The sequence below is a fragment of the Saccopteryx leptura genome, chromosome 6, assembly GCF_036850995.1.
Source record: "Saccopteryx leptura isolate mSacLep1 chromosome 6, mSacLep1_pri_phased_curated, whole genome shotgun sequence".
In the NCBI taxonomy this organism is placed as follows: domain Eukaryota; kingdom Metazoa; phylum Chordata; class Mammalia; order Chiroptera; family Emballonuridae; genus Saccopteryx; species Saccopteryx leptura.
In genome coordinates, this window is record NC_089508.1 from 30,551,975 (window position 1) to 30,624,063 (window position 72,089).

At 41.1% G+C, this 72,089-nt stretch overlaps 1 protein-coding gene across 2 annotated transcripts; it reads left to right on the plus strand.

Moving 5' to 3' along the window:
* The first annotated feature begins 17,847 nt into the window (after positions 1 to 17,847).
* MED6 (mediator complex subunit 6) lies at positions 17,848 to 37,395 on the plus strand. Of its 2 annotated transcripts, XM_066343411.1 has the most exons (8): positions 17,848 to 18,102; positions 22,204 to 22,363; positions 24,378 to 24,469; positions 26,633 to 26,715; positions 27,385 to 27,493; positions 30,064 to 30,179; positions 36,322 to 36,349; positions 36,979 to 37,395. In XM_066343411.1, exons 1-8 carry the CDS (start codon positions 18,081 to 18,083, stop codon positions 37,107 to 37,109), a joined length of 741 nt encoding a protein of 246 aa, XP_066199508.1. In that variant the 5' UTR covers positions 17,848 to 18,080; the 3' UTR covers positions 37,110 to 37,395. The 2 variants fall into 2 exon arrangements, with proteins under 2 accessions (XP_066199508.1, XP_066199509.1); XM_066343412.1 differs by lacking the exon at positions 30,064 to 30,179.
* Positions 37,396 to 72,089: the final 34,694 nt, after the last annotated feature.

Here is a 72,089-nt window from a genome sequence, read left to right on the forward strand (position 1 = left end):
TGGTGGTTACCAGGGGTGGGGGGAGGGAGGACGCAGGAGGGAGGGAGGGAGAGATTTAGGGGGAGGGGGAGGGGCACAGAGAAAACTAGATAGAGGGTGACAGAGGACAATCTGACTCTGGGCGAGGGGTATGCAACATAATTTAATGAGAAGATAACCTAGACATGTTTTCTTTGAATATATGTACCCTGAATTATTAATGTCATCCCATTAACATTAATAAAAATTTATTGAGTCTAAAAAAAAAAATAAAATAAAATTCTTCTGTATCCTGCCTTGGTGTCAATATAAAACCGTGGAATTAAGGTACGTTACTTTCCAACAATGCAAAATATAAGGGAGCAAACCTAAAAAAACACTTTTACAAACTTATTTGCCCAACATTCCATCTCTTTTGCTCACTTTACAATCTACATCACAGTTATTCCTGTGCTAGGAATTCCTGTGCTAGGTACTTTACATAAAAAAACTATAGTAACAGCACAAGTTATACAATTTCAACAATTACAAAGGTGCCCTTCACAATGTCTCTCTGAGCACTTTGTCCAAAGTGCAAACTGGAGGCCCATCTCTAACCCCTATTCTATGGTAGGTGGGAGGGCCTCAGGACTGTGTTCATGGAAACCTTACAAGTGTCCTTCGTGCATTCTGGTGCAGGAGTGCCTCCACCAGAGCTGCCCCTACCCATCCGGTTGTCTTATAATGACTAAGAACAGCATGTCCATCCAACAAGGAGCTGGTGCCTCCCTCTGATTGCAGTCCAAGAGTCAGTCCACAATAGACAGCCCAGCTGTCTGTGCAAATCACCCAGGTGTGGGTCAAATAAGTTTGCAAATATGATGTACATATGTTTGCTTGCTTAGAGTTTGCTTTGGGTGTGGGGGCAGGCTATAAACAGGCAGGGTCCTTATACCTAAGGCTTAGTTTTAAGACTAAGCCTTGCTCACCCTTTTAATTCTAAGATCTTCTCAACACTAAGCTTTTCCCCACACCCTTGATTGTTGTAAGATGTGGGGTGGTGCACTCTTATGAGGAATTCCATTTATGCCTCAGATAAGTGACTTTGTATCAGAGACTTCCTTATTTGTATAGTGCAGTGGTAGTCAACCTGGTCCCTACCACCCACTAGTGGGCATTCCAGCTTTCATGGTAGGCGGTAGCAGAGCAACCAAAGTATAAATAAAAAGATAGATTTAACTATAGTAAGTTGTTTTATAAAGATTTATTCTGCCAAACTTAGCAAAAATCCAACATAAAGTACTTGTAAGTAATTATTATTATATGCTTTAACTTGCTGTAACTCTGCTTTATAAATTTTATAAAGTAAACTTACTTCCCTACTTTATAAATTACCATTACTGTGGAACCATTGGGCGGTTAGAAAATTTTACTACTAACAGAGATACAAAAGTGGGCAGTAGGTATAAAAAGGTTGACTACCCCTGGTATAGTGGCTTAAAGGTTTTGATTTCTATACTATAAAAATGAGACAGATGAGGGGTTTTCTCTCTTGGTCCTGAAATTAGCATTGCAGCAGGGAGGCAGCCAAGATGGTGGAGTGCTGAGGGAGAAGCTAGTTTGTGCAGAGTTTGTGCAGGGAGAAGGAGATGGGGAACAGAGGTGAATAAGGCTGGTGAGAAAGAAATCTTTGATTCTAGGAAACTCAGATGAGTCAGTGGCTTTGGGAGCCCTAAATGGAAAGGGAAGTGTTTTCCCACTGTGTGTATTTCTCACCTGCCGGGTGTGAGCTAGGATTAAAGCTAATGCCCACCAGTTCTTGGCTCTGTTGCTTCATCATCATCTGTCTGAATCAAATGCGAACCCACACGGGCCCGGTGGCTGTGATAGTGGCCACGGCCACTGGCCTCACACCCAAGTAAAGGTCCATTATAGGCAATTAGGTTCACATGGGGCCTTGGACCTCCTCCCTCATCCCCTGCCATCATGGAAGCTCCTCCCTGAGGAGGAGCATGTGGCAATGGTGGCCAACATCTCCACCTCTGCTCCAGAGAGTATGTTGCCATCCACACCTACATCCCACAATCGCAGCAAACCTACCAGGGGCTTAGTAGGTACTCCTTGCTGCTGGGCTTTTACCTTCTGGAGTCTGCAGATGACGGCTTCAGCCCAAGCCTCAGAACAGGAGCTGGAAACATCTTCTCACACTGACTCAAAGCCACTCCTCTGGCATGGCTCCATCTTAGGCTCCTGCAGCTGCTGGCTTTTGGTCTGAAGCTGAACCCACAGTTATTCCTTCAACAACTGCTGCTGCTAATGTTCAACTTCCAGGGCAAACTGTAACCCATGAACCTGTGCAGTCTCCTTCTCCACAGCTTGTTCCAGTTTCAGGCACCATCGGTGCTCAGCCTGCATCTGGAACTCACGAACCCAGTTGGCCTCCTTTTCCAGTGTTCGCTGCAGTTTCGGGATCTGTAGCTCTCTCTCACATGACCATTCCAGCTTCTGCCATTGCTGCTGCTTGGTTTGCACACCTCGAACAGCCTCTTGCACAGAGCTCTCAGTTTCCTCTCGCAGAGCTATAAAAAACAGCCAGCCCACAGTCCCTAACAGGACAGCCATGGGGAACCATAACAACAACCAGTCCTGTATTCTACCCTTCAAGGGTGGCTGTAGCTCCATACTGATTTTATCCAAATCTTGCCAACTATGCCAGATGTATAGCCAGTGGCCGCTGCCACCGTGGCCAAGCAGGTTTGCATGGATTCGGGCAGACAGCAAAGAAACAGGGGAGCCAAAAAATTGTGAGCCATTTCATTTATTAAAATCTCATACCGGCAGACAAGCAAACAGGCAGGGAAGATCGCCTGTTCAGAGCTCCCAAAGCCCTAAAGCATTCTCTGATTCCACAACCTAGAAAATCTTCTTCAATTTATCCTGGAATCAAAGGCCCCCCAGGCCTCAGTGGAGCTCCCCAAACCCCTCAGTTCTGGTTCCACATCTGCACTCTTTCTCTTCCTGCAAAACCCCGGCTGGGGAAAAAAAAATCAGTAATAAACTTTTTTTTTTTTTTCTTTTTCATTTTTCTGAAGCTGGAAACAGGGAGAGACAGTCAGACAGACTCCCGCATGCACCTGACCGGGATCCACCTGGCACGCCCACCAGGGGTGACACTCTGCCCACCGGGGGGGGGTGCTCTGCCCATCCTGGGTGTCGCCATGTTGCGACCAGAGCCACTCTAGCGCCTGAGGCAGAGGCCACAGAGCCATCCCCAGCGCCCGGGCCATCTTTGCTCCAATGGAGCCTTGGCTGCAGGAGGGGAAGAGAGAGACAGAGAGGAAAGCGCGGCAGAGGGGTGGAGAAGCAAATGGGCACTTCTCCTGTGTGCCTTGGCCGGGAATCGAACCCGGGTCCTCCGCACGCTAGGCCGACCCTCTACCGCTGAGCCAACCGGCCAGGGCCAGTAATAAACTTTTTTGAAAAGTTTTCTTCCCCATTATAGTCTTGCTTATACATGAGTAGATATTTTTTGTTTGTGTAAATGTGAGTGTGTGTGCATGTGCACACATACAGATGTGCTCTCCTGTATATAGGGCTGAGGATGTGAGTGTGGGAAGGAAAAGGAGGGCAAAGTTTCTGGGTAGCACCAATAGCAAGGACTCAAAGATACAAACATCCTGTGCAGTTCTGGAACCTGTGAGAAGCTCAGTGTGGCAGGGTTTCAGTGTGTGGGGTGCTGGGTGTGGTTGGGGAAAACGGTGGAAAGCAAGTTGGGGCCTACTTACATTTCATCCTGTGGACAGAAAATAGGGCGTCATTAGAGATTTTAGAACAATAAAGTACTTTTTAAAAAAGAGTCCCCCTAGGCTCTAGCCGGTTAGCTCAGTGATAGAGCGTCGGCCCAGCGTGTGGAAGTCTTGGGGTCCATTCCCAGTCAGGGCACACAGGAGAGGCACCCATCTGCTTCTCCACTCCTCTCCCTTCTCTCTGTCTTCTCTCTCTCTCTTCCTTTCCTGCGGCCATGGCTCAAATGGTTTGAGCAATTTGACCCCAGGTGCTGAGGATGACTCCAAGGCCTCCACCTCAGGTGCTGAAAATAGCTCAGTTGCTGAGCAATGGAGCAGTGGCCCTAGATGGGCAGATCATCACCCTATAGGGGGCCTGCAGGGTGGAGCCCGATCAGGGAGCATGTGGGAGTCTGTCTCTCTGCCTCCCCGCCTCCCCCCCCCTCACTTAATTAAAAAAAAGAAAGAAAAGTCCCCCTAGTGACAGTGATCAGGTAGGACAGGATGGGTATGAGGATTAAAAGAGCAGTAGAGGAGACACAGAGGAGGAGGCCGATACAAGAGAAGGGCCTGAGGAGAATGGACAAGACTTGGTGCTACTTTGGATGTGGTCAGTAAGAAAGAGGGGAGGCAGGGTTTCTTAGCTGAGATCAAGAATCCAGGCAGGAGTGAAAATCTTTCAATCTGGGACACAAAACAGCAAGGTGGAGCTGTCCAGGAAGCAGTGACAAACATGTTCCTGGGACTCAGGAGAGAGGTCAGGATGGGGCTGCTTTGTAAACCATGTTAACATAGATGGAGACAGAAGCCATAGTAAGAATTAGATCACGTAGAAATGAGAGTTTAAAAAAAAAAAAAAAAAAAAAAAAGAAGATAGAAAAGAGGCATGGAACTAAGGATTAGAGAATTTGTGGATAAAACAAAGGAAGAGAAGCCAATGTAGGCGATAATCAAAAGAATTGGTTCGAGAGGCAGCAAAAATACTAATGGAGAGTCCCACCATGGAAACCAGGAAAAGACAGTTTTGAGAAGTGGCAATGTTCGTATCCAACTCTTAAAGAATGCATCTCCTAGCTGTGGGAGTCCCAGACAGCTCCTCTTAAAGAGCCCTCCCAGGGACTTACTTGGAGTCTCCCTCTGAGCGCAGCCCTGGGGCAGCAGTTTGAAAGGAATGAGGGACATATAGGGAGGAACTGGGTTGTTGGGCATCAGGGCAAGAGCCAGGGTGCAGCTGTCTGCCAGACCAAAGTGCTGGTAGAGGTCACTGTTTCTTTTCTGACACCCCCCCCCCCCCCCACACACACACACACAGAGCCAGCAGGCAGGTGCCATATCTGTGTTTTTATCAACTTGGCTCACGTTGTTGGTCCCCCCCCCCCAGGTGATTCCCTGAGACCCCGACCCACCCAACTTGCAGGCTCAGCCAAGCCGTTTCCAGTGGCTTTTCCATTCAAACGGCCTGTCTTGGCTCATGCTTTGGATTTTCCTAAAATCTCTCGAACAAGCAGCATCTGGCCTCTTTACACCCTATACCTCTTGCTAAGTGGTCCCAGGCCTGGCACTAGCGGCAGTTGGCCTTGGTTCACAGCTTGGCCTCTTCTGAGCACCTCCAAGCCCGGCACAAGTAGCAGCCATCTGCACATTGCTCTGTAGCTTGGGCTAAGCGGCCCCAGGCAGGGAACAGGCAGTGGCTGACCCTGCACCTCCCAGGAGGCCCCAGAGCCAGTGTATCCAGTGGACAGCTTCAGACAATGCCAGAGTAGAAACCTACCACCTCTATGAGTAACACACTAGGGGCAGCTTGGTCAGCACCAAAACCCCACTGAAGCAAGTCCTGCTCCATAGGGTCCCCTCCTGCACAGCAACTCCTCTGCTGTCGCCTCAGCCAGTCCTCACAACTGAGCAGCCTGGGAGTCAGTCTCTCCCAGTGCCACCAACAGCAATCAAGCCTCAAGAACAACAGGAAAAGGCACAGAGCCCACACAGGGGAGCATCTGGAGTGCCTGGCTCGGGTGACTGGGGAGGCTGTGCCACTGGGTCCTACAGGACACCTACTACACAAGGCCATTCTACCAAGTGTGGGAGACACAGCAACTTTATCTAATACAGAGAAACAAACACAGGGAAGCAGCCAAAAAGGAGAGACAAAGAAACAATGTCTGAAATGAAAGAACAGGAGAAATCTGAAAAAGAACTAAACAAAATGGACGCAAGCAAACTTCTAGATACAGAGTCAAAAACAATGGTTATAAGGATGCTCAAGGAACTTAGTGAAAACTTCAATGAGGAAATAATAAGCATAAAAATAACATAGAAATCATGAAAAAAAAACCAGTCAGAAATAAAGAATATATTAACTGAAATGAATAATTTACAGGGAATCAACAGTAGAGTATAGTAAGCTGAAAATCAAATCAGCAATTTGGAATATAAGGAAGAAAAAAAGCACCCAATCAGAACAGCAAAATGAATAAAAATAAAAAAAAGAGGATAGTTTAAGGAGCCCATGGGACAACTCTAAGTGTACCAACATTGGCATCATGGGGGTGCTGGGAGGAGAAGAGAGAGCAAGAAATTGAAAACTTATTTGAAAAAATAGTGATAGAGAACTTCCATAACCTGATAAAGGAAACAGACATACAAGTCCAGGAAGCACGAAAAGTTCCAATCAAGATGAACGTAAAGAGACCCACACCAAGATACATCATAATTAAAATGCAAAAGGTTAAAGACAAAGAGAGAATCTTAAAAGCAGCAAGAGAAAGCACTTAGTTATCTATAAGAGAGCTCCCATAAGACTGTCAGCTGATTTCTCAACAGAAGCTTTGCACTCCCTCCTTTGCAGAGAGTGGCAAGAAATATTCAAAGTGATGAAAAGCAAGGACCTACAACCAACATTACTTTACCAAGCAAAGCTTTCAATTAGAATCAAAGGACAGATAAAGAGCTTGCCAGACAAGAAAAAGCTAAGGGATTTCATCACCATGAAACCAGTATTACATGAAATGTTAAAGGCTCTTCTTTAAGAAAAGGAAGAAAAAAAGATAAAATATGTGAACAATAAAATTGCAACAAATACTAACTATATCAGCAATTGAATCTAAAAAACAAAATAAACGAGCAAGCAGAACAGAAACAAACACATAGATACAGAGAACAATGTGACGGTTGCCAGATGGGAGGGGGTTGAGGAGAAGGATGACAAAGGTGAAGGGATTAAGAGGTACAGATTGGTTGTTATAGAATAGTCATACAGACGGTCATGGGGATGGGTGTAAAGTACAGCATAGGGAAAACAGTCAATAATGTTCTAATAACTATGTATGGTGTCAGATGGGCACAGACTTATCAGGATGATTACTTACTTAGTAAGTTATATACTATCCAATCACTGGGTTGTACGCATGAAACTAAAAAAGTAAAACAGCATACCATAATTTTTTTTGCATACCATAATTTTTAAATAAAAAAATATCCTCAATAAAGCAGTAAAAATTTTTTTAAAAAAAGAAAAAGAATGCATCTCCCTCTTAAGCACACATGATCATATAAGGTCTAAAGCAAATCTAAACAAATATAAAAGAATAGGTGTTACACGGGACGTGTTCTCTGAGAACAATGCAATTAACTTAGAAGTACTTTAACAGAAAGACAGATTTCAAAATTCCATATATTTGGATGTTAAAAAACATAAGAGGCCCTGGCCGGTTGGCTCAGCGGTAGAGCGTCGGCCTGGCGTGGGGGGGACCCGGGTTCGATTCCCGGCCAGGGCACATAGGAGAAGCGCCCATTTGCTTCTCCACCCCCACCCCCTCCTTCCTCTCTGTCTCTCTCTTCCCCTCCCGCAGCCAAGGCTCCATTGGAGCAAAGATGACCTGGGCGCTGGGGATGGCTCCTTGGCCTCTGCCCCAGGCACTAGAGTGGCTCTGGTTGCAGCAGAACGATGCCCCGGAGGGACAGAGCATCGCCCCCTGGTGGGCAGAGCGTCGCCCCTGGTGGGCGTGCCGGGTGGATCCCGGTCGGGCACATGCGGGAGTCTGTCTGTCTGTCTCTCCCCATTTCCAGCTTCAGAAAAATACAAAAAAACCCACAAAAAAACAAAAAACAAAACAAACAAACATAAGAAACTCAGATGTCAAAGAAGAAATGGAATTAAAACTTAATGAATATTTATTTATTTATTTTTATTTTTAAAATTTTAGTTAGAGGAGGGGAGGTAGAAATAGACTGCTGCATGCACCCCAACCGGGATCCACCCGGCAAACCCACTAGGGGATAATGCTCTGCCCATCTGGGATCATTGCTCCATTGCAACCAGAGCCATTTTTTAGCATCTGAGGCAGAGGCCATGGAGCCAGCCTCAGCACCTGGGGCCAACTTGCTCCAATTGAGCCATGGCTGCAGGAGAGGAGGAAGAGAGAGAGAGAGAGAGAGAGAGAGAGAGAGAGAGAGAGAGAAGCAAGAGGAGGAGAGGTAGAGGAGCGGATGGGCACTTCTCCTGTGTTCCCTGACTGAGAATCGAACCTGGGACATCCACATGCCGGGCCAACCCTCTACCACTGAGCCAACTAGCCAGGGAAAACTAAATGAATATTTAGAATAAATGATCATATACATACTACATCAAATCTTGAGGTACAATGAAAATGTTTCTTCAAGGAAAATTTATAGCCTTGCATGCCTATTTAAGAAATGAATAGAGAATGAAATTTAATGAGGTAAATATTTATCTCAATAAATTAGAAAAAGAACAGAATATAGTCTCCCCAAAAAGTAGAAGGAAGAATAAAAATAAAAGCAAATAGAAGCAAAGTAGGAAAAGATACCATAGATTTAATAAAGCTAAAAGTTGTTCTTTCAAAAATACAATCAAACTAGATAAACCTTTGATGATATTCATTGTGAAATAAAGAGAAAATATGACTAAAAATGGGGACATATGTGCAGATATAGCTGAGATTAATAGACTATATGAGAATACTGTGAATAATTTTGTTGCTAAAAAGGTCTAGGAATTACTACTATTTGCCCTGTGATCTTGTTTAGGAAACTACCTAATTCTCTATGTGAACCCTAAGAGTAAAGCAAGATTTCCCAGCAGATTTCCAAGATATTGCCACAGCCACCCCTTCCCAAGGTTTGCTGGGATTATTACTTGAGATAAAGCAATGTGATGTTCGGCGTCACTTCTGGGGCCGTAACTGCTGTTTAAGTAGTTAGTCAAGGATCTTCTTGGGGATACTGTGTTGGCTTCACTCCAGAGTTAGCCAAGCATCTTGGACATAATCAACCTAAAGTGTGCAAGTTGTTAGTCATCATTGAATGCCATACTGGTGTTTGATCAATTTCATCCACGTTTGCGTTGCTTTTTGATGCTTCATGGAGTCTTATTTGAGATTTAGTGCTGGCTGTACAAACTCATGGACACTTAACCACTGTCTTGCAATGAGAACAAAAGTCAATGAGAGGTTGGCCCTGGCCGGTTGGCTCAGTGGTAGAGCGTCGGCCTGGCGTGCAGGAGTCCTGGGTTTGATTCCCGGCCAGGGCACACAGGAGAGGCGCCCATCTGCTTCTCCACCCCTCCCTCTCTCCTTTCTCTCTGTCTCTCTCTTCCCCTCCTGCAGCCAAGGCTCCATTGGAGCAAAGTTGGCCTGGGCGCTGAGGATGGCTCCATGGCCTCTGCCTCAGGTGCTAGAATGGCTCTGGTTGCAACAGAGCAATGCCCCAGATGGGCAGAGCATCGCCCCCTGGTGGGCATGCCAGGTGGATCCCGGTCGGGCACCTGTGGGAGTCTGTCTGACTGCCTCCCCATTTCCAACTTCAGAAAAATACAAAAAAAAAAAAAAAAAAAAAAGAAAGAAAGAAAGAAAAAAAGTCAATGAGAGGATCTTGAAGAAAAGATGATTGTTTCTTTTGGGCTAAGCTAATCTGTGCTTTATGTTTGGGATTCTAGGGTTGAACTCAGTGATCAAATTTTTTTTTGGTTTTTGATGACAGTCACTTCCTAAGGTGAACAGCTGCCTGCAGAGGTATAGCTCCAAATCAGGTTTTGGTATTTACCATATGGAGTGGTGTAGCTTTTCTCACAATCTTTAAAATGCAAAATAGTGGTGGCATATCTCACCCCAGACATTTCCAGATAACTTTACAGAGATTCCTCCTAGGTAATTCTGAAGTGATTTTTCTGTCCTGGTCTATATTAAGACATAGCTGGCTTTCCCCTCACTGTATAAGAGAGAAAAGAAATCTAACCCATACAGATTTAGTATTTGCTAGAACACTTTTATCATAGGATACCACACAAAACCCAACCATGTGTTTTTCTTTTTATTCTGTGGATTTCCAGAACATTAGCAAAAATAAAGTTGTTGTTTGTTCTGCATTATTCTAAGGTCAAGAGAGATTTTAGGAGTTTTCTTATTAACTTCCCATGAATCATTTCCATTTAACAATGCCATTACATTTTATTTATTATTTAATTCCAGAAGTTTATTATTGATCTAAGGGTCTCATTGCATCATCCATTTATTTATTCATGATTAGTTTATTCAACAAATATTTGTTGAGCATCTATTATATAGAAAACACTTGACCAAGGACTCAGTAAATGCCATCAAGCAAATACATACATGACCAAGTCCTCATAGAGTTGACAGTCTAGAGAGTTTTTATTTTCTTCAGAAGAGTCTTAATTCAGGCCCTGAAAGTATCAAGATATTACTGTAAGGAAGGGCACATATTTGTATAGGTAAAGAAGTGAGATGAGCCTGACTAGGCGATGGGGCAGTGGATAGAGCAAGGTCACTGGCTTGAGCATGGGCTCATCTGGCTTGGGCATGGGGTTGCTGGCTTGAACATGGGAGCATAGACATGACTCCATGGTTACTGGCTTGAGCCCAAGGGTTGCTGGCTTGAGCAAGGGGTCACTTGCTCTGCTGCAGCCCCCTGCCATCAAGGCACATATGAGAAAGCAATCAATGAACAACTAAGGTACCTCAATGAAGAGTTGATGCTTCTCATCTCTCTCTTCCTGTCTGTCTGTCCCTATCTGTCCCTCTACTGTCTCTCTCTTTGTCTCTGTCACAAAAATAAAAAAAAAAAGAAGTGGGATGACATGACGTGTACATTCAGAATTATCAGAGAGAATGTTAGAGAAACTGAAACATAGTGAGGAGGAGCAGTGTGTCAAGTACTTAAAAAGGAGCCTGTATCTGGATGATGACCATATGAAGGCAGGTGACTATAGTGTATTACTAAGGTGACCAATCGTCCTCCTTTAGAGAGGATAGTCCTTCTTTTGTAAGTTCTGTTCTCCCTCGAAAAGTGTCCTCCTACACGTCCGCCTTTTTGATATTGGATGATTAATCTATAAATGTCCATATTCGATCGATGCAGAGTGGATCCATTGCATGTGATGTGACGTATTTGTATCTAAATGAGTACTTTTTTCTTACAATTATTATTAAAAATTAATAGGCATGTAAGTATAATTACAATATAAAATATTACAAATGTTAAGCATTTATCAAATTATAGTGTATTATTGTTGCAATGAGTAAAATGTTTCTTTTATTTACAATATTGTTTTCTTCAATTAATTTTTGTCCTCCTTTTCACTGTAAAAAGGTCGGTCACCTTAGTATTACCAATCACCCAGAAGCATGATTTTCTTTAACCAATCAGAAATCATTCCTACCCTCTCATTGTAGAGCTTATGTTTCTCTTTCACTGGCACTCTCATTCTTGCCTATCAAATGATGTAAGTCCCCAAATCATTAAGCCTCAAAAGTGCACATTGTATGTAGGAGAGGCAGGTACAAAAATTTAGTATATCCTGTAGAGAAGGAAGTAGATTAACCAGCATTACTTAGAAGTAGAAAAACCAGCATTTTATAGAAGAGATAGTACATAGTAAAAATTTTGTCTGTGTGGTTTAACAGAATAAAACCTTATTTCCTACTTTTGTCAAGGGCCAATGTAGGTGAGCAGGGTCTGTGGCCAGTCATTCAGAAACCCCAGCCCTCCCCCACCCCCATTTTCAATCCATGCCTAAGGTCTCTCTGACATCTGGCTGATGGCTGCAGAGAAAGTGGGAAAGGTATCAAGGCTTTTAACCACCTTGGCCTGGAGATGATACTCATCACTTCCATTCATATTCCATTGATGAAAACTAGCTAAGTAGCTCCATCTAGATGTAAGGAGAGTAAAAAAAATGTAGATTAGCTGTATATTCAAGAAGGTAAGTTTGAGAGCCACCCAGTCCTCTGCCACAGTCTCATTTGCAAAATGGAAGGAACAGCTTCTGCCTCATAAAACTATGAGCGAAAAATTAGATAATTCATCAAAGTGCTTACTTAGCACAATATTTCCTGAGCTATAGTAAGTGGTTCAATGAACAGCAAACATTTTTGAAATTCATAAACAAATTTCTGATTAGAACTAATATCTTTCTGGCATTCTACTTTTTAAAATCTTTAATAGCTTCTTTTTTTCTTCTAATAAAAAATAAATTATTTACATAGCACTCTATCATCTGGCCCTTGCCTTCATTCCCAGTCTCTTCTCACCATTCCTGCTTCACTTATATGGTCCCGTTTCTTTCTTTTTTTTACTAAGTGAGAGGCTGGGATGCAGAGACAGACTCCCGCATGTGCCCTGACCAGGATCCACCCAGCAAGCCCCCTACAGGGCGACGCTCTGCCCATCTGTGACTGCTGCTCTGTTGCTCGGCAACTGAGTTATTTTAGTGCCTGAGGCAAGGCCATGGAGCCATTCTCAGCACCTGGGGCCAACTTTGCTCAAACCATTCGAACTATGGCTGTGGGAGAGAGAGAGAGAGAGAGAGAGAGAGAGAGAGAGAGAGAGAGAGAAAGAAAAGGGGGGAAGGAGGGGTGGAGAATCAGATGGTCATTTCTCCTGTGTGCCCTGACTGGTAATTAAACCTGGGATTTCCATATGCCAGGCTTGACCTTCTACCATTAAGCCAACCAGCCAGGGCCAATCCAGTTTCTTTATATGGGCCTTTTTCAGTTCTCAGACCAAGAGAACCACAAGGTCTGAAGTTCCCTCTGCCTGGAAAGCTTGTACCCCAGCTCTTCATGTGACCGGTTCATTCTCATCCTCCAGGTCTCAGCTTGGATATGTCACCTCCTCAGAGAGGTCTGTCTTGACCATCCTACCCAAAGTAACTTCCTCCAGTTATTTCCTTTCTCATCTCCCTCCTACCCCCCCCCCCGTTTTTATGATCACAATCTGTCTTCCTCTCCTTTGTTTACTTGTTTATTGTCTGTCTTTTCTACATGATCTGTTGGCTGCTCGAGGACAGAGGCTTGCTTTGTTTACTGCTTTATCTTGTGCAACTAGAGCTAAGTAAAACAGCTAGTAGGTGTGAAATAACTGATAACCAGCTGAATGAAGGAATGAACTAATTGAAGATAAACTGAAGATATTCTTAGCTTTGTCTTTCACCTTAGCCTATTAACATACTCATATTTCTTATTATTTTGTACAACTTCCACGTAGTGCTCTAGTTCTAGCCTTCTCTCTCAAACTTCCTGAAAGCACCATCTACACTCAATGCCATTTCCCTTTACTACTGAACAGGCACTCTCCTCTGGCTTCTGCCTCAACCATCCCACAGAAACTATTCTTGCTTGAGGCATTCTATTTACCAAATACAATGTCTGCTTCGCTGCCCTACCTCACTGGTCTGCCTGACACTGTTGAGAATTCCTCTCTTCCTGACACTCTTCTGCTTTGACTGCATACTCCTATAGTGTACAGCAGTGGTCATCAAACTGTAGGGAGTTTTGCCCCTACCACCTAGGGTGGGAATATTTAGCAATGTCTGGAATTTTGGTTGTTATAAGTGGGAGGGGGGTTGATAATGGCTTCTAGTGGGTAGAAGCCAGGGATGCTGCTAAATATCCTACAAAGCAAAGAAGAGCTTCCCATACCTCCAGCAAAGAATTATGTGGCCCAAAATGTCAATAGTGCAAACATGCACAACATACATGTTTAAAACTAAATTATTACTTTCCCCCTCACCTACTCACTTGTTACTTGTTTCTCCTAATCTGATTAATGGCACTTTTATAAATCAGTATTTTGGGAATCATTTTTTATTCCCTTTCTCTCCCTCATTAGGCTTGTCTAATAGTCATTCCCTTTTGATGCTATCCCCTAAATGTCTGTAACCTTTCCCTTCCCTCAGTTTCCCCTGCCTTAGTATGAATCTAGACATTAGTTTGCAATAGTATCCTAAACAGACTCCCTGCTATGAGTTGTATAAATGCCTCCAACTCATTTTCCTTGAATAATCCTTCTAAAATCGAAGGCCAATCACATTTCTCCCACTGCCTATACATTAAAGACTGAGCTCCCAGGTCTGGCTTACCATGGCTACCATGTACACTGCTCACAAAAATTAGGGGGTTGGGGACCATGCAGATACTCTGGTACCTTCAGCCTTTTGTATAGTGTATTTTCACCAGTGAAATAAAAGAAGTTGGTTTCGCATCTGATTTGCATAATCAAACAACTTTCTTTGACTTGTTGTTTGCTTTTCTGATGTTCTTATTAAGAAAATAAATCAAATGCTTTTTTTATTGCTTCATATCCATTTTGATATATCCCCTAATTTTTGTGAGTAGTATATTTTATTATCTACATGTCTCTGTCTTATTGCTTTTCTTCCTAGGCAGCTTTTCTCCTAATAAAAACAATAAAATAAAACAAAGCAAAAAGATTGATGTTTTATGCTTTTGCTTATTGGACTTGATCTCCCCCCTTTTTGGAATGCCCTGTCTACCAACTCCGCCCCAGGTCCTTCTGAAAATTTCCTTCTGCCTTATTAAACTCTGCTCTGTGAACATGCATACTTTGCCAGAACATTCATTATATACATACCATCTCAGGTCTAAAATTCCAGTTCAGAAATTGAAGTATAACAAAGCAATATATTTTTATTCCACCTAGATTTTTAAATTTTGAAGTCCCAGTCTATGAGGTGGGAAATCCCAGCAAATTCATGGTCCTCTCTTCTTGCCCCTGGGTTGTAGTTAAGCTCTCATGGAGCCTTCATAGTACCTAAGTTTTGGAGAAGATATAGGCACCCACCACTCATACCTGTATACCTATTTTCTCTAGGTATCTCTGTATTGCTTGCAGATATCATTTTGCTTTTATGGGGCCATGTTGGAGATTAAGAATCTTTCTGAGGCTTTCTTGATAATTTTTCTATGGCTTTCCTATATCACAGAATTATTCCCTCTCTGCAGTGGTGGGATTCAGCCAGTTTGTACCAGTTTGGCAGAACTAATACAAATTTTTTGTTGAACTCGGTGAACCAGTTCTTAAAATGGCACTTATAATCAGTGTTCTAAGGTGGGCGCCTGGGCAGCTGCCCAATGTGAAAATCACAAATTTACATTCCTTACTCTTTTTTAATGTTCATCTGTACAACAGCATATTCTAAGCACCTGTAGTGATGTTGATTCTGTCCATAGGTGAAAACAAACTTGACAGAACTATGCTTATAATATTTATTTATTTGCCGGGGTCCAGCCCCGGGGGGGATCCAGGGGTCCCACAGGAGGAGACGGCATCGGCGAAAATCGAGTAAGAGAGCCGAATTCTTTTCTTTCTCTTTATTCTCTGGTTAGCATTTACTGCCAGGCATCTCTGCTAAATGCTAGTATAGCTCCCTTTTTATACACATATACTGAGTTACAATTACATGGTGTTAATCATTGCTTCTGTTTCACTATGTTTACATGTTTCCGGATAACAGTTAATTTATATCTATAAATTACAAACCAGGTAGCAAATCATTCAAAGTACAAAATAACTTGAATAGTGATAACAACATCGGTAAAAGCTTTTAAAGTATTAGTACTAATAGTTAACTAACTTTACTGCTGTTGTGACTTAAGGGGCAGAGAGAGATTAGCAGACGAAATCATTAAGGACTAACAATGGACCACCGCTTGCTCAGGTAAATGGCTTTGAGTTTATGCAGTGTCCTACTTTTTCTCACAAGATTCTAAAAGGCTTGCCTATAAAGAAATTGACATAACATTAAGAGTAGCTTTCACCCAAAGATATACAGAGTGTACTTGCAAGATAGCCTAGTAGCAACATAAGACATTAACTGTTATTACTTCTATGGATTCCCCTACATTTTTCTCATTATCAAAGAATTTTGGAAAGTATATAAATCTTATGAGAACATCTCATTGAGAAAGCCTAGCAATTGCCTTTAGTCAAAAGACAATTCTCTTAGTAAAACATTCTTTTCTTGCTGACTGCGCTCTCATCCTAGGCCACACAATGGGCCATTCTACTATACCTTACCTAAGATACTATTGTCTAGTCAAATATTACTTATTTATTATATTTAAACACTAGTTAAGTTCTGACTCTATTCTTCTCAGAGTGTACCACTATCTGCAGATCAAATAAGCAAGAAGAAAGGAATGTTTCTCTACTCTATCACACGAAAAGGCTAAGGAGGAAAAATGTTGAATTAAGTGAAGGCCGAAAGGTGCTCTGTGCACAGCCACTGCCTCCTACCCATTCACAAGTCACAATCTATTCTTTCTAACATGATTAAGAAGGAATTCTCCTACAAACTTAACCCTTTACGAGGGATATCATAGCCAGCCTCTTATGTCTATGAGCCCAGTTCAAGGGGCTTACAGGCTTTTCTGTGGAACTCACACCCTCTGTCTCATTTCCAAAGAAATCACTATGAATCTACAGGGAAAGCACGGTACTATTATCCCTGTGCCATAAATAATAGCACACACCCAGAAGAGGGGGGATATAAGGCCAGATTAATTCAAAAAGTCAAAGGGGGAAGTATCGTTGTGTCTTTCCTTTGGGTGACTTCGTCAACCCGCAGCCATTGGTCTTCTCTGCTATGACTTTGTCAATCAGCAGTTTTTGATCTTCTTCTGCTGTGACCTTGTCAGCCAGCAGTTGTGGGTCTTCTCCTGCTGTGACCTTGTCAGCCAGCAGTTGTTGATCGGCTCCCGACATTTATTCATTTCATAAAACTCATTATACCTTTGATGAAGGTATAATTATAATAACATTTTAATTCCCTCACATTTGTTACTTCCATAAACAAACATATAATGTAAAGAGAAAAAGTGCCAAACAACTAGGGGTGACAAGCTGTCATTGGAAACATCTTAAATAACAGTTTTATTGTTTTTTGTCAGGTATTATTTAACATTTTTTTTCATTAATATTTTAAAACTCTTTCTTATAATCTATTTTTGTGTACCTTTTTAATTCTTATTTAAGAATTAAGTGCATGAAATAATAAACTACCTTTCAATGTATAACTTTTTTATATTTAAAACGATCATTAGGGCTAAGAACTAGTTGTTAAATTATTTGAATCCCACCACTGCTTCTCTGGCATCTTGTGACCTACATAGAATTATCTGTAATGCAAACACTAGGTCCTTACAGAGACCCAGGGTTATTTCCTTTCTTTTATTCTTGTTAATATTTTATTTCAGAAGCATTTCCTGTCTTGTGAAATTGTTGCCTCAGAGGCATCGAATACATTTGCTTAATGGGTTTAGACTTTTAAAAGGTTTAAGTGACATAAAAGCTAATGACTTTCAAATTCTTTCTGCTGAGCCCTGTCCCAATGTCCAGCAGCTCCTAAATCGAACAGTGCTCATTGGGTAGACCTGAGGGCACTTTTAAAATTGAAGACGTTCCCATCCCCAACTCTGCATAATCAAAAATTGTCCTTTAAACAAATCACAGGAGAGTAAGGTCGAATATTCGAGTCTCTCAATGGTAGGTGTAGGTAGGACTTGCTCAGATTCTTTTTCCTCAGTCTCCTTAATTTTTTTTCCCGGTAGTACGCCCTACCTCTTCGCTCGCCTGGCTGTAGCCCTGCTTTTCCCATCCCGCGGGTCAGGCTTTTACTCCTCGTCCCTCTCCCCGCCCCCTGCATCGCCCCAAGTCCGCCCCGCCCCGCCTCGCCTCGCCCGCCCCAAGCCCCGCCCCGCCCGCCCCAAGCCCCGCCCCGCCCGCCCCAAGCCCCGCCCCGCCCGCCCCAAGCCCCGCCCCACTCCACAGCAAACCCCGTCCTGCGCCACCTCCTAGCCGCGTCCCTCTCCGCCTCCTCCACCTGCCAGCGCCCCTGTGCTCCCGGGTTCCCTTCCCTGCCTTCTTTCCTGGCTTCGGATCATCCTCCCCTCTTTGCGGCTCTCCTCGCGATCCCTAGCCTCTGCCACCCGCGGCTTCCGTCGCCATTGCTGTTACGTTTCCTCTACGCCGGAAGGAGAACCCGCAAACACTTTTGGGATTATGGCGGCGGTGGATATCCGAGGTAACCTGCGCTGTTAGCCTTTGTTTTTTGATTATCTGGGGGTCTGGTTTGGGGCTTTATAGCTCGCGGCGGCAAAGTTCAGGTTCCTCTGTGATGGCTCCCAGCTCTTATGAATGGCTTCTGTGGACCGGCCGAGGTTTCGACCTGGCGAGAAGGTGCCTCATTTCCTCCAGTTCCTCAGTCGTCTCTTAGACGTGTCGAAACGAAGGGCTTGGAAAAAGCTCAGGGCGTTGTGCCCTCAAACCTGCCTTATTGTTTTACACATATTTTTACAGTGAATATTGGGGCTCTTCTATCTGGGTGAAGGAATGGCCTTTGGGCAGATTCGGAAGTGGGGTAGTGAATTGATTTCACTTGGCTCATTCATTCATCTCTTGGGACTTGACGTCGTGGCTGCTTTGTTTCTGACAATCGCGCTCTTTGCACTCCTGGCTGTGAATCCCTATGACTGCTTTTATAAGTTTTATTTTTGGGTCTGCAATACCTTCCATCCAACACCCAACAATGACTGAGGGCAAGGGTTGTTTCCTTTTCACAGCTGAACTTTATATTTGTTCAGTCAGTGAATAAATATGCGGAGACGCATTACCTTCATTGCTGCTTGATCTCGGGTAGCATTAGGCCGTACCGTCTCTTCTCAGCCCACGTACAGACACCCGTTCCAGGGAATTAAGGAAAAAAAAAAAAAAGCCTAAGAATTGTGCACTGGGATTCCAAAAAGTGATCGGCGAATAAAAATAGCCGATGCATAAGAACCTAGTTCTAAACAGACCAGGTTCCCCAGGTTGGGAGAAGGAATGATGGAAGTTCCCAGGAAAAATTCAGTGGAGTGAGAGAAGGCCCAGTTTATCTTTCTTTTTCTGAGTGATGTCTCCCACAAAATTTCCTATACTTGTGTAAAACTCTCAAGGTAGATTTATTTCCATTTGAAACTTTGTGGTACTTTTTCTTAAAGGAAGTGTGGATTTTTGTACCTGGGTGCAAGCTGAAGTTTATGCCTTCACCTCCAGCAGTTTAAAGAAAAAGGGCTTTCCTCAAAGGGTGTTTAACTACAATATTCTCCTAATCATTTCTTTGTAGAGTTGTTTTGTTATATAGGGAACTTTTAAAGGGAAGTGTTTGAGATTCCTTTTTCTTTTTTAAATTTTTATTAATTGACTTTAGTAAGAGAGGAAGGGAAAAAGAGAGATACAGGAACATCCATCTTTTCCTGTATGTGCCCTGACGGGAGATGGAACTCTCAACCTTTGTGCTTTGGACCAACGCTAACCAACTGAGCATCCAGCCAGGGCAAGATTCCTCTTTCTGTATTAACCACAGTGGAGTCTAGCACACTTGTTACAAATATATTCTCATTTTATAGTTATTCAATATGCCCAGTGATCTTTAGCATTTCTGAATAATAAATACTTTTACGTGTCTGTCTTTAATTATAAGTTAAGTTTCCAGTGCCAAATTTTATCACTTGCTCTCTTGGTACTGAATAAAAAAGAAACATTTAGTTCATTCAGGCTGTTTTCAAATTTTAGCTTTCATAATGTTTTACATTTTTTAAGATTTGTTAGAGTCATTACAAATGCTGTAAGATGGGAGCATACCTGGTGTGTCAGAGGAACAGCAGAGAGGCAGGTATGGCTGAAACAGAGAGGAGGTGGAAAGGAGATGAGGTCAGAGAGGTAATTGGTGGCTTGCTCCTTAGCTTCCTATGCGTTGCTGTTGCCTTCCACTAGGTCCTCTTTACCTCATTCTGGTATCTGTTGACTCTCCCTGCTTGTTAGTAGGTAGGCTCTTCACTAAACATTAGTTTCTGGTGATTTCTCTCTGTGGAAATGCTCTGTAATATTGTAACAATTTATTTTCCATAATTTATGACACTGTATAGAAATAGTTTCTACTATGTGAGAAACCTAAAATTGTACAAGTACATTTATATAATCATGCCTAAGAAAATAAAGAAATGTATAACAAAATTGCCTTAAGCAAAACTACTTTAATAACTAGTCTGTAGTGTTTAAAGCTGAGAATAATGATTATCCTTAGTTGCTTTTCATTACAAAATCTGTCTTTTTATTTCCTGATCTGTTATATATTTGGTTAATGGCATGATCCATTTAGGATGAACCATCTTAGTGATCTATACCTATTATTTGATCGTCAATATTCTTTATCTATTTGAATGCACATAGCATGTTTTACATTTAAAAAAAAATTTTTTTTTTTTAAATTGAGAGAGAGGAAGGAGGAGAGAGAGAGCAAGAGAAACATCCATTTGTTGCTCCACTTCATCTGTACATTTATTGATTGATCTTGTATGTTTCCCAGCCATGGATCGAACTGGCAACCTTGGTGTATCGGGATGATACTCCAGCCAATTAAGCTACCTGGCTAGGGCACGTTTTTACTTTATGCAATTACTTTTTCGTACTTGACTAATTTTGCTTGGAACTGCTTGGCACCTTGGGTTAGGTCTGACTTCTTCAAAGATGCCAGAAGCAATTACAGTATGGGAGAGGTTGAGGTTTTAATTCTTCTTCAGCCGGTATTATATAGGCATTTATTTTTATTTTTATTTATTTATTCATTTTAGAGAAGAGAGAGAGAGAGAGAGAGAGAGAGAGAGAGAGAGAGAGAGAAGGGGGGAGGAGCAGGTAGCATCAACTCCCATATGTGCCTTGACTGGGCAAGCGCAAGGTTTTGAACCGAACCGCCAACCTCAGGGTTCCAGGTTGGTGCTTGATCCACTGCGCCAACACAGGTCAGGCTTTATAGGCATTTTGATGTTCATGATTCACATTACGATTTAGTAATCAGTGGTATGAAACATCATTGCAACCAGTAGCCAATAAAAGCTCATTAATTAAAGTTATCTAGCTCTATTTACCATGTCTTTGTTTTTCTTTGTTCATTTTGAAAAACTTAAGGTGTAATTTCATTCTAAAATATGAAATGTATGGCTGCATTCTACTTCTCATTTGCCCTTTAACTTTTTAGTCTTTTTTTTTCTTTACAGGGACAGAGAGAGAGAGTCAGAGAGAGGGATAGATAGGGACAGACAGACAGACAGGATCGGAGAGAGAGATGAGAAGCATCAATCATCAATTCCTCGTTGCGGCACCTTAGTTGCTCATTGATTGCTTTTTCGTATATGCCTTGACCACAGGCCTTCAGCAGACCGAGTAACCCATTGCTCAAGCCAGCGACCTTGGGCTCAAGCTGGTGAACTTTGCTCAAACCAGATGAGCCCGCACTCAAGCTGGCGACCTCGGGGCCTCGAACCTGTGTCCTCTGCATCCCAGTCTGACGCTCTATCCACTGCACCACCACCTGGTCAGGTGGCCCTTTAACTTTTATCTATAATAATAACTTCCTAATTTATCTCCTCTGTCCCTAATTGGGAGGTCTCAAACTGGTGGCTCCAGGTGTGTTTTCGTTGGCATGCATGTTATTTGAAAACTTTTGAATTAGTTTCCAACACATAAAAACTTAGAATTTCCAATTTTTTGAAAGACCTCTAATCCTGGCCAGATAGCTCAGTTGGTTGGAGCGTCATCCCAAAGTGCAGAGGTTGCTGGTTCCATCCCCATCAGGGCACATATAGGAACAGTTCAATGTTCCTTTCTCTCTGTCTCTCTCTTAAAAAAAAAGAAGACTTCTCAAGATTTCAAATTCTATCATTTCTCTGCCTAATCAAATTGCTCCTTCAACATAATATACTTTTATATTTCCCTGACTTTGTATATGCATTCTTTCTGCTTAGAATTACTTTGCTCCTCTTTTCCCAGGATTAACCTTTATTTATTCTTTAACATATAGTGCTAGAACCTTCACCCCATGAAATTATTCCAGTTCCCTCAGGTAAGGTATTCTGCTCCCTCCACTGTGTTCTCATAACACATTTATTCATACCTTTATTATAGCACTTATGTCAAGTTGTCATTGTTTTCTTGCATACTTATCTCTTGTTAGACTTGAGAGTACATAAGTTAGGATCCATGTCTTTCTTCTATTCAACGTGCCTACACATTAGATACATAATACATATTTGTTGGATTAGCTTTTTTTCTCTTTACTCATATTTTATCTTTTGTTTCTTTCCTATAGATAATCTGCTGGGAATCTCTTGGGTTGACAGTTCATGGATCCCCATTTTGAACAGTGGAAGTGTCCTAGATTACTTTTCAGAAAGAAGTAATCCTTTTTACGACAGAACATGTAATAATGAAGTGGTCAAAATGCAGAGACTAACATTAGAACACTTAAAGTAAGTTACTGTAAGAAGATAGCATCTTTGCCAACTAGAATTTCTGCACTGAACGGTTCTTTCAAGCTGTGGATCATGAAGTATGAGTAGAAGTTTGAGAAGAACTGGAGTTTTGTTTGGGTTTATAAAATAATTTTGATGTGCAGAGGAATTAGTAGTCACTGTTGCTTAGGAAGTCTTTTCTATATAACTTTATATATCATATTACTGTCCAATTAAAATATAGCTATGAGGTTTACATATAGATCTGATGAGTAATTTGAGCAATGCAACTGTTATTCTCAACCTAATAAGTATACTTATTGTCTCCTCTACATCTAATTTAATGTCTTTAATAGGTTTATAATAGATTTATCTGTATGACAAAATAAAATTTTAGCCAAACAAATGTGAAGCAAGATTCTTCAGACTTAGGATGTTAAGAATTTATTACTGTTATAAAAGTTTCTGAAACAACTGTGTAATAAAGTTTTTTATCTCTCAGCAAAACATCAGGGGGAATTAATGAAATTAAATTTCTATGGTATTTTAAATAGCTTTTGTTATGAAACATATTTATACCTATTAAGACCACTTACTGTTACTTTTAAACATAATCTGTCAGATCAGAAATGTGTTGGGACAAGGATAAGATTTTTGTTTTCTAGTGGGTAGACTATATAGTTGACATATATAGTCAAGACATGAGTAGTCCATGTGTGTTTTTTTTCCTTAAGAGAGAGGAAGGGAGAGAGGAAGACAGAGAAAGAAAGAAGCATCAACTCTTTGCTCCACTTTACTTGTGCATCCATTCATTGCTTCTCATGTATCTTTGACCGTGGCTTGAGCCAAAGACCTCAGTTTCAAACCTGCGACCTCTGTGCTCCTGTTTGACACTAACCACTGGGCAATCACTGGCTAGGCCTCATGTATATTTTTATATTTTACATATATTTACAGATCTCCTAGGTCAGGAAACATGGTATTTTGGTTGCCTTTTTTTTGAAATATATATATGCTTCAGTGTACTTTTATGATGAAAATTTAAGTTCATAAATTTTTATAAAGAAATTTTTCTGTTTAAAAATCAAATCTTTATCTGTGTTTTACTATCTGGGAAAATAGCCAGTTTTAATGTCATACACAGGCAGTTATTTTTTTTTTTCTTTTTCTTTTTTTAATTAGCTGAGAGCAGGGAGGCAGAGAGACAGACCTCCACCAGGAGCCACCCAGCAAGCCCCTTATGGGGGTGCTCTACCATCAGGGGTATTGCTCCATTGCACCATAACCGAGCTATTTTTAGCTCCTGAGATGGAGGCCAGGGAGCCATCCTCAGCTGCCTGGCCAGCTTGCTAGAATTAGTCAAGCCATGGCTGTGGGATGAGGAGAGAGAGAGAGAGAGAGAGAGAGAGAGAGAGGAATAGGAGGGGTAAAGAAGCAGATGGTTGCTTCTGCTATGTGCTCTGACTGTGAATTGAACCCGGGATATCTATATGCCAGGCAGATGCTCTACCATTGAGCCAACCTGCCAGGGCCCAAACACAGGCAGTTTTAATCTACTTAGAAATCCTGCTTAGAGTGTTGCTGTACTTGTGTATAATAATTTGAATGTGCCTTGGCCAGTTGACTCAGCAGTAGAGCATTGGCCCAGCCTGTGGAAGTCTTGGGTTCGATTACCGGTCAGGGCACACAGAAGTAACCATCTGCTTCTTCACCCCTCCTGTTCTTCTCTCTCTCTTTTCCTCCCACAGCCATGGCTCAAATGGTTTGAGCAAATTGGCCCCAGGCACTGAAGATGGCTTTATGGCCTCGCCTCAGGCACTAAAATAGCTCGGTTGCTGAGCATCAGAACAGCGGGCCCAGATGGACAGAGCATCGCTCCGTAGAGGGCTTGCCAGGTGCATCCCGGTTGGGGCACGTGTGGGAATCTGTCTCTGCCTCCCTACCTCTCAATAAAAAAATTTAAAAAAAATTGTTCTACAGAATTGTTTGTAGGGTATTCATAGATCTCTGGATTTCTGTGTTCTGTTTTCAGTCAAATGGTTGGAGTGGAATACATCCTTTTACATGCTCAAGAGCCCATTCTTTTTATCATTCGGAAGCAACAGCGGCAGTCCCCTACCCAAGGTAAAATGTGTAAATTTCAGGCATAATTTTTTTCTTAAAATACCAGGATTTATTTACTTTCTGAACTATAGTTTTTTCTTTTGTTCGTTTTTGTTTTGGATTGGGTTCTGTTTAGGGATCCCCAAGACAATATGCATATTCAGTGGTTTATAGGGGACTCAGCAGACTTAGCGTATAGTTAGTCGTGTGTAAGATTTGTTACAGCAACACAGTAAGGATACACAGCTAGATCAATGAGGGAAAAATCCACATCAGGTAGGATCTGTAGGAATCCACACGTAAGCTTCCTATACTCCTATACTTTCCCTCCTTTTTTTTCTTTTTTTTTTTTGAAAATGGGTCTTTTTCTTTTCTTTTTTTTTTGAAAATAGGTCTTTTTCTTTTTGAAAATAGGTCTTTTTCTTGTGTGTGTGTGTGTGTGTGTGTGTGTGACAGAAACAGAGAGAGGGACAGATAGACAGGAAGGGAGAAATGAGAAGCATCAATTCTTCATTGTGGCACTTTAGTTCATCGATTGCGTTCTCATATGTGCCTTGACGGGGGAAGGGCTACAGCAGTGCAAGTGACCCCTTGCTCAAGCCAGTGACCTTTGGGCTCAAGCTAGTGACCATGGGGTCATGTCTATGATCCCACGCTCAAACCAGATGAGCCCGCGCTCAAGCCAGTGACCTCGGGGTTTCGAACCTCGGTCCTCTGCGTCCCAGTCTGACGCTCTGTTCACTGTGCTACCACCTGGTCAGTCACTTTCTCTTCTTTTAAGAGGACCACCCCACCTACCACCTACACTCTCCAGCAGTGAAATGCAAACCCATGTGTATAATATGTCTGCTCAGGGAAGTCCCTTTGAGAGTACTAATCATAGACATCCCTCTGCCTGCTAAAATTCCAGACTCTTAGAAGGAAATTATGTTTCCACTATAATCATATTGTTTGTACAAATTGACTGCAGGCTGGTTCAGCAAGCATAGCTTTATCACTTAGGAAACATTTCAAAAGCCAAGTTTCATTAGTCATATGCTTGAACACCAGGGGTCTCCCAGCATGCCCAAGGACAGCTCTGCACTCACTGACAGCAGTTTGCTGTATTGAAACCATGGCTTCCTGTGAGCACCATTGTTGGGATTCCAGCTGAACTTCAGGCATCCCAAGTAACTGTTCTTTTCATCTCAGTCCACTGAGTCTAATTATGTTATAAAATACACGGTAGATGCCGCGTACCAAATTCATAGGTCAGTTGGAAATCCTGATTGACACATTCAACCAAAAGTCCTACCTGTGTTATACTACCAAACAAAAACCTGCCTTAGAAATCACACTGTAGAGTATAGAATTCAGATCTGATTTTGAATCAAAGAGTGAGTCACCTATTTCCAGAGATGACCGTGTATCTCCTAATTAGATATTCTTGTCAAGACATTTAGAAACAACCCTGCGATTGATTCCAGAAAATGACTTATTTAATAAAGTAGTGGTTTCAGAATCAAGAATTTAAATTTAGTTTAAAAATCTAGATATTCTCTCCAGAGAAAAAGAGAATGTTAGAACAAATGCAAGACCAGGGCAAGATTTCCACGGTGAGAGGGTTCAAGGTATAGAGGCTATACAAGATGGCACCAGCAGCTGCTTTATTCCTCAGGACCCAGGCCTGGAGCACAGAGGCAAGCTTAGCACATCTGATATCTTCCTCTGGCCTTAAATCTCTTGCTTTAAGGTCTTATCCCCCGAAGTGTGGTTAGCTGATAGCAGCAAGGACTCACTGGGAACTTGTTAGAGATGCACTGTGTATACTGAGTAAGAATCTGACTTTGACAGGCTCCTCAGGTGATTCAGGTCTCGGTTTAAGTTTAAGAAGCACTGCTCTGGGGCAAGAGTTGGCAGCCTTTTTCTGTGAAGGTCCACAGAGTAAATATTTTAGATTTTTGCGGGCCTCCTGGTCTCTATGACAACTCAACTATTGCCATAGCAACTGTATATAATAACATAAATGAATGTGACTGTTTTCTAATATAACTTTACAAAAACAGGAATTGCCAGACCCTGCCTTAAGTTTTAATATGAGAACATGTCAAGTTTTAGTTGTTCTTTCGATGGAAATCTATTTAGTAGTTTGTGTAAATAGCTATATTCATAAATGTGGGGTTTTTTCCCCTCCCATTCCTATAGTTATCCCACTAGCTGATTACTACATCATTGCTGGAGTGATCTATCAGGCACCAGATTTGGGATCAGTTATAAATTCTAGAGTGGTAAGTGTCCTCACATTCTTTAAACACTGAAGAAAACGTTTACTTGAGATATCTTTATTTCAGCAGTCAAACAGGAACTCCTCTCTCCTTTGTAAGTTGGTATGAAGTGTTGACTATTAGAATGTTTTGAGCAGTATTACTTTGGGCCAATTTTTTTTTTTTTTTAACTACATGAGAGGAGGGGAGACAGTGAGACAGACTCTTGCATGTGCCCCAGTGGGGATCCACCTGGCATCCCCTGTCTGGGGCCAATGCTCGAATCAACCGAGCTGTTTTTAGTCCCTGAGGTTGATGCACTGGGACCAACTGAGCCATCCTCAACACCAGGGTGACACTCAAACTAATCGAACCGCTGGCTGTGGGAAGGGAGGAGGGAGAGGAGGGATAGGAGGAAGAGTAGTGAAGCAGATGGTCACTTCTCACATGTGCCCTGACCAGGAATCAAACCTGGGACATCTGTACGCCGGTCCAACACTCTATCCAGTGAGCCAACTGGACAGGGCTACTTTGGGCCAACTCAGTATTAAAAGTATATACCTCAGCCCCAGCTATATAAAGATTCAGGTTGTGAAAAACAGAAAATTGCTGTCTTTGCAAATGTAATATTTTGTATTTACTTTGGAAATTTTGATCTAATGAGAAATTCAAAATTATTTTTCTTTTTACAAGCTTACTGCGGTGCATGGCATTCAGTCAGCTTTTGATGAAGCGATGTCATACTGTCGATACCATCCTTCCAAAGGGTATTGGTGGCACTTCAAAGATCATGAAGAACAAGGTAGGTAGGACACCTAGACCCTCGGAAAACATTTTTTGGTTCTCTGAGAATGAAGCTGTTTTCTTTAGGAAAGTGGCTATTGATAATATCTGGATGTGATTTACTTCTTAGGAAGATTGTTCATAGGATGATGGCCTTGTCACAGCTATGTCTTATATATAAGTAGATGTGGTAATATGCTTTTCCATATGAACATATACATTTTAATCTGTTAGGTAAGTGGTAATCTTTAATAAGTGGGTTTAAGGTTTTTAAGTATTTAGAACACACAGAAAAAATCAGTAATGAGGAATGTGTGATGGTAATATTTCTTGCTTATCTAACTGTTAAGTCATCTTTAAATCTAGAACCTGAATCTGCCCAGTTTTAAAAGTAGGAGAGGTCCTGCGGGTTAGCTCAGTTGGTTAAGAGCATCATCCCAAAATGACAAGGTTGCGAGTTCAATCCCAGTTCAGGGCACAGACAAGAAGCAGCCAATGAATGCACAATTGATTGGAACAACAAATGAATGCTTCCCTTCCTTCTCCCTTCTCTCTCCCTTCTTTTCTCTGCCTCTCTAAAAATCAATCAATTAAAAAATTAAGCCCTGGCTAGATAGCTCAATTGGAAAAAGTGTGGGAGATGCTCTTAGACTTTTATCCCTCGGTGACCAATCTTTTTCTGACCTTCCTATGTTATCACCTGTTGTGATGCTGGGTTCCCTAGCTTCCATAGCTGCTCATCTGCTACTTGTTTACACCATATTTTACCAATAAGGGCACTTCTAGAAATGTCTTTATAACAGCATACCTATAGTCTATATGTCCTTCTTTGAGAAATAGCAAATCGGAATAAATTATTAATGGAAAAGTACTCTTTAAATACAATTCAGACCTGTGGCATGAATGGTCTCCCAGATATAGTTCTATTTATCTTAATAGTAGGTGCAAGCTGCAACATTAGATATAGGATTGTTAAATAAACTTCTCCTAAAAGCTCTCTGTCTCTACCCTAGTGAAAAGTTTGGAGTTAACTTACCTGGGACCTTTCATTTAGAGATAGCCCCTCAATATACCCCCTCCCAGGGGAAATTCCATTATGTCGTTAATTTCAGAATTTCTCTCCTTTCTGGTATTGAGGATATTCTGTTGTTTGGTTCATTCTGTTGTTTGTTTGTTTGTTTTTCCAGTGAATTATAGTCTTCATAATTGAGTATGGTGACTGAGTTTGTGAAAGTTGCATTTTCCATTTATACCTATTAGGTTTCATGGGGAAGGTCCATTTAATACACTTAAAATATACACAAGATAATTTCAGACAAATAATCTGGATTATGATTTTGGTAATTATGGAAAACTTCAGCCTTAAAATTCTCTTGTCTGTCCATGCTTATATACTAAAACTAAAGTATCTTTTTTTTCCCAGTTACAGTTTACATTCAGTGTTATTTTTTATTAGTTTCAGGTGTACGGCATAGTGATTAGATGATCATATACTTTACACAGTTAAAACTGAAATATCTTTAAACTAGAAAGCCCGGCGGTCATACGAAATGACCGCTGTTCTAGATATTATAAATTGTAATTAAAATGATTTGTGCAAAGGTGTCTGCTAATTCAAACTGAATTACCCAGGGCAGGCAGCGAGGATGCCCCTTTGCTTAGTGCCCCACGGGGTTTTCCCCTTCTACTTGCTTAATTGCTTAAAGTAGAGTGCAATGAAGGAAACCACTGATGGTACATTTCTTAAGAGCCACCGCTAGCTCAATAAATAAAGGTGATTTAAATAATAAAATGTTAATTCACATGTCAAAGATCTCTTTGTACACAACATTTCTTGTGTAGATCTTTCCATCATTTTTAAGCTCGCCTTGCAGAGGATCATCAATTATTTTTAATTTTAAGTCTATTCTTTTACAAACTCTTGAACAGGCAACCTAAAGTTGACCGTGTCCAAATGCAGGCTCAGGTAAAAAAATGCCAACACGCGAAAGACGCATTTGCTCTGCGACTGAAGCAAGCCTTGTTTTTCTCTGCTCAATGGTTTCTTTTTGTCGAGAAAGCCGTTTTTGTGCAGCTTTAGCTCCTTTTCTCTCCCCTTCAGTGCTGTATTTTCTAGGAAGCATTCTTAAAAGAAATTATGTTAAGACGTAGTTTTTATGTAAAACAGATGATTGCCAATGCAAACAAATGTTCACCTTCCCCCTGACCCGCTCAATTTGCGTTCAGCCATGGCAACTTCACCCCATTGGCTAGTACAGTTATGCAAGCAACCAATAAGCTATTGGTGACAAACAGACACTTAAGCTGCATATAATAAAGAAGCCATCACTTTTTTAAATGTTAGAATGTTGGGCTCAGCGGTTTTTTCGAATCCACTTCACGTGCTAAATGTTAGAATGTTAACTTCATTTAAGAGGGAGAGTTACAACAGTTTTGTGTATATGTTCTGCTTAACTTATTTTGGGGGTTATTTTTGAACTAGCAGCCATTAAAAATAATGAAGTTTGATTATATTCATGGTGGACAAAGATTTGTAAAACGTAAAACAAAACTAGGCAGTATTTTGATTTGGACTTCATATTTTAATAGATAAAGTCAAACCTAAAACCAAAAGGAAAGAAGAACCAAGCTCTATTTTCCAGAGACAGCGTGTGGATGCTTTACTCCTGGACCTCAGACAAAAGTTTCCTCCCAGATTTGTGCAGGTAACGGGAACGGAAGTGGTAATTTTGATTTGACACTGTTTTCTGGCATATTTGTTTTTAATTGAGAACCGTTTCAGATGTAACCTAAAAATACTGATTTTCCTTACTAGTTAAAAATGATCTCTGAATAATAGAGGTTTGCTAAGAGATAATGGAGAAGTGGGTAAACAGAATGGAGCTAACACTGTTCTGTGCTCTTAATTCAATGAAGATTCAATTCCTTATTGAATCTTGACAAACTGAGGACTACATATAGACAATATTCTCATTCAAAAGGTTGCCAAAAGTTTCATAGGTGGTAACAAAACTAGAATCTGAAAACTCATGTTGTTTTATTCCATGTGCTCACTTCCAACCTAATGTAGTGGCTATCTAAGTTGTTTCTTTTTTGTTTTTTTATTTTTATTTTTTGTGACAGAGACAGAGAGAGGGACAGATAAGGATAGACAGACAGGAAAGGCGAGAGATAAGAAGCATCAATTCTTTGTTGCGGCACCTTAGCTGTTCATTGATTGCTTTCTCATGTGTGCTTTGATGGGAAAGGGGGGGCGGGGCTACAGCAGACCAAGTGACCCCTTGCTCAAGCCAGCGACCTTGGGTCCAAGCTGGTGAGCCTTGCTCAAACCAGATGAGCCCGTGCTCAAGCTGGCGACCTCGGGGTTTCAAACCTGGGTTCTCTGCGTCCCAGTCCAATGCTCTATCCACTGCGCCATAGCCGGGTCAGACATGGCTATCTAAGTTCTTAAATGACAAAATAGTTAAATCTTTTGTAGCAAAAAGAACAAACATTTGAGGCAGAGGGTGTGGCATGAAAATGGAGGACATAGGAGTAATAGTAAGATTTGCATTGTATTGGTTTTTAAATTATATGAATTTCATTATGCTGTTTTGGAGAGTTCCAACAGCAATAGCAAATCCACCTGCTATTTTATTTTACTAAATGAGTTTTTGAAGTGAAATAGATATGAGATAGAATATGTGAACATGTTATTCACGTGGTTAGTCTTAATTCTTATGGACCCTTTATAGGACTGTATATATACAAGATCATATGTACTGTTTTATTTTGTGGAGGTCCTAATTAAGAGATTTTTGAGAGTTATTTTAGAGTAAGTGAGATTTTTCACACTTTGAGATTACTTTGGAACAGCCTACTTTCCTGCTTCCTGACTTCACTGTGTGAGAGAGATATGCTATTGGAATGGTGAAGGGAACAGAGGACACAGTTGGAACTCAGGACAGGAAAGCCAGCTGGAAGATGAAACAGTGTCTGATGAATAAATGATTTATAGCTGTGTGTAGGGTGATCAGTAACCACCTCAGAGTGTAAGATGTTAAGTATGGTTGGCCATTTATTCAGTGAGCACATAGTATATACTAGGGATGCTGGGGGGGAAATACCTAGACCCGAACAATACAGTAGGCATTAGGTACATGTGACTAATGAGCATTTGAAACATAGCTAGTCCAAATTGAATTGTGACATATGTGTAAAATACATACTGGGATCACAGACTTGTAACAAAAAAAATAAGTTACCTAGGAGGTTTCTGGCCAAGAATTAGACTTGGTATTAATTTCTTTTTTCTTTTTTTTTAATTGAGAGGCGAGAGGCAGAGAGACAATCTCCTACATGCGCCCCAACGGCGATTCACCCAGCAAGCCCACTCGGGAGCAATGTTCTGCCCACCTGGGGCCACTGCTTGGTTGCTCAGAATCAAGCCATTTCAGCACCTGAGGCGGAGGCCATGGAGCCATCCTCAGTGCCCAGGACCAGATTGCTTGAACCATTCAAGCTATGGCTGTGGGAAGTGAGGAGAGAGAGAGAGAGAGAGAGAAAGAGAGAAAGAGAGAGAAGGGGGAGGGGCGGAGAAGCAGTTGGTCACTTCTCCTGGGTGCTCTGACTGGGAATCGAACCCAGGACTTCCACATGCCAGGCCAATGCTCTACCACTGAGCCAAACTGGCCAGGACCTGGTGTTGGTTATTAACCAAAATTTAGAATGTCAAAAAAAGAAACAGATATTCTGGCTTAAATATAGTTATTAGGGGATCTATTTTCAGTGACTAACCTCCAGAGCAGGCAGTAGCTTACTGCTATGCTTGGGATCTGAGGTGTTGAGCTGAATGACTGCCTTTTTTTTTGTCTGTGGTCCTGCCTACAGTCCCATATGCTGTCCTGTTTTTGGTGAGCTAAACTGGACAATGAAGAAAGCTGAAAGACTCTTGAATCTTAAAAGAAAAAAGACTTTACCTTATAGAAAGTTATGGATCTTTAAAGGCCTGGCTGGTTGGCTCAGCGGTAGAGCATCAGCCTGGTGTGTGGATGTCCTGGCTTCTATTCCCGGTCAGGGCACACAGAAGCACCCATCTGCTTCTCCACCCCTCCGTCTCTCGTTTCTCTCTCTCTCTCTCTCTTTTTTCCTCCTGCAGCCCTGGCTCGATTGGAGCGAGTTGGCCCTGGGCACTGAGAATGGCTCCATGGCCTCTGCCTCGGGTGCTAAGAAGAGCTAGGTTGCTGAGCAATGGAGCAATGCTCCCAGATGGGCAGAGCATTGCCCCCAAGTGGGCTTTCCGGCTGGATCCTGGTTGGGGCGCATGCAGGAGTCTGCTTCTCTGCCTCCCCTCCTCTCACTGAATAAAAGAAAAAAGGAAAGTTATGAAAATTTAAAATAATATATGAAAGTAGGGAGAATAATTAATGGAAACCCGCATGTACCCATTACCCTGCTTCATCAATTATCAAACATACCCAATCTAGTTTTATTTCTTTTTCCTCCATTTGCAATTATTTTGAAGCTGGTTACTGGCTTTGTCATTTCAGTGAGTTTTTATACATTTTTCTTTTAAAGGTTTAGCCATAGTCACCCATAAAGTTGTCACTTTCCAGAATCCTTTCTTTTCACCATCCAAAGCCAACTCCCAAAGAGAGCATGTTCAAGTCTAATGGAACTAGGAAAAAGATGGTTTTCTCTAGCACTGTTAATCCCTTTGCTCCTTTTACCAGAAATGTTTCTCCTCAGATCTTGAAAAGGAAATAGATTGCTGGTCTACTTGAAGTTTCCTGTGAACTCCTGTTTACCCATTGTATCTCCCAGAACCATTTGTAGCTCAGGCCTTACCCATTGTATTTAATAGTTAAACTCCTAGATCCTAGGGATGTTGTCCATAAGGGGTATGCTCAAGAGAATATTGAGGACGTTCTGACTGCTTTGAAGCTCCTTTTACAGTATTTCTTTGTTTTTTTGAAAGTGAGGGGAAAGGGAGGGAGGAAGGGAGAGATGAGAACCATCAACTCGTAGTTGTGGCACTTTAGTTGTTCATTGATTGCTTCTCATATGTGCCTTGATGGAGGGGGGCGGCTGAGGCTGAACCAGTGACCCCTTGCTCAAGCCAGTGACCATGAGACCTTGTCGATGATCACATGCTCAAGCTGGCGACCCCACGCTCAAGCCAGCGACCTCAGAGATTCGAACCCAGTTGACTCCACTGCGCCACCACCAGTCAGGTTCCTTTTTTCGTGTTTTAATTCTTTTTACCACTGAAGGTTATATTCGTAATGATGTGATGGGAATTCAGGCCCTCAGAGACTTTTATGATGAGTATTTTTTTCAGTGCTGTTTTCAGAAGCTACTAGAACACCATTGGCTATTACTTCAGCTAGGTTTATCCTGAGATTACATGATGAAATTTTATCAGAACGACACTGCCATTCTATTTTCTCTTCTCTAGCCACATCCTACTAGTGTGTCTGATAGTCTACACTAGAAAAGGTTAGACATTGTGCATTGGGTAGATAATGACATTATTCCAATACTCAGATATAGTCCAGTGTCCAGTATAGTTCAAATGGTTCAGTGCTAGCAGTGTAAGAATACCCCTCAGTTTCTCACTCCCTCAGTGTACACATTATATTTCCTTTCCTATTTTAAATTTAAAAAGATTGTTTGACATGTTTAAGTCCTAATATGTTCCAAGGATATGTGATAACGTTTGTGGTTGTAGGAGGGTTTCTGTGATCTTCCCTTATGATCGGTTTTGTGTAAAAGACTCACAGGATTTATTACAGTGGCATAGTAAGGACATACTGCCAGTTATAAGGGGGAAAGACATAAGTGGAGTCTGGAGGAATTCGTCTGCAGGCTTCTTTATATTCTGTCCTTTGCACAAGGGGTCACACAGAGTGTGCTCTCAGCAGTGAGTGTGTAGCAACATGTATGTGATATTTCTATCCATGAAAGTCCATTACAGACTTGGTGCCCCTGTATTTGGGGACATGGTGTTTGTCATGTATTGAATATATGCTGTATCTAGCATGTACCAAAATTCCACATTCCTTGCAAAATTCCACATTTCTTGCAGAAAAGCAGTATTCAGCATAAGCAGCATTATACAAATAATCTAGGTGCAACAACCACCATTATCAGTTTGGGAGTGGTGAGAATCCTCCAGAAATCCCAAGTTCCGAGCACCCAGCCGAGGCCCAATCTTGCAGGCAGGCCTTTCTGAGGATAACAGCCGCAGGTCTTCTGTGTTCACCTCTCTGCACAACGGATGCTAATACAGACCTTGGTTTTGCTTTTAAGTGTAACAGTTCTGAGAAGCTTGTAGTTGGAGTGGGCTGGTAGGTGGTTGGCAGCAAGAAATCTGGCACATGTGATATTAGAGAATTGTATAGTCTTCAGTCATAGAAATAGATATGAAAGATGATGGAGGGCATATAAATTCAGAAATTCAGAAAGCAAATGGAGACATTAACTTTGAAAATTTTTTTCTTCTGAGATGATAGGGAAGTATATAAAGATAAATATAATAAGTTTGAAAGTAGTTACATGGGAGGGTACTTGGGGCATTGCCATTTGTTTGTTTTAGATGAGAGGAGGGGAGATAGTGAGGCAGACTCCCACATGCACCCCAACTGGGATTCACCTGGCAACCCCATCCGGGGCCAACGCTTGAGAACCAAGGTATTTTTAGCACTTGAGGCTGATGCACTTGGACCAACCAAGGTATCCTCACTGCCCAGGGCCATGCTTGAACCAATCAAGTCTCTGTAGGGGAAGAAAAAGAGAAGGGGGAGAGGGAAGGGGAGAGAAACAGATATTTGCTTCTCCTGTGTGCCCTGACCAGGAATCAAACCTGGGACATCCCTACACCAGGCTGACGCTCTATCCACTGAGCCACCGGCCAGGGCCGACATTTTTCTTTTAACATAAGAGGTTGAGTCATTGGCTGAGGATGAGGGGTAGGTTGTGAGCCTTGAGGAGGAAGGAGAAGGAGGATAGTGTTTTAAAGCATTTAACTTGAGTAATAGGAAAAGGGAGATAACAGGATTCAATAAAGTAGAAAACCTGCTATACCAAATGATGCCTCTGACCTGGTTCCTGACTCTCAGTGTCCTGATCATTCTTTTCCCTGCAGTTTTATTTTTAATAGTCATCAGGAGAAGCCTTACATTTATAGCAAAATACCTCTTTTTCCTCTGTACTTCCCATGCCTTCCAACTTTAAAAGTCAGGGGCCTGACCTGTGGTGGCATAGTAAATAAAGCGTTGACCTGGAACACTGAGGTTGCCGGTTCAAAACCCTGGGCTTGCCTGGTCAAGGCACATATGGGAGTTGATGCTACCTGCTCCTTCCCCCCCTTCTCTCTCTCTCTCTCTCTCTCTCTCTCTCTCTCTCTCTCTCTCCTCTAAAATGAATAAATAATAAAAAATAAATAAATAAAGAGGGTTCATTTAAATTTCATTCTATTTTTTTTTTTATAGCTCATATTCCCTAAGCAAATAAGTATTTATTTGAATTCTTGAAAGGCTCAATTTTCCCCATTCATTATGTTGGAGTCTCTTTAGCTGATTTTTTTAAGTCAGTGTAGACTGGATGCAGAGATTAAAGGGCTTTGTAGGTGTTCAAGGGTTACTTATGTTTGACTGTTTTGTTGGATTTGTCTTTTCTGAAATAGATGAATGAAGAGTAGAAAATGATTAATTTATTTTTTAAGGTACATGTTTTCTCTTCTTTGAATGAAGCTGTAATTTTAATAAGAATTGTGAAGTCAAGAGGAAGACAATTTTGCTAACCTGCGCTGTTTTCTTCTACTTCTCCCTCTTCCCTCTCCTTTGTTTTCTCTTTTTTTAATTACAGCAAAAGTCTGGAGAAAAGCCTATCCCAGGTATGGTTCATCTGATATTCTTATTAAAGTTGAAGTAAAACCAAACAGCCTGTTTAACTCAGTAACAACTGTAGCATATGAGATTGTCACTTTGCTGAAGATTCTCTCAATGTAGTTTGTTACGCCTAACCTTTGAGATTTGCTGAACTCCCAAAAGATGCTGCTCTTGTGGGTGTTATATTAGTATTTCAACGATGAATTAGAATGGGAGGAGTAGGAATTAAGGAGGTATGGAAAAGTTGATGTGATTTGAGGTTTGTAGTTCAAATTTCAGTGTGGAAAAAGTTTTCTGGTTCATCATTGAAAAGAGATACTGAACTATTCATTGAACTGGAATGGAATAATTATATATCTTTGTGTGTGTGTGTGTGTGTGTGTGTGTGTGTGTATGTGTAAATAAAATGTGTTATTTAAATGTCATGTGTTTTTGTCTTAATACCACAGATTTACTTGGGTTGTTAGATTTTTAGGTTTGTAAATGGATTTTTATACATTTGCTTGTTGAAGCAGCTAATTTTAGAACTTAAGAGTCTAACTGAGAAGAATTGAAAAGAGTCTGAACCATTCACATTAACTTTTGTTTAAATTGATTTTATCCCTCAAAAAAATAATCTGTTTTTGATGGGTAGTGGAGCAGACAAAGAAAGAGGCAGAACCTACAGCAGAAACTGTAAAATCCGAGGAGAAGGAGACCTCAAAGAACACCCAACAGACAGTGAGCACTAAAGGCCCCTCTGAAAAACGAATGAGACTTCAGTGAGTATTGGACAAGAGAGAAGCTTGCAGGACTTCTCCTGTTTATTATCATACCTCATTACTGTGACAGGCTCTTGAACTTTAAAACTCTTTGTCACAACTCTCTCATTTGTGTTGAATGTGCTTGTTCTTTAAGAAGGTATATAAGGTCCCTCATGCTTTCGATATGGAGATTTGTATGTATCTTTTGTAACCTTTCCCTTACCAATTGGAGCAGCTCCCTTACACACGTGGGTACTGCTGCTATATATACTTAAAACCAAATAAAGGTATTTGTCTAAATTACTTTATCATGACTTTTTCTCCCCTTATTTCTCTCTCTGAAATACTTCCAAAAGCACTTTGTAAACACAAAGGATTACTAATAACATAGTAAGTGAACTATTTTTTATTAACAATTTGAATGATAAAAAAAATGGAAAAAAATCCCCTCACTCACCTAGACCATCACTCAACAAATATTGTAACAGTTTTGTGAATTTTCTTTGTCTTCTTTTTCTGTGCATATGTATAGTAGATACCAAAGCTTGTAATTATCCTGTTCATAAAATATTACCTATCATATCATTAAGTCTGTTGTAAGCACTTCATGTTTACTTTGTCTTTATAGATTATTTTAATGATTGAATAATTCCTGTGAGTGATTATACGTTTTCTTAAATTCTTCTTGTATTCTACTTAGATTTTTCGTCAGTTTGCTTTATTTTAAATAAGGCAGTTATAATTAAATTTGTCTATAATGACTTTTCAGTATTTAGTACTTATTTAGGGTAGAATCCCAGTGGTAGAGTCAGTAGTATCTGTACTTTTTATTTTCTGCTCCAAGTCCATATTGCCAAGTTATTTTCTCCACTTGATCTTAGCCAAGAGGCCAAGAAGTGAAGCCAAGTTATTTTTCTTAAACGATTTGGACCAGCTGTCACTCAGATAGCAAAGTCTGAAAATACCAACACCTCCAGAATTTCACTACCACTCACTATTCTCATATGTTCTTAGTGCTAACTAGCAAAAAAATGGTGTTTTATTATTTTAAGTGGTTGAATAATTATTTATCTTTGACTTTTGTTTTTATAAAATACCTGATTTTGCATATTGTGTAAGATTTTTCTTTTAGCTTTTTTTTAGATTTTATTTATTGATTATACAGAGAGAAAGGGGGAGTAGAGTGAGAAGTATCAATTCATAGTTGCTTCATTTTAGTTGTTCATTGACTGCTTGTTATGTGCCTTGATCGGGCAAGCCTAGGATTTTGAACTGGCGACCTCAGCATTCCAGGTTGACTCTTTATCTGGTGCACCACCACAGGTCATGCAATATTTTAGCTTTTTTTTTCTATTATTTTTTTTACAGGGACAGAGAGAGAGTCAGATACAGTGATAGATAGGGACAGACAGACAGGAATGGAGAGAGATGAGAAGCATCAATCATCAGTTTTTCGTTGCGACACCGTAGTTGTTCATTGATTGCTTTCTCATATGTGCCATGACTGCGGGCCTTCAGCAGACTGAGTAATCCTCCACTCGAGCCAGCGACCTTGGGTCCAAGCTAGTGAGCTTTTTGGTCAAGCCAGATGAGCCCGTGCTCAAGCTGGCAACCTTGGTCTTGAACCTGTGTCCTTTCGCATCCCAGTCCAATGCTCTATCCACTGTGCCACTGCCTGGTCAGTAGTTTTTTTATATAATTTCAAGCCTACAGAACGTGTAAAAATAGTACAAAGAATTCCTACATATATATACCTTGTCTCTAAATTCCCCATATGTTAACATTTTTTATATTTATTCTTTAATCTTTTTCTGTCCATTCCCCATCTCTAACTCTTGCTGTTAATTGCTGTTTTTCTTTGTGTGTGTGTGTGTGTGTGTATACACACACATATATACACTTTTTACTTTTGGATTGTGAGTCAGTTGCAGACATAATGCCCATTTACCTTAAGTACTTTTGTGTGCATTTTCTAAAATCAAAGACATTCTTTTACATAGCTATTGTACAATTATCAAAATTAAACTGGTATGGTACTATTACCTAAGCTATGTGGTATATCTTATTCCTATCTTGCCAGCGTTGCCAAGAATATAATTTATAGCAAAAGAATATCCTAAGCCCTGGCTGGTGGCTCAGTGGTAGAGTTTCGGCCCACCTTGTGGAAGGTCCTGGGTTCGATTCCTGGCCAGGGCACACAGAAGAAGTGCCCACCTGCTTTTCCATCCTTCCCCCTCTCCTTTCTCTCTATCTTTCTTTTCCCCTCCTGCAGCCATAACTCCATGAGAGCAAGTTGGCCCAAGCGCTGATGATGGCTCCATGGCCTCCACTTCAGTTGCTAGAATGGAGCAATGGCCCAGATGGGCAGAACATTGCCCATAGTGGGCTTGCTGGGTGGATCCTGGTCAGACACGTGTGGGAGTCTGTCTCTCTGCCTCCCCACTTCTCACTTCAGAAAAATACATACATACACAAAATCCTAAATTATGCATTGGATTCAGTTGTACTATATCTCTTTAGTCTGCTTTAATCTGGAATAGTTCTTTTTTTTTCTTTTAGAAGACTTGATATTTAAAAACTATAGGCCAGTTATTTTGTTGAATGTCTCTGAATTTGGGTTTGTTTGATATATTTTCCTGGTGAAATTCACTTCAGCATGAAACTAGAAATCAACCACAAAAGAAAAACTGAAAAATATTCAAACACTTGGAAACTAAATAGCATGTTATTAAATAACAAATGGGTTAACAATGAGATCAAAGAAGAAATAAAAAAATTCCTAGAAACGAACGATAACAAGCATATATAAACTCAAAATTTATGGGACACAGTAAAAGCAGTCCTGAGAGAGAAGTTCTTAGCATTACAGACATACTTTAAGAAGCTAGGAAAAGCTCAAATAAACAACTTGACCCTGCATCTAAAAGAACTATAAAAAGAACAGCAAGTAAAGACCAGGGGTAGTAGAAGGAAGGAAATAATAAAGATCAGAACAGAAATAAATGACATAGAGGCTAAAGAAACAATAGAGAGGATCAATGAAACCAGGAGCTGGGTCTTTGAAAAGGTAAACAAGATCGATGAACCTTTAACCAGACTCGCCAAGAAAAAAAGAGAGAGGACTCAAATAAATAAAATTAGAAATCAGAGTGAAGAAATAACAACTAACACAACAAAAATACAAAATATTGTAAGAAAATACTATGAAGAACTGTATGCCAAAAAACTAGACAACCTAGATGAAATGGACAAATTCCTTGAAACATATAATCTTCCAAAAATTAATCTGGAAGAATCAGAAAACCTAAACAAACCCATTACAACAAATGAGATCAAAACAGTTATCAAAAAACTCCCAACAAAGAAAAGTCCGGGGCCTGATGGCTTCACAACGGAATTCTACCAAATATTCAAAGAAGAACTAACTCCTATCCTCAAGCTATTTCAAAAAATTCAAGAGGAAGGAAGACTTCCAAGCTCCTTTTATGAGGCAAGCATAATTCTGATTCCAAAACCAGGCAAAGACAACACAAAGAAAGAAAATTACAGGCCAATATCCCTGATGAATTTAGATGCTAAAATCCTCAACAAAATATTAGCAAACCGGATCCAGCAATATATGAAAAAAAATCATACACTATGATCAAGTGGGATTTATTCTGGGGAGGCAAGGCTGGTACAATATTTGCAAATCAGTCAATGTGATTCATCACATAAACAAAAGGAAGAAAAAAAAACCACATGATAATTTCAATAGATGCAGAAAAAGCATTTGATAAAATCCACCTATTCATGTTCAAAACTCTCAGCAAAGTGGGAATAGAGGGATCATACCTCAACATGATAAAGGCCATATATGAAAAACCTACAGCCAACATCATACTCAATGGACAAAAATTAAAAGCAATCCCCTTAAGATCAGGAAGAAGGCAGGGGTTCCCCCTTTCATCACTCTTATTCAAAATAGTTCTGGAAGTCCTAGCCACAGCAATCAGACAAGAAAAAGAAACAAAAGGGGCCCTGGCCGGTTGGCTCAGCGGTAGAGCGTCGGCCTAGCGTGCGGAGGACCCGGGTTCGATTCCCGGCCAGGGCACACAGGAGAAGCGCCCATTTGCTTCTCCACCCCTCCGCCGCGCCTTCCTCTCTGTCTCTCTCTTCCCCTCCCGCAGCCAAGGCTCAATTGGAGCAAAGATGGCCCGGGAGCTGGGGATGGCTCTGTGGCCTCTGCCCCAGGCGCTAGAGTGGCTCTGGTTGCACATGGCGACGCCCAGGATGGGCAGAGCATCGCCCCCTGGTGGGCAGAGCGTCGCCCCATGGTGGGCGTGCCGGGTGGATCCCGGTCGGGCGCATGCGGGAGTCTGTCTGACTGTCTCTCCCTGTTTCCAGCTTCAGAAAAATGCAAAAAAAAAAAAAAAGAAACAAAAGGCATCCAAATTGGAAAAGAAGAAGTAAAACTGTTATTTGCAGATGATATGATATTGTATATAGAAAACCCTAAAGTCTCAGTCAAAAAACTGGACCTGATAAATGAATTCAGCAAGGTGGCAGGATATAAAATTAATACTCAGAAATCAGAGGTATTTTTATACACTAACAATGAATTGTTAGAAAGAGAAATTAAGGAAGCAATCCCCTTCACCATTGCAACCAAAAAAATAAAGTACCTAGGAATAAATTTAACCTGGGAGATTAAAGACTTTTACTTGGAAAATTATAAAACATTTAAAAGAAATCAGGGAAGATACAAACAAGTGGAAGCATATACCATACTCATGATTAGGAAGAATAAACATCATTAAAATGTCTATATTACCCAAAGTAATTTATAAATTCAAAGCATTACCGAATAAAATACCAATGACTTACTTCAAAGATATAGAACACATATTCCAAAAATTTATATGGAACCAAATGAGAACACGAATGACCTCAGCAATCTTGGAAAGGATGAATAAAGTGGGAAGTATCATACTTCCGGATATCAATTTATACTCAAGGCCATTGTACTCAAAACAGCCTGGTACTGGCATAAGAACAGGCATATAGATCAATGGAACAGAACAGAGAACCCAGAAATAAACCCACACCTTTATGGACAACTGATATTTGACAAAGGAGGTAAGAGCATACAATGGAGTAAAGACAGCCTCTTCAACAAATGGTGTTGGGAAAATTGGACAGCTACCTGCCAAAAAATGTAACTAGACCACCAACTTACACCATTCACATAAATAAACTCAAAACGGATAAAAGACTTAAATGTAAGCCCTAAGACCATAAGCATCTTAGAAGAAAACATAGGCAGTAAGCTCTCTGACATCTCTCGCAGCAATATATTTGCCGATTTATCTCCATGGGCAAGTGAAATAAAAGGATAAACAAATGGGACTATATCAAACTAAAAAGCTTTTGCACAGCTAAAGACAACGAAAACAGAATAAAAAAACAAACTACACAATGAGAGAACATATTTGACAATACGTCTGATAAGGGGTTAATAACCAAAATTTATAAAGAACTTGTAAAACTCAAATACCAGGAAGACAAACAATCCAATCAAAAAATGCGCGAAAGTGGCCCTGGCCAGTTGGCTCAGTGGTAGAGTGTCGGATTGGCGTGCAGGAGTCCCGGGTTCGATTCCCGGCCAGGGCACACAGGAGAGGTGCCCATCTGCCTCTCCACCCCTCCCCCTCTCCACCCCTCCCCCTCTCCTTCCTCTCTGTCTCTCTCTTCCCCTCCTGCAGCCAAGGCTTCATTGGAGCAAAGTTGGCCCGGGTGCTGAGGATGGCTCTGTGGCCTCTGCCTCAGTACTAGAATGGTTCTGGCTCCAACAGAATGACACCCCAGATGGGCAGAGTATTGGCCCCTGGTGGGCATGCCAAGCAAATGGGGAGTCTGTCCGACTGCCTCCCTGTTTCCAACTTCAGAAAAGTACAGAAAAAAAAAATGAAAAAATGGGCGGAAGGAATAGACACTTCTCCGAAGAGGACATACAGATGGCCAATAGGCATATGAAAAAATGCTCAACATCACTAATCATTAGAGAAATGCAAATTAAAACCACAGTGAGATATCATCTCACACCAGTCAGAAATGTTGCTCATCAACAAAACAACACAGAATAAGTGCTGGCGAGGATGTGGAGAAAAGGGAACCCTCCTGCACTGCTGGTGAGAATGCAGACTGGTGCAGTCACTGTGGAAAACAGTATGGATATTCCTCAAAAAATTAAAAATCGAACTCCTTTTGACTCAGCTATCCCACTTTTAGGAATATACCCTAAGAACAGCATAGTAATGTTTCAAAAGAAGAAATGCACCCCTGTTTATGGCAGCATTGTTCACAATAGTGAAGATCTGGAAACAGCCCAAGTGTTCATCTGTGGACGAGTGGATTAAAAAGCTTTGGTACATATATACTATGGAATACTACCCAGCCATAAGAAATGATGACATCGGATCATTTACCACAACATGGATGGACCTTGATAACATTATACTGAGTGAAATAAGTAAATCAGAAAAAACTAAGAACTATATGATTCCATACATAGGTGGGACTTAAAAATGAGACTCAGAGACATGGACAAGGAGCAGGAGTCGCACACATTCATGAAAAGTCCACAAGGCACTGGAGTTGTCACATTTCCACACTTTGCAGGTAAAGTCTTAAGTCTCAATGACTACTGCTTCTAGCTGGTAACGATTCAGGTAGACTGGAAAAGCCCTCTGCAGCATATATGGCGACAGAGTTTTTGTTTCCTTTAAACGAGAGATGAACCCAGGGTGCCTTTCCCTGGGGCTCTGCAACCGTGGTGTGGTGAAGAGAATCTTGCAATACACTATGCTGGGCAGCAGAGGTAAATTTATCTAAATTAGGAGTAGGTTCCAGCCTAAAATAGGCATGGGATATTGAGACAAGGGGAATAAAGGAGACACTATACATTAAACAAAGCAGGAAATAGGACTATCAACACCCACAACCAAGATCTTCAAGGGATAAATAAAACCGAATATTCAGGCTAGGTATAGTAAGTGGCCCTCATGTCTACAAGAAACGAGATCAGTTTACCTGCTCCTTAGAAGAAGTACCCTAGGCTCGTCCACAGTGTCGTGAGATAGGGCCGACGGCCCTAGGCACCTTTAGCCTTCAGTGGTAAGTCCCAGCAGGCTGGGCAAGGTCAGGTCACAGGTGGCTGGAGCAGGGCTGGAAGAGACTGAACCCTCCCTTAGAGGAGTGAGGGGGCAGCTTACCTTATAGTGTCCCTTTCTCCCACAGCAAAGGCATGTCCCTGGTGGGGGGCTGAGAAGCCTGGCAGGCCTTAGCTCAGTGACCTTTTCCAGTCCTGAAGCAGGGCCATGATGGAGTCCTATGAAGCCCTTTTGGGGTGTTGGAGCCTTTTAAAGGCATATTCCAAGAGCTGGTATTTTGCCTGATCTCTTTGGGCTCTATTTGCCTTTTCTGTTCCCCTCTTGGTTACTATAGATCTTAAAAGCCATGCTCAGAAGATCTTGCTGAGGGGCTTGAGAATCCTTACCTGCCTGTATAAACTTTTTCCAGATCTCTGGAATTGATTGGAAAAAGACAAAAACAGTGTTGTTAGCTGGATCAAATAAAAGAAGGTAGAAGTTTGCAGGAAAAACAGGTTTGGCGTCTCCTGTAGGATTACAGTCTCTCTGCTACTTAATAACTCAGTACATTAGCATTCAGAAGAAAATTTTAAGTAAAAAGCATGATAAAAATAGATTTGCAGGAGTTCCAGGATATGACTGCCCTTTTATATTATTTATAATTGACCTTTAAGCATTTGCTGAGTACATTTTATTTATGCTGTAATTTGACTGTTAGGCTAATCAATAGTATTATATGTTACTCTGGGTTTTTGTGACCTAACATTGAACAATATTGTTTCAAAAATGATAATAAACTAAACATTACATAAAAAGACATTAACAATCATTACATACATATTTCCCAAATATCTAAACCAAGATTTCAACATCACAGGGCTATGAAACAACAAATAAAAAGGAGAATTAACAAAAGGCTTTTGAAATAACATATACATTTCTAACATGGAAAATACTTTTTACACAATAAGGGATTCTTGGTACTAAAAGGAAGTCTTTGGATTTGGCAGGCTATACAATTCTATATGCCTTATTATTAGTACAGTTTTAGTACATTTTACATTAAGAGGATTGTAAACTACTATTCCCAATGAACTTGATTTCTGAGAAAATAAGGGATGGTCAAAATGCACTCACTATTTTGTAACTACCTAGCTGGCAAAGAGACATTAACCCTTTTTTTTGACCTACAGTGCTTTACACTATTAAGTCAATATAACGGTTGGAGTGCCTGGGATTCCTGCAGCAGGCTCTGGGGAGCTGTGAGAGAGGATCCTGCTGCTTTTTTTTTTTTCTTCCGCTGTTTTTCTTGCAGTCAAGCCATTAGCAAAACAATGGTTTTTCCCTAAGCATGAACTTAATCCAAGCCTTGCTCTGAGCAGCTGCCCAGTGCTGTTTCCCACAACAAAGGCAGCAGATTTAAAAAATACAAATTTTACAAATATACCTTCCCAACAGTGGGCTGCTTTTAGGCAATGTAAGGTTTTTAATTTCCCTGCAATTCCCTGAAAATTCCTTTTACAATATCTACTATTATGGCTAAAGCAGTGGGCCTCCCATGTGAACCCCATGCCTCCCATGTCAGACAACAACCATGCCACAAGAAGGAGCTGGGGAAGAGTAGGGGAAACTTGGAGGGGACCCAACACCCACCTTGGCCTCGTGGGAGTTGGAACCCTTCTCCCAGTGCTAGTTTTGTACGTTTTACATTTATTTTTCCTTTTATAATTTTTGGACAACAAGCCACCACCCCCAACCCATGGAGGGCCCAATGACCCCTATGTCCTAGAGAGGGGGAGGGAAGATGCAGACGGAGGGCCTGTTCCTGATAATTCTATTTCTTACCATTCTATTACTCATTTCTGGAGTTGTGATTTATTTCAAGAAACTGATTACTAGCAAGGTCCACACCCGTGGTTTTGTTAATTTCTAAATTTTTTACTTGGCCCTGTTTTCTTGTTTAAGATTTTTCTAAAGCAAAGTTCTAATTTTTAATACTATTCCTACCCTGTATTTTCCAAATGGGCAAAACCTCTTCTGGTCAGTAGGTGGATATCTGAATATCTGAAATTAGTTTCTATTCTATACTTCCTCCAGTCACCTCACCCTTACTCCAGCACCCTTCTTCCACCGCTCCACACACAGCACGTACCGGCCCTGCCTTCTGCTTTTCTCTCACCCAACCACTTACTTGCCAGCCCTTCCCCCTAGAGGCTGGAGAAACACTTTCCATTCGGAGCTCCCAAAACCACCGACTCATCCAAGTTTCCTAGAATCAGTGGTTTCTACCTTACCAGACTTCTTTTCCCCTATTTAATGTCTGGGTGCTGATTTACAAAATTGAAACTGTCCGGGAAAATCCAGGAATCAGCACACCAATAAAAGGCAAGAAAGATAAGACAGACAATAATTAGTACTCAGAATAAAGGATGTTTGACTATAGAGGTATTAGTTATTACACAAGACAAGAAGAAGGAGCCAAAAAAAGAGAATATTTTCTTCAGGGGAGAAATCAGACTGAGTGCCCTGAAGCCAGAAGTCTTGGAACCAAGAAAAGAGATTTTATAATTTGTGGGCTCTGGCAGATAGCTACTAACCTAATATGAAGTTTATAAATTTCCTTTCACCTTTGCCCTCTTGATTTTAAGCCAGAAATTTCTAATTTTTTTTCCTGCTTTTTTTATTTTCTTCCTGAAGCCGGAAACGGGGAGAGACAGTCAGACAGACTCCCGCATGCGCCCGACTGGGATCCACCCAGCACGGCCACCAGGGGGCGACGCTCTGCCCACCAGGGGGCGATGCTCTGCCCCTCCGGGGCGTCGCTCTGTTGCAACCAGAGCCACTCTAGCGCCTGGGGCAGAGGAACCATCCCCAGCACCCGGGCCATCTTTGCTCCAGTGGAGCCTCGGCTGCGGGAGGGGAAGAGAGAGACAGAGAGGAAGGAGAGGGGGAGGGGTAGAGAAGCAGATGGGCGCTTCTCCTGTGTGCCCTGGCCGGGAATCGAACCCGAGACTTCTGCACGCCAGGCCGACGCTCTACCACTGAGCCAACCGGCCAGGGCCAAAATTTCCAATTTTTGACACAAGAACTTAAGCCAGGCCTTAAAATCAGACACATTTAAACATTAAACAAAGGCTTCATATACACAAATCATAAATCAAAAATTTAGATCAGCCGCTTTACTTACTCCAATCAAAAATACCAGAGATTTTTCTGACAAAACAAAAAGACAAAGCAGATTACTTACTATTTAAGCACACAGCTCAATAGACAAAGGAAGGGGTTTCCCCTAGTGGCCTCTCGGGTGCTCGCAGGCCGCGTCCCTGGGAGGGCTTAGGCTCAGGCACCAGAGTTCCACTTACACACTAATCACTCCAGGGGTTTAGACAGAAACATTAAAAACAAAATCAGGTCTCGAGAAACACAGAGGTATCCCTGGAAGTCTTGAGACAGGACTGATCAGCTCAGTATTAACTCAGTCACTACTCAGGTGTCTTCCTGAAAGCACCCCCAAATGTGTCACCACCAAATGTCTCCACTCAGGTCTTTCTCTGAGAGTACAACCAGATGTCTCCGGAAGCTTGGGGTTAACTTAGTCCCCACTAATGGTCTTCCTAGTGCACGAATAAATGTGCAAACACAAACAGACGCCTCTGGAAGCCCGGAGCAGAACTGATCAACCTGGTTGACTCAGTTCCCACTAATTGTCTTCCTAGAGTACGAATAAAGGTGCAAACACAAATGGTCGTCTCTTCCAAGTACAACCAGATGTGTCCCAGATAAGCCTAAGGCAGGACCCAAAACTTTCCACCAATGTCTCGGTCTTGGAGAGCCCACTGCACGAGTAAGATTGCATCCAATCCCTGTACAGCAGATCCAGAAAGACTAGTCCCAAACAGCAAAACAGAAGATTGGTCCTACCTATGTACCTCCGGAATCCCAAACAGTAAAGAAGAAGGTCTGCTTTACCTACGTATCTCTGGAGTCACAAACAGCAAAGCCACATGTATGGCCAGTAGCCTCTGCCACCATTACAGCTGCTTGGCCCATGCAGGTTTGCATTAGATTCAGACAGATGGTAATGAAACAATGGAGCCAAGAAATGGTGGGCCATTAGCTTCAATCCTAGCATGCACCTGGCGGGCAAGAAGTACACACAGTGGGAAAACACTTCCCTTTCCATTCAGGGCTTCCAAAGCCACTGACTTATCCGAGTTTCCTAGAATCAAAGGTTTCTAACCTCACCAGTCTCATTCACCTCTGTTCCCCATCTCCTCTCTGCACAAACTGGCTTCTCCTTCAACATTCCATCATCTTGGCTGCTTCTCCTGGCCTCCTCCATGTGGCCTTACTCTGCTCTCCTCTAATAATAATCTCAGGAACCGAGAGAGAGAGAGCAAGCTCCCTGTCTGCCCTACTTTATAGTATAGAAATCAAAACCTTTAATCCATATACAAACAAGGAAGTCTCTGATACAAAGTCACTTATCTGAGGCATAATGAGATTCCTCATGAGAGTGCACCACCCCACATTATGCAATCAGTCAAGGGTGTGGGGAAAAGCTTAGTCTTAAAACTAAGTCTTAGGCTATAACCACTCTGCCTGCTTACAGCCTGTCCCCCACACCCAATGCAAACTATAAGCAAGCAAACATGTCATATTTAAAAACTTATTTGACCAACACCACAGATCTGCCTTACCTACATACTAGTCCCAAACAATTCAGCAAAACAAAAGATTTGCCTTACCTCTATACCTCCTTGATCTTTCTGCCAAATTGTTCAAATCATTGAATTTGAGAACCGGGAGGCGTCTGCCAAAGAACTGTCTGAACCCTACAGAAAAACGGGAAGCCCTGAAAACATCTCAGGTGACACCTCTCCTTGAGACTCCAGTGGGTTCGGGCAGTCCTCCAGAGAGACCAGCCGATTCGGGGAGTCCCTACCTGGTGATGCGAAACACTGTGCCCCACATTGGGCGCCAAATGTTGTAAAGTACTGTACCTCACTTCTGGGGGTTTATGTAAAGACACCAACTCCAGATGAATTTTGAAAGGTTTTATTAAAGGAAGAGATTTATTAAATATGCCGGCCGCATATGACTAACACGGGGCATTGCAGGCCCAAATCGTGTATGCCAAATACATTTCAGAGGCTGGTTATATACCCTTGATCACATACAGGCTGGGGGGATAATGACATCATGACACAATTATTAACAGGCTTAAAACATTTGTTTAGGGGATTCATAAGAACATTAAAACTTTCAAGGTAATACAATCAAAGACATTTACAAATCTTTTAGTGTCTCTCTTCCCTCCCGTGCCTAGAAGTATGTTACTCTCAGGATTCCAGGAAGGGAGGAAGAGCCAAAATCAATGTAGGGTGGCCTGTAAATTCTGTCTCTTATTGAAAGAGAAAAGAAGTTCCTCAGACAACCTTTATTCTCTAGTTAAAACTAAATGACCCATTGTCCTTGCAAGTCAGGAAGCTTCTACATTCTTCTCCCTCCCCTCCCCAAAGAAAGGACAGGACAGGAAGCCTGACCTTTCTTCCTAAAATATCATGTTAATGTTAATTTTGCAACTTTTTAGTACCTTACCGCATTTTTACTGCTGTGCACTATTCCAGTACATAAATATATTTTCACTTAAAAATCCATTCTAATGGTAGTGGGTGTTTGAATTTTTATAGTTTTTGGCTATTACGAAAGCTTGCTTTTATTAATATTCTCGTACATGCTTTTTGCTGTATATTATAGGCTGAAATGTGGCCCCTGCACCCCTACTCCAACAAGATATGTTGAAGTCCTAACTCCTAATACTTCAGAATGTGACCTTATTTGGAAATAGGGCCATTGCAGATATACTTAGTTAAGATGAGGTTAAGCTAGAGTAGGCTAGACCTTTAATTCATTATGACTGGTGTCCTTATGAAAAGGAGTCTATGTGAAGAGACAAGTGGAAAGTGTCATGTGAAGATAGAAGATTGGAGTGATGCATCTGCAAGCCTAGGAGTGCCAGAGATGCCAGCAAACCACCAGAAGTTTGGAAGATGCAAGGAAAGATTCTGCTGTAGGTTCAGGGAAAGCACTGCCCTGCCAGCACCTTGAGTTTGGACTTCTACCCTTCAGAACTTTCAGGCAATAAATGTCTGTTGTTTTAAGCCATCAGTTTATGTGGTACTAGTTATGGCAACCTTACAAAACTAATAATAGGGTACGTGTGCTCATGTTGCTGTTTTATTCAAAATTGCTGGGCCATACGTATGCCTTCATTCACCTTTAGTTGATATAATGAGTATTTTCCAAAGTGACTGTAACAGGTTATACTTTCAACTAGTAATATATGAGTTTGTATTGTTCCATTGTTTTGTTGACCCTTGATATTGTCAGTTAAAGAAAAGTTCAGTGATTTTGATGGGTGTACAGTGATATCTTGTTGAAGCTGAAATTGTGTTTTATGGTCATTGATGATATTAAGCATCCTTTTGCACATTTAAAATTTTTTTCATGTGTTTTTGTCTTCAGAGTTGTAAGAATTCTTCGTATATTTTGGATAGGAGTTTCCCATCAGTTACATGTATTGTGTTTAAACTTCTCTACTCTTACTTGCCTTTTTCCTCCATTAATGGTGGCCTAAATGAACAGTTCTAATATTAATGTGGCTCACTTAATCTTTTCCTTTATTGTTAATGCTTTCTGTGTCTTGTTTGAGGTATTTCTCCATATTGAGGTTATGAAGGTATTCTAGACATAGAACATCTAGCAGCTTCACTATGTTACATTTCATACTCAGGAGTATATCGTACATTTGGTTGGGATTGACCTATAGATCAATTTGGGGAGAACTGACATTTTAGTACTATCAAATCTTTAGAATCAGAGACATGCTATATTTCTCTATTTTTAATTTAATTTGTTTAATTTCAGCAAAGTTTTGAGTTTTCAGAGTATTTTTGTAAAAAATAATATAAATGGAGCCACTTTAAAATGGAGTTGGAGCTGCCATCCCAGAGGAACTGCCTTGCATATCTTATGCCTCCATTTTGGAACATTAAAACAGGACCGGATAAGTTTGGTCTGGGTCTAAACCAAGTGTGTTCCAAAGAACTGTTTGCAGACATAACAAGAAAACAAGCTATCATGACTACTGGACTGAAAATTAAAACCATGTTGAGAATTAGTGTCACTATGTTCGCTTATCAACCTGTAGAAATTCCTCCCTTTTCCTTCTCTTTCTTATAAATACCCCTTGTCTTAACCTTGAGATTATTTGGGTTTCTACCTGAATTAGTGCATCCCAGATATAGCTGTTCTTTTTACTCAAATAAATGCTTTTTGCCTTTCACTTTGGCCTTTTATTTTTAGGTTAATAGTGTTTATGACACACACTGTTTATCCATTTACAGTCAATGGGTTTTTGAATTGTTTCTACCTTTGGCTATTGTGAATAATGCTGCTGTGAAGATTCAAATACAAATAACTATTCAAGTTTGTGCTATCAATTCTTTTTGTGTATGTACCCAGAAATAGTAATTTGGTTTAAATTTTTTTTTGAGGCACAACCATATTGGTTTTCATGGCACCTACATCATTTTACATTACAACTAGCAATGCACAAGAGTTCTAGTTTGTCCACATCCTCACCAACACTCGTGATTTTGATATTTTTCTTTTTGTGATGACCATTATAATGTGTGTGAAGGGGTGTCTCATTGTAATTTTGATTTGCATTTACCTCATATAGTTATGACACCAGTTTCGGTGTGTGGTTTTTCTACACCAACAGCATTTCCCTAAGACACCAGCTGTGTGTCCTGCAACTCGATTCTGACACCATCTATCTGAGATGGCATTGGATCCCGTAGTCTTAGGGGCTCAGTCTACAAGTCTGCGCCACCTTCAGATGCAAATTTCAAAACCAGGTTTGTCCACATGGGTTTCTGACTGATAAATCAGGAGGTTCCCGTGATTAATTTGCTGGAGTGGCACACAGAACTCCTAGAAACATTTTACTTACTAGATTACTGATTTATTTTAAAAGGTTATAACTTGGGAACAGCCAGACAGGAGAAGTGTGTAGGGCAACATAAGTGGGAAGGGGTGCAGAACTCCCAGGACGTCTCAGGGGGTGTCACTCTCCCCAATCTCCAGGTGTTCTCTTTGTGTTCACCAACCCGGAAGCTCTCTGAACCCCCTTCTTTTGAGTTTTTATGGAGACATAATTATGTAGACACAATTAATTAAATTGTTGACAATTGGTGATTAAACTTAATCTCCAGCCATTTCCTCTTCTTAGTGGGACTGGAAGTCCAACCCTCTAATAAGATGGCCGATCCTCTGATAACCAGCCCCAAGTCATAAGTGACTTGGGGGCATTCTAAAAATCACCTCCTTAACAGCACAACACATGCTTTTATGGGTCTCAGGAAATTTCAAGGTTTTTTGGATCCCTGTGTCAGGAAAGGAATGAAGACCGAATGTATATTTCTTGTTATAAATGATAGTATCACACCTAGCGATTAGTGATGGTGGACATCTTTTCATGTGCTTATTGGCCATTGGTATATCTTTTTAAACAAAGTATTTCTTTAAAAAAATCAAAATAATAGGGAATATTTGTATATCTTTGGAGAAATATTCAAGTCCTTGGCACATTTTTAAATTACCTTTTATTTTTGAGTTGGAGTTTGTTATACATTCTGGATATTAACTCTATCAGGTATATGATTTAAAAATATTTTTTATTCTGTGGGTTGCTTTTCACTCTGTTAATAATGTTCTCGGACGTACAGAAGTTTCTAATTTTGATATTTTTCCAATCATTGCAAAATCAAATGTCATTAAGTGTTTAACCTATGTTTTCTTCTAAGTATTTTATAGTTTAGGCTCTTACATTTAGGCTCTTACATTTAGGCCTTTGGTTCATTTTGAGTTAATTTTTGAATACATTAGGAATGTTCAGCTCCATTCTTTGCCTGTGGGTATTCCCAGCACCATTTGTTGAAAGACTGTAATTTCTCCATTGAACAGTCACGGCACTCTTCCAAATCACTTAACCATATATGAGGTCCTGGGTTATAACAGTCTTGGCATATGATGTTTCAAGTTTATGACACTCACTCCTATAAAAACTTTAAAAAATTGAGATGTGAGTGTTTCGGCTTATGCTGTTAGCATCTTACGGACTACATGGGTGAACTAGTTTGGTTGCATGTGCGGAAGAATATACAGTACAGTGGACCATACAGTATATTTATGTCCTTTTCCTCTTTTCTGTGGCTTAGTTGTGATTTTACAACTGTGTTAGGATAGGTAAGTGACTTAGACTAGGGTTTCAACTTACACCAAAATTTGGGTTCCATCACTGTCGCAGGACTGGAACTGGGTTGTAACCCAAAGACCCCCTGTAGGTGAAGGTTTATTTTTGGGTATCCTTGCATTTGACGGGGGAACTCAACAGTTAAAATTTTAGCTTGAGTAATAATGGAGGCTTTGGTTATGGTCAGTGGGCATAATGGTTAACGCCAGTAAAAGCTTTGTTCCAGGAATTGGGACACCTGAACAGGCTTACAGGACTTAACGAGATCTGCGAGTGATCTACCTTTGTGCCCCAGGGGACTGCAAGCAAAGCCCTTGAACTCCAAAGGTAGAACTCTTGCTGGCCACCTGAATAAAGGGCCTATAAAGATTCAATCGCTGTCTGAATTGGTGACAGGCAGCACAAACGCCGATATATTTTCTGGTTTCACATTGATCATCTATATGTCTGTCTTTATGCCAAAACCACACACTTTTTCTTTTATTTCAGAGGGGAGGGAGAGAGATGAGAAGCATTGGCTCTCAGTTGCATCACTTGAGTTGTTCATTGATTGCTTCTCATATGTGCCTTGACTGGGGGCTCAAACCAAGCCAGTGTTCCCTTGTTCAAGCCAGTGACTTTGGGCTCAAGCCAGCAACCACGGGGTCATGTCTATGATCCCATGCTCAAGCTGGTAAACCTGTATGTAAGCTGGTGAGCCTGTGCTCAAGCCATTGACCTTGGAGTTTCAAATCTGGAACCTTCAGCATCTCAGGTCAATGCTCTACCCACTGCACCACCACCAGTCAGGCCAAATTCTTGATTACTGTAGCTTTGTATTAAGTTTTGAAATCAGGAAGTACGAGGCCTCCAATTTTGTTTTGGCTATTTGGGACCTCTTGAGATTCCATGTGAATCTTAGGGATTATAGTTCTGTACTGCTTATTTTGTCAAAGTTTGAAAATAGTTGTTTTATATATTTATTCTACTATTCTAGTTCTTACAATGTAAGGACACATTTGGTGCTCCTAATTTCACCGTGGCCGAACATTGAAGTCTAGTAGTTTTAAATTTTGTCAAACACATTTTATACCCTTTTTTGAGTCTGTTGAGATAATCATATATTTTTTACTTCTTTCTTCTGCTAATGTGATCAGTTATACTGGGTGTTTCACTCAAATGGTAACCAGGCTTTTATTTCAGGAATAAACCCTACTTTTGTCATGATGTCTTTTTTATTGGAATCAATTTGCTAAGATTTGGTTTAGGATAGTTATATTTAATTGTATGGATAAGATTGGGCTGTAATATTCTCTTTTCTAGACATAATTTTTTGTTCTGGTGACTAGGTTATGTCAATGTCATAATGAGTTGGGAAGTATCCTCTCATATTCTGTGGAATAGTTTTGTAAAGAGTTTTGTTATTTCTTCCTCATACACCTGGCAGAAATTACCTTTGAAACATGTTTTTCTTGGGTAGAATACATCTAGTTACAGATTCACTTTTTTTTTTTTTTTTCAGATTCGCTTTCTTACCTATTCAGATTACAAATATTTTTATCAGCTTTTGTAAATTATATATTTTTACTAATTTGTCTATTTTAGGCTAAAGGTTACTTATAATATTCTGCGATCTTTTAATGTCTCTAGGATCTCTTAGTTATGTCCCCATTTTTCCATTCCTGACAGTTATCACTGATATCTTCTTCTGCCTCTTTTTCTTGACCAGCTCATCTGTATGATGACTAACATATTTTAGGATGACTTAGAAAACTCCACCCTAATAATCTTGGCTGAATTCATACTTTGAAACTTGAGCAACATCATTCCTCAGCAAGAGGCTGAGGTTTTGTTTTGTTTTGTTTTGTTAAGTGAGAGGCAGGAGAGCAGAGACAGACTCCCATATGTGCCTCCAACCAGGCCATACTTTGCCTGTCTGGGCCACTGCTCTGTTGCTCAGCCACTGAGCTATTTAGCGCCTGAGGCGAGGCCATGGAGCCATCCTTAGTGCCCAGGCCAACTGGGCTCGAACCATTGAACCCATGGCTATGGGAGGGGAAAAGAGAGATAGAGTGGGGGGTAGGGAATAGGGGAGAAGCACATAGTCTCTTCTGTTTACCTTGACTGGGAATTGTACCCAGGTCTTCCACACACCAGGCTGATGCTCTACCACTTGAGCCAACCAGTCAGGGCCAAGAGGGCAAGTTCTTGCCCTTTACTTTTGCCCATGGGAACAATGGAGTATGCAGAGGGCAACCATTCTCTTCACCATTCTTACTATGTGACAGGTTTTCTTTTTAGGAGTTTCAGCATCTGCTTGTATTGGCTTTTATGGTCACAGTGGTTACCAGGGATCACCTGAAGAGATAAAGTTGACCCGTTAATTCTGTGTTTCTTAATATGAGAGTCTAGGTGTGTTCTTGGAACCTCAGTTCTAACTAATTTTTTTTTTTTTTTTAAGCAAGAGAGAAATAGGGGCAGACAGGAAGGGAGAGAAGTGAGAAGCATCAGCTCATAGTTGCGGTACTTTATGTTGTTCCTTGATTGTTTTCTCATATGTGTCTTGACTGGGGGGCTCCTCCTGAGCCAGTGACCTCTTGCTCAAGCCAGCAACCTTTGGACTCAAGCCAGTGACCATGGGGTCATATCTATGATCCCACGCTCAAGCCGGAAACCCCATGCTCACGCTGGTGAGCCTGTGCTCAAGCTGGATGAGCCCTGGCAACCTCAGGGTTTCTAACCTGGGTCCTCAGCATCCCAGGTCAATACTCTAGCCACTGCCTGGTCAGGCTGTAACAGGTATTTGACTTGTGCTGTCTCCAGTGTCTATAAGAACCTTGGAAGTTTTTAACAGTGCTGCAATCAAGGATGTAAAAATTTGTGGAGATGTTATTGATATTAAGTGACAGAAATTGGATTCTCATACTTTAGTATTTGTGTACTTTATCTTTTATGCCATGTAGATTTTTAAAATTTTATTTTATTTTATTAACTGAGGCGTGGAGACTGAGAGACAGACTCCCGCATGCACCCTGACTGTGATCCACCCAGCAAGCCTTCTATAGGGTGATGCTCTGCCCATCTGGGGCACTGCCTTGTTGCTTGGCAACTGAGCTATTTCAGTGCCTGAGATGAGACCATGGACCTATCCTGAGCACCCCGGGACCAACTTGCTCAAACCATTTAAGCCATGGCTTCAAAGAGAGAGAGAGGAGGAGGAGGAGAGATGGAGAAGCAGGTGGTCATTTCTCCCGTGTACTCTCACCAGGAATCAAACTTGGGACTTCCACATGCCAGGCCAATACTCTACCTCTGAGCCAGCCGGCTAGGGTGCCATATAGAATTTAAACTCTTACTCATTTAATGAGTAAGAGCAAAGTGTACATTCAAATACTACTTCACTGCTTTCCAGGTATGTCCGTAAGTTATCCAATCCTCTGTGCCCAGTTTCTCCCAACTATATAATGGGGGTAATAGCAATACCCACCTGTTAGGATTGTTTTAAAAGTTAACTGAGTTCATTAATATTAATATTATTTTAGATTAGAACCTCATACTTGGTACTTGACTTCTGAAGTAACTCGGCTTAGCTGTCACCTCTTTTGGGAAACATGTCTGATTACCTCCCTTCCACTCAACACTATGCACACTGTCCAATAACATTTATCTGTTCTGCTGTTATTCTGTGCCCTCATGTCCTTTTACCTCAGTAGGACAGTGAGCAACTTTTGAGGGCAAGAGAGGCTTTACAGTGTACTTGGCATCACACTCACCCATACTCTCCCCCCAAGTCCCCACACGCACAGTTTCTAATAGCCAAGGTAGTAACTATAAGATTTGCCCATTTATTATTTTTATTTTAGACTAAACTTTTTCCTAACTAGATTTCTTAGTGAAAGAAATTCACTGGAGATATTTTCAGACCATTGCTTGTTTTTTTTTGTGTTCTTTTGGTATTTTTTCTGAAGTAGGAAATGGGGAGGCAGAGAGACAGACTCCTGCATGCGCCAGACTGAGATCCACCTGGCATGCCCACCAGGGTGTGATGCTCTGCAATCTGGGGCATTGCTCTGTAGCAACTGGAGCTATTCTAGCACCTGAGGAGGAGGAGGATATGGAGCCATCCTCAGCGCTTGGGCCAACTTTGCTCCAATGGAGCCTTGGCTGTATGACGGGAAGAGAGATAGAGAAAGAGTAGAGGGGGAAGGGTGGAGAAGCAGATGGACGCTTTCTCTGTGTACCCTGGCCAGGAATTGAACCTGGTACTTCCACACGCCAGGCTGATGCTCTACCACTGAGCAAACCGGCCAGGGCTCCATTGCTTGTTTTTATGAAAAGCATAAAAACAGCACATTTTCCTGTGCTTTCCTTTGACTCTATGACTTTTGCCATTTTCTATCTCTTTATTTATTTTTTTGGTCCCTTTTCTAACTATTTTGTTTATAAACCTTGTTCTTCTGATTTGCTCTAGTAGTTCTTCAGATACTACAAAAGGAGCCTGTACCTTTTAATACTCTGTCCTGGTGGTTATGCCATGCAGTCTTTGCCTTCTACCTGGTTAGAGAGTGTAGCCGCAGAGCTAATATGATGAAAACACTGGAATACATTTCCAGGACTTCCTACTGAGTACAGCTCCACTGAAATGGAAGGAACAGAGTACTTACTAAGGAAAAGCAAAAGACATTTAATTTCAGGAGTTGAGTGCCCATTTATCTTTCAAGTTAACATAAAGAAGCAAGAAAATCTGTCTTTGATCACACTTTCAAAATTAATGAACTGGGGGTCATTGGGCAATGATCATGCAATAACTTCTTTCCAAAGATATTTTCTTTGAACCAATAAATATTTTATAATCTTTGTATTTCCTGTTTTAGGCTGTAAGGGCTTTTTTTGATTAAGGACTCTTAAAAACAAGATACTGAGGCAAGGAAAGTATGTGAATAGAATTATTGTGTAGCCTGGCCAGGCAGTGACACAGTTGATAGAGCCTCGGACTGGGATGCGGAGGACCCAGGTTCAAAACCCCGAGGTCACCAGCTTGAGCGCAGGCTCATCTGGTTAGAGCCAAGGTCGCTGACTTGATCAAGAGGTCACTCGCTCTGCTGTAGCCCCCTGGTCAAGGCACATTTGAGAAAGTAATGAACAACAAAGGTGCTGCAACGTAGAATTGATGCTTCTCATCTCTCTCCCTTCCTGTTTGTCTGTCTCTCTCTGTCCCTCTCTCTGTCTCTGTCACATACACACACAAAAGCATTATTGTGTAGCCCTGGACGGATAGATCGGTTGGTTAGAACATTGTCCTGAAGCACAGAGGTTGCCCATTTGATCTCCGGTCAGGGCACATACAAGAACAGCCATCTCCCCTGCTCTCCTTTACACCCCTCCTCACTCCCCTCTTTTACCTCCCCCCTTCCTCTTTTCTTTTACCTCTCTCCATCTCCCTCTCTCCCTCTTTCCATGTCTCCATCTCCCTCTCTCTATCTTCCTCTCTCTATCTCCCTCTTTCCATCTCCCTCTATCCATAAAATCAATTTTTTAAAAAAGAATTACTGTGTGAAGAATTGTTACTAGTGAGGAAAGGAGGCTGCCCTTTGGGAACTGGGCCACTGTCTGAGCTACTTCCATAGCCTGCAAACACAGTAAGAAGGAGCCCTCCCAAACCAACAGTGGCAGTGTTCTTCATTGTTGCACACCCCTCTCATGACATTTCTCTAATTGCAGTCATGGTTGAGAGCTGAAGAATCAACACAACTCCTCATGCTTATCTTGCCCAGACCTCACAAGATGCCACCATTTCCATGTCTAATATCAACTATATTTCTGCCAAAGTGGCAGTCGGTTGGTTCCCCAACACTTGGTACAATTAACACATATCTGAATTTGTGTTTGGAACACATTTCCAGGGCTTTGCTTCTGAGGTAACTCAGCTTAGCTGAGTGCATTATTTTCACAATGCACTCTTCCACATAAAATGCTTGGAGAGCATTTTTTTTTTTTTGTGACAGAGTCAAAGAGAGTCAGAAAGAGGGACAGATAGGGACAGACAGGAAGGGAGAGAGATGAGAAACATCAATTTGTTGCGGCTCCTTAGTTGTTCATTGATTGCTTTCTCATACGTACCTTGACGGGGGTTAGGGGCTATAGCAGACCAAGTAATCCCTTGCTCGAGCCAGTGACCTTGTACTCAAGCTGGTGAGCTTTCCTCAAACTGGATGAGCTGCGCTCAAGCTGGCGACCTCAGGGTCTCGAACCTGGGTCCTCCACATCCCAGTCTGATGCTCTATCCACTGTGCCACCGCCTGGTCATGCTTGGAGGGCATCTTTTGTATGTTAAACCTTCGATACCACAGCAGGAAGAATGATCTTGCATATTAGTTATTTTATAGAGTTCACAGAGGCGCCTTGCTGTTTGGCCAAAAATATACTAGTATTGTTTATTGTGACTGTTGCATATTTTGTGATAACAGTAAACACTGTCACCACAAAGCATCTCATCCTGCACATAGAAATTCTCAGGGTACCACCTTTGCCTTCTGTTGGACCAGTTGTGAAGGTGACATTTACTGATTGATGTGTGTTTCGCAAGGCTTTCCAGCAGAGGACCAAAAGCATAGTATCTAAGGTTTCCATTTAGTTACACCCACAGCCAGAATCCTTTCTGCATTGGCATTCTCACTCACAGTCACACTCTTCTTCATTTGCCACACCAATGGAATAGCATTTTGAAGAGCAAGTATTTGACAGATTTACTCCCCTGTGGTTAATGAAGTTAAAATGACTTCCATGACTGCAGCTGTAGTGGTTTTTTTTTTTTTTTTCATAAACAATTTCTCCATGTAAGACATGCTGAGATTATGGCTCATTTGGTGAGCAAGGACCACCGCAAAATGAAAGAAATATTCTCTGATGAATTTACAAACTGCTGCCCCAAAGTGAGGGTAGCATATTCCTGAGATCCAAGCCTACAAACCCTTGCTTACCAGCAGATTCCCAGAATAATGTGGCAAAAAGTGATAAAGATGAACACTTCCCCCTTACTGAAGCTGTCACATGGTTGACTTATGTCTTGTTCAACAGTGAAAAGATTCCTCTGGTTCCAAATCCCAGTCTCAATGAAAGACACATGAAATACTAGCTGGGAAGATGACGTCAGAGTAATGGCGGGGTAGGAAGCGATACCGATAAATCTCCCCCAAAACTCAACAAAATCTTCAACCAGAAACAGAAAAATCTATCCTTGGAGCCTCCACATGTTTTGCAATACACCCGAAGGTATGGTCGAGCGAAAAATTGGCTAAATATATAACCAAACCCCGAAGGAAGTAGGGAGTAAGAAATGCTCCGCCTTCCTCACTAACCTAAACAGGGCGGCTTTCTCTGGGATCCGTGAATATAGAAACTGAGGTGGGCAAAGGGGGTGAATAGATCCAGGCCGTGGAACAAACGGCCGAACCAGGCTGTGGCATGGAGATCCAAGCCAAGGAAAAACTGATCCTGTGGCAACACGGGCAATACAAGCTAACACTCGCGCCAAACCCAAACAAAGAAAGACAAGCGGGGCAGCCATTTTACCCGATCTCCTGGTCGGCGCACGCAGATAGTGGGCGAGAGATTTCTTCCTAAGCCCCGGGAGTGGGTGTCCGTGTTACCCCACAGAGAGGCAGAGTCAGAGGCCTTTCTGTGGGCCGAAAGCGGAATCTCTGGGCAGCCCCAGCGCCCTGGGAAAGCCGCGCACGGGAGGGAGCGAGAACTAATTCCAACGGTGGAACTTTTCCGTGCTGGTAGGGGATTCACTCAGAGGTAAACGCGGCCGGCCTCATATCCTGGTCTGCGTGCGCAGATAGTGAATGAGAGATTCCTCCGAGTGCCGCGGCAGTGCGCGCCCGTGTCATCGCACAGAGGGGCAGAGTCAGGGGCCTTTGTGTGGGCCAAAGCGGAATCTCGGGCCGCCCCAGCGCCTTGCAAAAGCCGTGCACAGGGACGGAGTGAGAGCCAATTCCAACGCTGCAACTTTTCCATGCGGTTGGGGGTTTCATTCAGAGCGTGAGACTGCTGGCCGGATATCCTGGTCTGCGCGCGCAGATAGTGAGCGAGAGTTTCCTCCAAGCGCCCCGGAAGTGGGCACCCGCCTGTGTTACCGGACAGAGTGGCAGAGCCAGAGGTCTTTGAGTGGGCAGAAACCCCGCATGATTATGCTAGCAGCTCTGACTGACTGAGCCTTACGCAGAGCCCTGTGCTGAGTGGAAATAGAGTGGGGAGTTGCCAGCTCTTTGAGCCTCTTACTATCCAGGCAGAGGCAGCAGCAACCCCATAGCTGGATTATCAGGCTACTAATTGAGGAAGGAAAGACTAGGAGAAAGGCTCCAGGAACACGGACTATCTCACTGTCGGAGCCTATAAATGCTAATGAGCCTCGACTGCCAACGAGACTAAAGCACAATACATGACATTGCCATAGAGACTTATCAACTGCAAACCTCTACCTGAGCGTGCCAAAGGGGCAGAACCCGGGGTACAGAGTCACTGACAAGGAAGAGGGAGAGAAAAGAAAAAGCAAGAAGATAACCTCTCAAAATCAAGAATAATCTGAATAATTCATAACCTATCCCATTTTATTATATTTGTTCATTTGTTTCTCTTATCTTCATTCTTGATATTTCTTTTCCTCCTCCAATTTGGCCGATTAACTCTCTGCCGGTCTTACTCTCTCCTCTCCTTGAACTACACTACCCATAAGTGTTACATCTCCCATTATCTTTTCTCTCCTCTCCCTTTCTCTCTATGAGGGTTGCACTCCAAAACCCTTAACTCTCTCTCTCTCTCTCTCCTTTTTTCTTTTTTCTTCTTTTAGTGGTTCCCTCTTTTTTTCTCTCTCTCTCTTTCTTTTCTCCCTCTATATTAGTTTCTTCCTTTCTCCTTTACATCTCCTCTCATTCAAACCTCAATAACAAACAAATTATCTTATCTGGGACTCAAACTTATGTTTGTGGCATTTTGGGGGGTTTTTACTTCACCTTTTTAACTCACTAGCAGTGCTCTCATCCCTGGCTCTCCATTTTATCTAGTTCTTGTTCCACTAAATACAATAGTAATTTTTTAATTTGTCCCCCCATTTTTCTGTTTTCCTCTTATTCCTCTCATCATAACTCTTAGTCAACCAACACCTAAAAGCAAATCATTTTATTCTTGACCCAAATTTTTTCCTTATTTGCTTTTTGTGGGTCCATTTACCCCTTTACTTTTTTTTTTTTTTTTGCCCCTTTATTACTTTTCCCCAATTCAGGCCCTCCATTACAGGCATTATATGTTATAATTCACAGTTCACCACAAGATTTTCTCAAGAAAGAGGGGAGAGGAGAGGAGAGGAAAAAAGGAGGGGGGGGAAATAATTTCCTTTTTTTAAAATTTCAATTTTATTTTATTTTTCTTTATTTCATTATTAATTTTTTTAAAAAAACAAAACAAAAAACAACTCTTTTCGATTTTTTATTTTTTTAACTTTTTATTCTTTATTAAATCTCATTAATACTATCAACAAAACCACCCTCAGATACCATTAAGGAAGAGAAAATCGAATATCATGGATACAAAAGAAAGAGAGGTAACACAGCTAGATGAGGAAAAATCTATGGACAAAAAATTTAATACCTTGGAGCTAAATGACAGAGAATTCAAGATAGAAATCCTAAAAATCCTCCAAGATATATAAGAAAACACAGAAAGGCAATTTAGGGAGCTGAGAAAACAACTCAATGAACACAAATAATATATGTCCAAGGAAATTGAAACTATAAAAACAAATCAAACAGAGATGAAAAACTCAATTCACGAGCTGAAAAACGAAGTAACAAGCTTAGCTAATAGAACAGGTCAGATAGAAGAGAGGATTAGTGAAATAGAAGACAAGCAACTTGAGGCACAACAGAGAGAAGAAGAAAGAGACTCAAAAATTAAAAAAAATGAGATAGCCCTACAAGAATTTTCTGACTCCATCAAAAAGAATAACATAAGAATAATAGGTATATCAGAGGGAGAAGAGAGAGAAAATGGAATGGAGAACATACTCAAACAAATAATAGATGAGAACTTCCCAAGCCTGTGGAAAGAACTAAAGCCTCAAGTTCAAGAAGCAAACAGAACTTTGAGTTTTCTTAACCCCAACAAACCTACTCCAAGGCATATCATAATGAAATTGACACAAACCAACAGCAAAGAAAAAATTCTCAAGCCAGCCAGGGAAAAGAAGAATACAACATATAAAGGAAGGCCCATTAGATTATCATCAGATTTCTCAGCAGAAACTCTACAAGCTAGAAGAGAGTGGACCCCAATATTTAAAGTCCTGAAAGAGAGGAACTTTCAGCCACGAATACTATACTCATCAAAGCTATCCTTCAAATATGAAGGAGAAATAAAAACATTCACAGATACAGAAAAGATGAGGGAATTTATCATCAGAAAACCCCCACTCCAGGAATTACTAAAGGGAGTTCTCCAATCAGATACAAAGAACAAAAAAAAAAACAGAGCCACAAGTAAAAGCTCCAAGAAGAACACAATAAAACCAAATTTAAACTGTGACAACAACAAAAAGAAAGGGGGGGGGGAGAAGATGGAGATTAATAGTAGCAAAGGACGATGGAGTGCAAAAGTACTCACAAAATAGTTCGCTACAATGAACAGGGTAGGGACCCTTTTCATTACTCAAAGGTAACCACCATTGAAAAAACCACCACAGAAGCACATGAGATAAAAAAAGATAGCAACAGAGGAAAGATGTATGGAATACAACCAAATAAAAACAAAAGATAGAAAAACGAAAGAGAAGGATCAAACAAGACACAAAACTAACAGAAAGCAATCTATAAAATGGCAATAGGGAACTAAATGTAATAATTACACTAAATGTAAATGGATTAAACTCACCAATAAAAAGGCACAGAGTAGCAGAATGGATTAAAAAAGAAAATCCAACTGTATGCTGCCTACAGGAAACTCATCTAAGTAACAAGGATAAAAACAAATTCAAAGTGAAAGGCTGGAAGACAATACTCCAAGCAAATAACATCCAAAAAAAAAAAAGCAGGTGTAGCAATACTCATATCGGATAATGCTGACTACAAGACAGGAAAAGTACTCAGAGACAAAAATGGCCATTTCATAATGGCTAAGGGGACACTGAATCAAGAAGACATAACAATTCTTAATATATATGCACCAAACCAAGGAGCACCAAAATATATAAGACAGCTACTTATTGATCTTAAAAAAAAAAACTGACAAAAATACAATCATACTTGGAGACCTCAATACACCGCTGATGGCTCTAGATTGGTCATCCAAACAGAGAATCAACAAAGACATAGTGGCCTTAAACAAAACGCTAGAGCACCTGGATATGATAGACATCTACAGGACATTTCATCCCAAAGTGACTGAGTACACATTTTTCTCCAGTGTACATGGATCATTCTCAAGAATTGACCATATGTTGGGCCACAAAAACAATATCAGCAAGTTCAGAAAACTCGAAGTTGTACCAAGCATATTTTCTGATCATAAAGCCTTGAAACTAGAATTCAACTGCAAAAAAGAGGAAAAAAATCCCACAAAAATGTGGAAACTAAACAACATACTTTTAAAAAATGAATGGGTCAAAGAAGAAATAAGTGCCGAGATAAAAAGATATGTACAGACTAATGAAAATGACAATACGACATATCAGAATCTATGGGATGCAGCAAAAGCAGTGATAAGAGGGAAGTTCATATCACTTCAGGCATATATGAACAAACAAGAGAGAGCCCAAGTGAACCACTTAACTTTCCACCTTAAGGAACTAGAAAAAGAAGAACAAAGACAACCCAAAACCAGCCGAAGAAAGGAGATAATAAAAATCAGAGCAGAAATAAATGAATTAGAGAACAGAAAAACTATAGAAAAAATTAATAGAACAAGGAGCTGGTTCTTTGAAAAGATCAACAAAATTGACAAACCCTTGGCAAGACTTACCACGGAAAAAAGAGAAAGAACTCATATAAACAAAATCCAAAATGAAAGAGGAGAAATCACCACAGACACCGTAGATATACAAAGAATTATTGTAGAATACTATGAAAAACTTTATGCCACTAAATTCAACAACCTAGAAGAAATGGATAAATTCCTAGAACAATACAACCTTCCTAGACTGAGTCAAGAAGAAGCAGAAAGCCTAAACAGACCTATTAGTAGAGAAGAAATAGAAAAAACCATTAAAAACCTCCCCAAAAATAAAAGTCCAGGCCCAGACGGCTATACCAGCGAATTTTATCAAACATTCAAAGAAGACTTGGTTCCTATTCTACTGAAAGTCTTCCAAAAAATTGAAGAAGAAGTAGTACTTCCAAACACATTTTATGAGGCCAACATAACCCTCATACCAAAACCAGGCAAGGATGGCACAAAAAAAGAAAACTACAGACCAATATCTCTAATGAATACAGATGCTAAAATACTAAACAAAATACTAGCAAATCGAATACAACAACATATTAAGAAAATAATACATCATGATCAAGTGGGATTCATCCCAGAATCTCAAGGATGGTTCAACATACGTAAAATGGTTAACGTAATACACCATATCAACAAAACAAAGAACAAAAACCACATGATCTTATCAATAGATGCAGAAAAGGCTTTTGATAAAATACAACACAATTATATGTTTAAGACTCTCAACAAAATGGGTATAGAAGGAAAATATCTCAACATGATAAAGGCCATATATGATAAACCATCAGCTAACATCATATTAAATGGCACTAAACTGAAGGCTTTCCCCCTTAAATCAGGAGCAAGACAGGGTTGTCCACTCTCTCCACTCTTATTTAATGTGGTACTAGAGGTTCTAGCCAGAGCAATCAGACAAGACAAAGAAATAAAAGGCATCTATATCGGAAAAGAAGAAGTAAAGGTATCACTTTTTGCAGATGATATGATCCTATACATCGAAAACCCCAAAGAATCCACAAAAAGACTACTAGAAACAATAAGCCAATACAGTAAGGTCGCAGGATACAAAATTAACATACAGAAGTCAATAGCCTTTCTATATGCCAACAATGAAACAATTGAGAACGAACTCAAAAAAATAATCCCCTTCACGATTGCAACAAAATAAATAAAATACTTAGGAATAAACATAACAAAGAATGTAAAGGACTTATATAATGAAAACTATAAACCATTGTTAAGGGAAATCGAAAAAGATATAATGAGATGGAAGAATATACTTTGTTCTTGGCTAGGAAGAATAAATATAATCAAGATGGCTATATTACCCAAAGCAATATATAAATTTAATGCAATCCCATCAAACTTCCAATGACATTTTTTAAAGAAATAGAGCAAAAAATCATCAGATTTATATGGAACTATAAAAAACCCCGAATAGCCAAAGCAATTCTAAAGAAAAAGAATGAAGCTGGGGGCATTACAATACCTGACTTCAAACTGTATTATAGGGCCACAACAATCAAAACAGCATGGTATTGGCAGAAAAATAGACACTCAGAACAATGGAACAGAATAGAAAGCCCAGAAGTAAAACCACATATATATAGTCAAATAATTTTTGATAAAGGGGCCAAGGACACACAATGGAGAAAAAAAAGCCTCTTCAATAAATTATGCTGGGAAAACTGGAAAGCCACATGAAAAGAATGAAACTGGACGACAGTTTGTCCCCCTGTACTAAAATTAACTCAAAATGAATCAAAGATCTAAATATAAGACCTGAAACAATTAAGTACATAGAAGAAGACATAGGTACTCAACTCATGGACCTGGGTTTAAAAGAGCATTTTATGAATTTGACTCCACAGGCAAGAGAAGTGAAGGCAAAAATTAATGAATGGGACTACATCAGACTAAGAAGTTTTTTCTCAGCAAGAGAAACTGATAACAAAATAAACAGAAAGCCAACTAAATGGGAAATGATATTTTCAAACAACAGCTCAGATAAGGGCCTAATATCCAAAATATACAAAGAACTCATAAAACGCAACAACAAACAAACAAAGAATCCAATAAAAAAATGGGAAGAGGATATGAATAGACACTTCTCCCAGGAAGAAATACAAATGGCCAACAGATATATGAAAAGATGCTCATCTTCTTTAGCTATTAGAGAAATGCAAATCAAAACTGCAATGAGATACCACCTCACACCTGTTCGATTAGCTATTATTAGCAAGACAGGTAATAGCAAATGTTGGAGAGGCTGTGGAGAAAAAGGAACCCTCATACATTGTTGGTGGGAATGTAAAGTAGTACAACCATTATGGAAGAAAGTATGGTGGTTCCTCAAAAAACTGAAAATAGAACTACCTTATGACCCAGCAATCCCTCTACTGGGTATATACCCCAAAAACTCAGAAACATTGATACGTAAAGACACATGCAGCCCCATGTTTATTGCAGCATTGTTCACAGTGGCCAGGACATGGAAACAACCAAAAATCCCGTCAATAGATGACTGGATAGGCCCTGGCCGGTTGGCTCAGCGGTAGAGCGTCAGCCTAGCGTGCGGAGGACCCGGGTTTGATTCCCGGCCAGGGCACACAGGAGAAGCGCCCATTTGCTTCTCCACCCCTCCACCGCGCCTTCCTCTCTGTCTCTCTCTTCCCCTCCACAGCCGAGGCTCCATTGGAGCCTAGATGGCCCGGGCGCTGGGGATGGCTCTGTGGCCTCTGCCTCAGGTGCTAGAGTGGCTCTGGTCGCAACATGGCAATGCCCAGGATGGGCAGAGCATCGCCCCCTGGTGGGCAGAGCATCGCCCCTGGTGGGCGTGCCGGGTGGATCCCGGTCGGGCGCATGCAGGAGTCTGTCTGACTGTCTTTCCCTGTTTCCAGCTTCAGAAATTAAAAAAAAAAAATAGATGACTGGATAAAGAAGATGTGGCACATATACACTATGGAATACTACTCAGCCATAAGAAATGATGACATCGAAACATTTACAGCAAAATGGTGGGATCTTGATAACATGATACGAAGCGAAATAAGTAAATCAGAAAAAACCAGGAACTGCATTATTCCATACGTAGGTGGGACATAAAAGTGAAACTAAGAGACATTGATAAGAGTGTGGTGGTTACGGGGGGGGGGGGAAGGGAGGGGGGAAAGGGAGGGGGCAAGGGGGAGGGGGAGGGGCACAAAGAAAACAAGATAGAAGGTGACAGAGGACAATCTGACTTTGGGTGATGGGTATGCAACATAATTGAATGACAAGATAACCTAGACTTGTTATCTTTTAATATATGTACCCTGATTTATTGATGTCACCCCATTAAAAAATAAAATTATTATAAAAAAAAAGAAAGAAAGAAATACTAGCTGGGGATAGATGGAATCTACTAAGTTGGTCACATTGGATATATATTTCTTCTGTTGCATTGGAGACATTCCTATTTGAGTACGTAAAGCTATATAGTTTTATATACCACGAGGACTAACTCCACAAAAGGCCTGTGGCTTCACCAGCTGTGGGAACGCTTGGCAGTTTTGAATTCTCTGCCTCTATCTCAAGCTTCTGATGTTGGGATTCTTCTTCCATTATCCACATTTGATTGCTGGGGATTAACTGTTGTTACTGTCTGTCTTATACAGTTGATGTTCAAATATGGTAGAGTGTTTTATGGGCTCGATTTCATGAGTGAGGTCATTTGCCTGTAGCATCCCCCTGAAAGGCACCCAGACAGGTACAGAGGCCAACCGTGGACTTTGGCCCCTCTACATAACCATGATAGTAGTAGTCATCCTGGACAAAGGGCTGATTCTCCTGGCGGGGTGCTGCCCTGTGTAGACAAACCCTGGCAGTTGTCTGTAAACCAGGAAGCTCTTAGGCTGTAGACAAATGCTGTGGGTGCAGCCCTCCGAGCACAGCCTGGTGCTGGGGGAACTGGGTCCTTCACAGTGTCACCATTGGATGGGGTCTGAGTGCCGTTTGAACCTAATGAGTATTCTACAATTGTTGGATAGAGTGTTTTATATGTGTCAATTAGCTTAATTTGATTATCCTTGCTTAAATATTTATTTTCTTATTATTTTTTGTCTGATTGTTCTATCAGTTGTTGAGAGAAGCGTGTTAATACCTACATGTAGATTTTAGATAATTCTTCTTTTTAAAAAAAATGATTTTATTTATTGAGTCTACTAGGGGTGGCGCATAGATGAGTAGTTGCTTCACTCTAGTTGTTCATTGATTGCTTGTCATATGTGCCTTGACCGGGCTAGTCCAGGGTTTTGAACTGATGACCTCAGCGCCACTCACTGCGCCACCACAGGCCAGATCTCTTTCTCTTTTCGATTCTTAATATTTGCTTTATATATTTTGAAGCTATTTATTAAGTAGATAAACATTCCTTTTGAATTTTATATTAAGTATACTTTATATAACTACTTTCTTCCTGTCAGTATGATTTGTTTACTTAATATTACCAATGTAAGTTAGTAAAATATTGTCATTATTTTAGAGAAGAAGTTCTTTCCTCTCAATTCAGATGTTGAACTTCTTCCTCTGGAACGTGTTAAATTAGATTCCGACTTGCAGTTAGAACCAATAAAGGGTGGTAAGATTACGTTCTGAGAAGACTAGTCATCCCGTTGCAGGATAACTTCCCCAGCTGAGATAATGACATGGTCTCAAGTTAGAGGTTTCTGGACTTCTCAGACAGCAGAGGAGTAGGCTCTCTCCCTGGTAAAGGAGACTCAGGGAATAGTTGGAGGATCTAGATACTCAGAATCAATCAAGTCCAGCTGGAATTCTCCTTTGCAAGTGTCAAGGATTTTTCCCTTCTCAGTGTCCTCTTTCCCACTGAGTGTTGGCAAATCAACGTATTCAACTTACATTGTTGTTCTACAACTCCGCAATTAAAATCTGATTTTCTGTGAGGTTGGCCATGTGTATAAAACAAATGAGGCATACTTTAAGCCCACTCTTACCAGGTCCCTGAGCTGAGAATTTAGAACCTTGAGCCTCATTATGCAAATTCTGCAGTAGAATCCAGTATGGCCAGCTTGTCCCTCAGTCGTTGAGGTAGTTACAATCATCATCACAGCCCTCACTTGGTCCCCCACACTCGCTTCAATAGGGCACTTCATCACAATCCACATTGGGTGGTAATTTAAGTAATTGTTATGCCATACATGCCCATTGCTCGAGTTCAGCAGTGAGGTAAAGTCATAGACGTGCCCAGACCCATCCCAGAGTCCTATTTTGTCTGTGTCTCTTGGCAGCACTGTTGGTATCAAGTCCTGTTATCTGTCAAGATCTCGTCCAGAAAAGAGAGAAATCCACCAAGTGTAATTAATATAGGTAATTCTTTAAAAAGTTCTAAGGACCTGAAAAGATAAAAAGGGAACAACACTGAGGTACACAGAGGTATGGTTCTGAGGAGGAAGTTCACCCGTAAGAATGAGGGGACACAGGGAAGAGGTTGGGGTTATCCTAATATAGAAACTTTCATAATGGGCCTCATAGACTGAGACATGGACTGTAGAACATATATGCTGGTAATTAAAGAATGCAGAAAAGGAGCATCATGGAGCTGATAGCTGCACCTCTTAGTTTTCTGTTTGTTGTTAGTTTGTTTTTTTGACAGAGACAGAGAGAAGGATGGATAGGGACAGACAGGCAGGAAGGGAAAGAGATTGTGCTTTAGGGTTTTACCTGTGTCAGAGGTGCTTTCTTTCAAAGGGTTCATCTAGTATTCTTGGTTTCTGGTAGCCATCCATTAGTTCTGGAAAACTGTCCAGATGTGTGCAGCTGTTCTTGACATCACAATGCTGAGGCTAGTTTTCATGCCGAACACCGCTGGTTTCCATTTGTGTTCTTACTCTGAGTATTCAGGCCACCAGGATGTGTTCAGATGTGTCTCCAAATTTGTTTTAGTTTTTGCTTTTGAAAATTGAGCAAATTGCTGATACTTTGAACTGAAAGCCAGTGAATGAGGAAAATCAGCTGTTGCCTCAGCTAAAATTTGTTTGCAACAGGAGTGATGTGAGTCCACTCGAATTGTGGCCTTTTCAATATTTTAACGAACTGGCTATATGTTTAAACTCCTCAGTCCAGCTTTCTCTAGAGCAGTGATGGCGAACCTTTTTATAAAAACCGCCCACTTTTGCAGTGCTGGTCAACTTTGTCCCTCCCACCCACTGGTGGGCATTCCAGCTTCCATGGTGGGTGAGTAGCAGAACAACCAAATGGTGCTGCGATTGGACCACCATAAAAGCTGGAATGCCCACTAGTGGGCCGGAGAGACCAGGTTGACTAGCACTGCAAAAGTGGGCGGTTTTTATAAAAAGGTTCACCATCACAGCTCTAGAGCATTCAGCTAACTCACTAGCCATGTGACACATAGAATAGAATCAATATTTATGCAACCAAGATGAGTCTCATGATGGAGAACGTGATGCAGCTGGGCTGGGTAGAGAGAAGGCTGCTGCCTCCATGCTGTGATTAGAGGCAAGTGGACTGTTTGTCTTGCCCCCAAATAGCAGCCCCACTCCCTGTTACTCCATCAGTA

Excerpts from the sequence above, each read along its gene's own strand:
- MED6 (XM_066343411.1), top strand. The coding sequence starts at position 18,081 with ATGGCGGCGGTGGATATCCGAG. Across the intron at positions 18,103-22,203 it reads GGCGGCGGTGGATATCCGAG|ATAATCTGCTGGGAATCTCT; the intron begins GTAACCTGCGCT and ends TCTTTCCTATAG. Across the intron at positions 24,470-26,632 it reads GCGGCAGTCCCCTACCCAAG|TTATCCCACTAGCTGATTAC; the intron begins GTAAAATGTGTA and ends CCATTCCTATAG.